The sequence below is a fragment of the Castanea sativa genome, chromosome 2 (genome assembly GCF_040712315.1).
Source record: "Castanea sativa cultivar Marrone di Chiusa Pesio chromosome 2, ASM4071231v1".
NCBI lineage: Eukaryota > Viridiplantae > Streptophyta > Magnoliopsida > Fagales > Fagaceae > Castanea > Castanea sativa.
The window spans coordinates 4,084,835-4,155,469 of record NC_134014.1 but is presented as its reverse complement, the minus strand read 5'-3'; the positions used below and the strand labels follow the sequence as shown (position 1 = coordinate 4,155,469).

The window sequence follows — 70,635 nt, the reverse complement described above, 5'->3', positions numbered from 1 at the left end:
TCTCTAAATCTCCGTTTTCACAGAGGATTGAGAGGGAGGCTTCCCGGAGGTTCACCCAGCCCACCTTTACCATCTATAATGGCCGGACTGATCCGGTGGAGCACGTGAGTCACTTCAACCAAAGGATGGCAGTGCACTCTCACAACGAGACTCTGATGTGTAAAGTTTTCCCCTCCAGCTTGGGACCTGTGGCTATGAGATGGTTTAACGGTCTCAAATCGGGGTACGTAGGCTCGTTTGGGGAACTAACTAGGGCATTTGCTTCGCGGTTCATTACTTGTAGCGAGTCCCTCGGCCATTGGATTCGTTGCTATCCATGGTCATGAAGGAAGGGGAGACACTAAAAGCATACTCCGACGGATCTTGGGAGATGTTTAATGAAATAGATGGCGACTTTGATGAGGTGGCCCTTAATACCTTTAAGGTGGGCCTCCCTACTGATCACGACCTAAGAAAGTCTTTGACGAAAAAGCCCGTTCGCAGCGTACGCCGTCTTATGGATCGTATTGATGAATATAAAAGGGTAGAGGAAGACCGGCGGCGGGGAAAGGAAAGGAGAAGGTTATCCCGCAGGAGAGAAGGGATTTCGGGTCGGACAAATATCACAACAACAAGCCGAGGAGGGATTACTTCGGACAATCCGGCTCGGCGGCACCCCGAGTGTAAATACTGTGTTCCGAGAACCAGTGCATCAGTTATTAGAAAAAGTTCGTAAAGAGCCCTTCTTCAGATGGCCCGGCAAGATGTCAGGAGACCCTGCGAGAAGAAATCAAAACCTTTTCTGTCAGTACCATCAGGATGTGGGTCACACTACTGAGAACTGTCGGACCCTATGGAATCATCTAGAGCAGCTCGTCGGTGAGGGAAAGTTAAAGCAGCACTTGTGTCAGCCTACTGGGCAAGTCAGTCAAGTTGGTTCAAACAACCAGAGGAACAGTTCATCTCGGCCAGCATTGGGAACAATCAATGTTATCTTCGCTGCACCTGGTAGGACCGGCTCAGGTCCCACTAGGGTTATGGCGGTTTCCCATCCGCAGGCCGAGGATGTGGGTAGCAGGCCGAAGAGATTAAAGAGTACTTTACCTGTCTTGGGTTTTTCCGAGGAGGATAAAGTAGGGACTATCCAGCCCCATGACGATGCTCTTGTGGTTACCCTCAGGATAGGGAATTATGATGTGAGAAGAGTGATGATAGATCAGGGCAGCGGTGCAGATATCATGTACCCTGATCTATTTAAAGGGCTGAGGTTGGAGTTGGAAGATTTAACTCCTTACGACTCCCCACTTATAAGCTTCGAAGGAAGGGCCGTTGTGCCGAAGGGACAGATCCGTTTACCTGTTCAATCCGGCACAGAAACGGTTGAGGTAGATTTCATTGTGGTTGACGCGTACTCTCCATATACAGCCATCCTCGCCAGGCCATGGCTGCACGCTTTGGGAGCTGTCTCTTCTACCTTACATGTTAAAGTAAAGTTCCCCTCGGGGGAGCATGTTGAGGAAATCCTCGGCAGCCAGGTAGTGGCTAGGCAATGCATATCGGCTGCGGTGCTTCGTCGATCGAAATTGAGTCATCAACCTTGCCCATCCGGGAGTCATAGCAATTAACGGCTCGGAGGCACCTGGAGCGATGGCAGAAGATGAGGCTGTTTGTGAGGAGTTAGAGAAGTTTGTAATAACAGATGATCCAGAGAGGTTCTTCCAAGTTGGCATACGATTGCCACACCAAGAAAAGATGGAGTTGTTGAAATTTTTGAAGGATAATTTAGATGTCTTTGCGTGGGACCCCTATGAGGCTTCAGGCGTAGATCCAAACTTTATTTGTCATCATTTAAACGTCAATCCGGCCATTGTTCCGAGGAGGCAGCCACCTCAGCGATCTTCCCGAGAACATTCTGAGGCTGTGAAGGAAGAGGTTCTTAAACTCAAAAGGGCGGGGGCTATCAAAGAAGTTTTCTACCCTGAATGGTTGGCTCATACTGTTGTTGTTAAGAAGAAGAACGGCAATTGGAGAGTATGTGTAGACTTTACTGATCTGAACAAGGCCTGTCCTAAAGATTCGTTCCCAATGCCACAGATTGATCAACTGGTAGATGCTACTGTCGGACATCCTCGGATGAGTTTTTTGGACGCCTTCCAGGGTTACCACCAAATTCCCTTGGCGTTAGAAGATCAGGAGAAGACTGCTTTCATTACTCCAACCGGGAACTATCATTATAAGGTCATGCCATTTGGGTTAAAAAATACGGGGGCTACTTACCAAAGAATGATGACCCGAATGTTTGAACACCATAGAAGTATACGTGGATGATATGGTGGTGAAGAGTAAGACGGTACCTTCGCACATGACAGATTTGGCCGACACCTTCCAGATGCTGAGGAAGTATAAGTTGCGCCTTAACGCCTCCAAGTGTTCTTTTGGCGTGGGATCTGGAAAGTTCTTAGGATATATGATCACTCATAGGGGCATAGAGGTAAACCCAGTGCAGGTTAAGGCTATTCAGAATTTGCAGCCGCCTCAGAACCCAAAAGAGATTCGAAATTGACTGGAATGATTGCTGCGTTGAATAGATTTATTTCTCGGTCGGTGACCAGGTGCCGTCCTTTCTTTCAGTTGTTGAACAAGTGGAAAGGGTTTCAATGGACCGAGGACTGCGAGTTAGCCTTCCAACAGCTTAAGCAATATCTTTCTCGGCCACCCATTTTATCTCGCCCTGAGGTGGACGAGGTTTTATTCGCTTATCTGGCCGTGGCTATTCACGCGGTGAGCCTAGTCCTTATAAGGAATGAAAATGGAGTGCAGAGACCGATCTACTACGTTAGTAAGTCCTTGAATGAGGCCGAGGTGCGCTATTTGCCCTTGGAAAAAGCGCTTCTGGTTGTAGTCCACGCCACGCGCAAACTTCCTCATTATTTCCAATCTCATACTGTGGTTGTTTTGACCTAGTTGCCTCTCAAGGCTGTGTTGCGTAGTGCTGATTATTCTGGCAGGGTGGCAAAATGGGGAACCATTTTGGGAGCCTTTGATGTTAAATACAAACCTCGCACTTCGGTAAAGGGACAGGTCCTCGCTGATTTGGTGGCAGAGTTTACTGAACCATTGTTAGAAGAAACTTCAAAAGAAGCACACATGGGTGAAAAATCAGTTGGTGTGATCACAGCCATATCGCCCTCGGCTTGGAGAGTTTATGTAGATGGGGCTGCTAATCAAAAAGGGTCTGGTGTTGGACTTGTTCTAATGTCCCCAGAAGGAATTGTCTTTGAAAAATCTCTGAGATTGGCCTTCTCGGCTACTAATAATGAGGCCGAGTATGAAGCAGTCTTGGTAGGCATGCAAATGGTACATAAGATGGGTGGCAAGGAAATCCATGTGTTCTCGGACTCTCAGTTAGTGGTCGGCCAAGTCATGGGGACCATGGAGGCTAGAGATCCCAGAATGCAGGAATATTTGGCCCAGGTCAAGCGTCGGCAGGCTGAATTCGACTCTTTTGCCTTAGCTCATGTCTCTAGGAGTGGAAATACTCATGCAGATTCTTTGGCTACGTTGGCAACATCCTCGGCTCAAGGTCTACCAAGGGTTATTCTCGTTGAGGATCTGGTAGAACCTTCTCTTGTAGCTGCTAACGCACCTCGCATCCATCTAATAAGGCCTGGTCCTAGTTGGATGGATTCGATCATATCTTTTCTTAAAAATGACATCCTTCCCGAAGACAAAGTTGAAGCAGAAAAGGTACGTCGAAAGGCGCCGCGTTTCTGGTTGTCCGAGGACCAGAAGCTATATAAACGATCCTTTTCAGGACCGTATTTGTTGTGTGTACACCCTGAATCAACAGAGTCATTACTGGAGGAATTGCATGAGGGAATTTGTGGAAGCCACACTGGGGGATGGTCCTTAGCCCATAGAGCCCTAACTCAGGGTTATTGGTGGCCCAATATGCAGAGGGAGGCTCAGGACTATGCCAGAAAATGTGATCAATGTCAGAGGTTCGCCCCTAATATCCACCAACCTGGAGGGGTTCTTAACCCTCTCTCTAGCCCTTGGCCTTTCGCACAATGGGGCCTGGACATTGTAGGGCCATTTCCAAGAGCTGTTGGCAACAAAAGATGGCTGCTCGTGGGAACAGACTATTTCACTAAATGGGTTGAAGCTGAGCCCTTAGCCAATATCCGAGATGTTGTTTCCAAGAAATTTATATGGAAAAATATTGTTACTAGATTTGGTATACCGCATACACTTATCTCAGACAATGGCGTTCAATTTGACAGCAACGCCTTTAGGCAATATTGTGGTGACATGGGTATCACAAATAGATATTCTACCCCAGCTTATCCTCGAGGGAATGGGCAGGCTGAGGCCGTTAACAAGGTCATAGTCAACGGGCTCAAGAAGAGGTTGGATGATGCGAAAGGCAGATGGGTAGAAGAGCTCCCTCATGTCCTGTGGACGTATCGGACCACTCCGCGCAGGTCCACTGGAGAAACGCCATTCTCTATGACTTATGGAGCCGAGGCGGTGATACCATTGGAATCTGGTTTTCCTACTCTAAAGACAAGTTCTTTTAGCCCAGAGAATAACAAGGAACTTCTAGAGAGAGATCTTGATTTACTTGAGGAACGGCGTGAGGCAGCTATGGTCCAAATGGCTTATTATCAGCAGAAGCTAAAACAAGGATATGATGCCCACGTGAAGCTAAGGCCACTTGCGCCTGGTGATCTTGTATTAAGGAAAGTTGTAGGCACTTCTAAAAACCCAGCTTGGGGTAAGCTAGGACCTAACTGGGAAGGCCCCTATCGCATTGTTTCAATAGCAGGCTTAGGGTCGTATAGGCTAGCTGACCTAGATGAACGAATTGTACCACATCCATGGAATGTAAATAATCTTAGAAGGTATTACTATTAATGAAAATGAGCTTTTGTCAATTAATATTTCAAAGTTATGAGTAGCTCTGATTTTTGAAGTTATCATTTTTAAGAATCAAACAGAAACTTGGTTAAGTGCAGTCCTCGGACCACAAACCTTGTGGAAATTGATGTCTTGTCATTTGTTAAACAGAACCTTAGTTATGCCGGGTCTTCGGACCTCCTACTTTGGGAAAATTAACATTTGAAGTTATCATTTTTAAGAATCAAACAGAAACTTGGTTAAGTGCAGTCCTCGGACCACAAACCTTGTGGAAATTGATGTCTTGTCATTTGTTAAACAGAACCTTAGTCATGTCGGGTCTCCGGACCTCCTACTTTGGGAAAATTAATATTTGAAGTTATAATTTTTAAGAATCAAACGGAAAATTGATTAAGTCTTATCTTCGGACCACCATTTTGATCAAGATTATCTCCTTATTATGTCTGGACGTTAATGCGTTACCGTTTATTAAACTCGGACCTTAAGTTTCATATCTTTAAGTGTTAAGCAATTTTGTGTAGGGAATGGTCCTCGGATTTTACATCCTACTAGAAACAGTGTTATGCATTATAAGGGTTTAATCGTTATATGAATTCTTCTTTTCTTTTTAATCAAGGCATTGTTTAAATATATTAACCATGTCACATTTTATTAAATCTTTAATGATGTGCATAAGATTATGTGAAAGTTATGATTGTGCAATCCTTGGAGTTAGATTTGTTTACTCTGAGAAATTTTGGTTATGTGCTAATGGCAATCTTTATAACAAATACAAAAAAAGTAAGGTAAAGTATAACAGATATAACCCAAGTGAAAAGCAAATGAAATTGTTCTTCATTAATCAGTTAAATATGCATTACATAGATAGTTCAAAAATGAAAAAAGAGAAGCCCTAAGCTAAGTCCTAAGCTAAGTCCTAAGCTTTTGGAGGAGGCTCTTGCTGAGAGGTACTAGTGCCCTCGGTCTTTCTCAACTCCAGCTCAAAGGGAGTCAAGATCTGCTTTCCCTTATCTGCTGTCTTCGTTGGAGGGACGTTGGGTTCAACTGTTTGGCTTAAATCCTTCTCTGCATCCCCTCCTCCTTCCTTCTCTTTGTTGGAACCAGAAGGTTCTGTAGGATCGAGAATTTGCTATGGGACCACTGGAGGTAGAGCAGGAAGAGTTGTCTCAGGGGTAGGAGTAGCAGCAGGAGCCTCTTCAATCTCCTGTATTTCTAGGGGAAGCCAAACGTTCTCGGACTTCCTAAAATCCTATTTTTGGGTAACTCCTGCTACTTTTAAAGCTCCCCCCCATACTTTTTGACTTTTTTCGCGGAATAAAGCCGCGCACTCCTCTGTCAGCTGCTCCTCGGTGGTTGCTACCCCTTCATCGAAACTTGCCTGCTTGGCAGCTTGAAGAGAGAGTTGGAAGGAGCTGGCTTCTTCCTTCATCAGCGCCAGTTGCTTCTTCAGATCCGAGCACTCCCTTTGAGGTTGGGAGAGCTCTTCATCTCTTTCACGAAGGAGCTTGCGCTGTCCTTCTATCTGGGTCTTCATAGTCTTCAAGTTTGACTCAACCCCATTTTTCTCTCTCCTCAGATCTGCCACCTCCGAGGTCAGCTTCTCGTTCTCAGCAAGGGTTGTACCCAAGGACTTCTCAGTCTCCATCCTAATTTCGAGCTCAGTTCTGGCTACTTTCCGAGTGTCTTCAATAAACTTTTCAGCTACAAAGACCTCCTGAATAGCCTGTAACAAAGTATGATGGGGTTAGGAATAATAAAAAATAAACTTACCTATAAATATTATTAAAAGTGGAATCTACCTAAAAAAGGAGAAAAACTTACCAGCGCTAAGTCTCTTTTCAGTGAGAGGAATAGTTGTGGCTGGCCCATCTTTTCCAAAGTCTCCATGTCCTTGGGCAGCAGAAGAGGGCGTTCCAAAACCTCGGCCAGGTGGTGGGCATGGCCTTGTTGAACCGCCCTTATACTGGACTGGCAGGAGATGGGTGCGCCGTCCAGCCTTAGATCGGGGGACCAGGTGGTCGGTGCTCGGCGCACTTCAGCCTCGTCCCTGAATTCCCCGATTTCAACCAAACGGGCTCTACCCTTGCCCTTGTCCAGCTTCTGCTGCTGGGCCGGTGGGAGTTGTTGGCGTGGTTTCTTGGGGTCCTTAGTAATCGTCCCCTCATTATCCCCCTTCCTCTTCTTCTTGGGATCCTCGGCTGGCAGTTTTGGCTCAGCTGGAGGAGGAGGAGGAGGTAAAGCTGGGGGAATTTGGGACGTCCCCGTTTTCTTTTTTTCTGCAACCTTAGCAGCCCTATTGGTGAGGAGACCCTCCATTCTTCCCATGTCTTCTTCAAATTCGTCCTCGGGAAGGGCAACTACAAACCCTGCAATTCCAGAGGCCTCGGTGGCTTCTTCCTCCTCGTCGGAAAGTACCACAAACTGGTTCCCGCGAGGTCTCTCGGTGTCTTCGAGATGGAATTGATCTATCTCGTCGTCAAGTGTGTGTGAAGAAGACACCTGCTCTTCTAGAATGACAGTCATTTGTGAATGCACAGCAAGGGGGATTGCTGCTATAGGCTGGTTGTACAAAACGGTGTTGGGAGCGTCCGGGAGGTCGCGGTCGTCCAGGAAGTGGGGCCGAGCTACGTTTATCCTCCTTCGTCTTCGGTCGCCCGCAATTATGGCGTTCTCTATCTCCTGGAAGTCCGAGGAAAGGGGATTGTACCCTAGAATGAGGTGAGCAGCCCGGAGTTGTAAGTCTTCACTAACGAAAACTTCGGAGCGAAGTACTCGGTTTAGATCGGCAATGTTACAGTGACTCAGACGAGGACGCACGTGCTGCTTATCTGCAAAAAAAGACGTCAAAACAAACAAATCTGGTCAGATTCACACAAATATTTAACAAATTTAAGTAAATACGAATACGCATGTCTGTGTGTGTTAGGAGAAGTTGTGTTGTGGGGAGATTAATCCTACGGCGTCGCACCTGGATCCCCCCACTCAACTGGGCAGTGGAGGCCGTCGTGCCAGTTCCCAGACACGATCAAGTAGTCTTCCTTCATGCCTTTGTTTGATTTGGGCAGATAGGAGATTAGCCTAACAGTGCTGGACCGAGATTTAATATAATAACCTACCTTAGAAAGTTTATGGGACTCATATAGGAACACGACATCGTGCCATGTGAGGTTTAAACCCATCTGCTCGTTTAGAGCATCTACACTACCTAGAACTCTAAAAACGTTTGGGAGGCATTGATCGGGACACAACCGGTGGTTGCGAAGGTACTCCCTCATTACGGGTTTCATTGGAAGGGTCATCCCACCCTCTATAAAGGCTATCATAGGGATGATAACCTCTTCCTCTTTCCTAGAACCGGCCACGGCTTCTGGCAGGAGCAATATTTTAGTCCTACATCGGCGGGAATACGGTACTTAGCCCTAAAGCCCTCCATCCCGGCGGCGGTATCAACTAGACACTTAAACTTGCCCATTAGAAAAGAACGAAAGGTTAAACTCTAAAGGGGAGGGTGTTTAAGAAGACAGTAGGAGCGTATCCGAGGAGAAAAGGTTAAGAATAGAGAGAGCAAGAACTTACAAAGTTGAAGGTACAGGTTTCCACGGTTTTCTGCTGGTAAAGAATGATTGTTGTTGTTGTTTTGATGGGATTGATCCCTGATGACTTAAATGAAGGCGCAGGTTTCCGAAGCGTCACGACGTGCGAAAAGGCGGCCTCGAAATTATATTTGTCCCGCCTAAAATTTCGTGGAGTAACGAGGACCGTTGGATGCCCATCTCACCGTTGAACATGGGAGACAAAGAGTAACTTACAGTAATAAATGCGCGCGTTTTTGAAAATAAAACCGCCAAGTGGCATCTTCTGGGACGCGAAACGATTTCCACACGTGCCATCACTTATAAAGTGGTAGGAGTGGATCCTCGTTAGATCAAAACCCTATTTTTCTCCTCGGATGTCGAAAATTAGAGTTTTGAGGGGCTATTGTGGGGAGTAAAAAGATCTTGAAAGGAATATGGGCCGTTAGGTCTTGCTAAGGAAGGCCGGCCTGCTCTTGAGTTTAGGGCTTGTTATTACTTCGGGTCGGCCCATACGCCGAGGACCCGAGGATCCAGCCGAGGATGTTTTTCCCCTCGGACTGGCACCAGAGAACCCGGGACTTCATGGTAAAGGTTAGGGAATGACGCGGTCAAGACCAATGGTTAAAGGGGGTGAACCCTTGAATGTCCTAGAAGCACCGATGTTGGAAAAATGTCAAAGGTAAAGGCTGCTACCTCCACATTAAAGACCCTGCACCTACCACCCTGGCCGCATTAATGGGGAAGTGACACTTGAACAGTGGAAGGGAAACTTCTAGTTACTGTTCAAAGGAACTAAGAAAAGAAATATCTAGGCTAAGGGAGGGATTGGGGCAACACGTGCATAAAGTATTAAAAAGAGGAGTATTTAAGGAAGGACCTAGAACAGAAATGGGACGGACTTTTTGTAACCTAAAAAAGAAAAAAGACAAAGAGAAAGATATAATATAAGAACAGCTCTCGGCTTACGTCCGAGGAGGCCTATTTACAATATTCCTTGTTGTTTCCAAGTACTGGCACTCTTTGGTTTGTCATTTAATTCCCACCCATTTCTAACCTAGGTTTCAAGCCCACACTCTACAAATTCGTATTGTTTAAGGCTCATTGGGCCTGAGCCCATAACTGTTTTTGGGTCCAGGTGCAATTGTGCACTTACAATATATATATATATTTTTTTTTTCGATTGGTATGATACCTTACTTTCAAGAAATCAAGTATTGGATAAATTTTTTTTTTACCTTTTTTTTCTTTTATAAATTTTATGTTATTAAGTGGATTATAAATAATTAAAATTGTAGTTAGTATTTTAAGTGTGGACTATGGAATAATTTATCTTTATCTTCTATTTTTCTTTTTCTTTTTATATGGTACTTTGCTTTCAATAAATCAAGTATGTGATGATTTTTTTTTTCACTTTTTTTTTTCTTTCGTGAATTTTATATTATTAAGTAGATAATAAATATTTAAGGTACTTATTAGTATTTAGAGTTTGGACTTTAGAGTGATTTATCTTTTATTTTTTTTATCTTTTTCTTTTTGTGTGGTACTTTACTTTCAAGAAATTAAGTGCTAGGTAAATTTTTCTTTTTTTCTTTTTTTATTCTTTTGTAAAGTTTATATTATTAAGTGGATTATAAATATTTAAGATAGTAATTAGTATGTAGAGTGTAAATTGTGGAGTGATTTATCTTTATCTTCTGTTTTTCTTTTTCTTTTTATATGGTACTTTGCTTCCAATAAATCAAGTATGTGGTGATTTTTTTTTTCACTTTTTTTTTTCTTTTGTAAATTTTATATTATTAAGTGGATAATAAATATTTGAGATAGTAATTAGTATTTAGAGTGTGGACTGTGGAGTGATTTATCTTTATCTTTTTCTTTTTTTTTTCCTTTTGGTATGGTACTTTACTTTCAAGAAATCAAGTACTGGATAAATTTTTTTTTTCACTTTTTTTTTCTTTTGTAAATTATATATTATTAAGTTGATTATAATTATTTAAGATAGTAATTAGTATTTAGAGTATGGACTATGGAGTGATTTTTCTTTTTTCCTTATTTATTGTACTTTACTCTAAAGAAATAAAGTATTGAGAATTGTTTTTTTTCTTTTGTAAATTTTATATTATTAAGTGGATTATATATATTGTATGTGCACAATTGCACCTGGACCCAAGAACAGTTATGGGCTCAGGCCCAATGAGCCTTAAACAATACGAATTTGTAGAGTGTGGGCTTGAAACCTAGGTTAGAAGTGTGTGTGGGGATTAAATGACAAACTAAAGATTGCAAATATTTGGAAACAACAAGGAATACTGTAAATAGGCCTCCTCGGACGTAAGCCGAGAGCTGTTCTTATATTATATCTTTCTCTTTGTCTTTTTTTCTTTTTAGGTTACAAAAAGTCCCCCCCCCCCTTTCTGCTCTAGGTTCCTCCTTAAACACTCCTCTTTTTAATACTTTATACACGTGTTGCCTCCACTCCTCCCTTAGCTTAGATATTTCTTTTCTTAGTGCCTTTGAACAGTAACTAGAAGTTTCCCTTCCACTGTTCAAGTGTCACTTCCCCATTAATGCGGCCAGGGTGGTAGGTGCAGGGTCTTTAATGTGGAGGTAACAGCCTTTACCTTTGACATTTTTCCAACATCGGTGCTTCTAGGACATTCAAGGGTTCACCCCCTTTAACCATTGGTCTTGACCGTGTCATTCCCTAACCTTTACCATGAAGTCCCGGGTTCTCTGGTGTCAGTCCGAGGGGAAAAACATCCTCGGCTGGATCCTCGGATCCTCGGCGTATGGGCCGACCCGAAGTACTAACAAGCCCTAAACTCAAGAGCAGGTCGGCCTTCCTTAGCAAGACCCAACGGCCCATATTCCTATCAAGATCTTTTTACTCCCCACAATAGCCCCTCAAAACTCTAATTTTCGACATCCGAGGAGAAAAATAGGGTTTTGATCTAACGAGAATCCACTCCTACCACTTTATAAGTGATGGCACGTGTGGAAATCGTTTCGCGTCCCAGAAGATGCCACTTGGCGGTTTTATTTTCAAAAACGCGCGCATTTATTACTGTAAGTTACTCTTTGTCTCCCATGTTTAACGGTGAGATGGGCATCCAACGGTCCTCGTTACTCCACGAAATTTTAGGCGGGACAAATATAATTTCGAGGCCGCCTTTTCGCACGTCGTAACGCTTCGGGAACTTGCGCCTTCATTTAAGTCATCAGGGATCAATCCCATCAAAACTACAACAATCATTCTTTACCAGCACAAAACTGTGGAAACCTGTACCTTCAACTTTGTAAGTTCTTGCTCTCTCTATTCTTAACCTTTTCTCCTCGGATACAGTCCTCGGCTGTCTTCGTAAACACCCTCCCTTTTAGAGTTTAACCTTTCGTTCTTTTCTAATGGGTAAGTTTAAGTGTCTAGTTGATACCGCCGCTGGGATGGAGGGCTTTAGGGCTAAGTACTGTATTCCCAGCGATGTAGGACTAAAATATTTCCCGGCAGAAGCCGTGGCCGGTTCTAGGAAAGAGGAAGAGGTTATCATCCCTATGATAGCCTTTATAGAGGGTGGGATGACCCTTCCAATGAAACCCGTAATGAGGGAGAACCTTCGCAACCACCGGTTGTGTCCCGATCAATGCCTCCCAAACGTTTTTAGAGTTCTAGGTAGTGTAGATGCTCTAAACGAGCAGATGGGTTTAAACCTCACATGGCACGATGTCGTGTTCCTATATGAGTCCCATAAACTTTCTAAGGTAGGTTATTATATTAAATCTCGGTCCAGCACCGTTAGGCTAATTTCCTGTCTGCCCAAATCAAACAAAGGCATGAAGGACGACTACTTGATCGTGTCTGGGAACTGGCACGACGGCCTCCACTGCCCAGTTGAGTGGGGGGATCCAGGTGCGACGCCGTAGGATTAATCTCCCCACAACACAACTTCTCCTAACACACACAGAAATGCGTATTCGTATTTACTTAAATTTGTTAAATATCTGTGTGAATCTGAACAGGTTTGTTTGTTTTGATGTCTTTTTTGCAGATAAGCAGCACGTGCGTCCTCGTCTGAGTCACTGTAACATTGCCGATCTAAACCGAGTACTTTGCTCCGAGGTGTTCGTTAGTGAAGACTTACAACTCCGGGCTGCTCACCTCATTTTAGGGTACAATCCCCTTTCCTCGGACTTCCAGGAGATAGAGAACGCCATAATTGCGGGCGACCGAAGACGAAGGAGGATAAACGTAGCTCGGCCCCACTTTCTGTACGACCGCGACCTCCCGGACGCTCCTAACACCGTTTTGTACAACCAGCCTATAGTAGCAATTCCCCTTGCTGTGCACTCACAAGCAACTGCCATTCCAGAAGAGCAGGTGTCTTCTTCGCACACTCTTGACGACGAGATAAATCAATTCCATCTCGAAGACACCGAGAGACCTCGTGGGAACCAGTTTGTGGTACTTTCCGACGAGGAGGAAGAAGCCACCGAGGCCTCTGGAATTGCAGGGTTTGTGGTTGCCCTTCCTGAGGACGAATTTGAAGAAGACATGGGAAGAATGGAGGGTCTCCTCACCAATAGGGCTGCTAAGGTTGCAGAGAAAAAGAAAACGGGGACGTCCCAAGTTCCCCCAGCTTTACCTCCTCCCCCTCCTCCAGCTGAGCCAAAAATTCCAGCCGAGGACCCAAAGAAGAAGAGAAAGGGGGATAACGAGGGGACGATTAATAAAGACCCCAAGAAACCACGACAACAACTCCCACCGGCCCAGCAGCAGAAGGTGGACAAGGGCAAGGGTAGGGCCCGCTCGGTTGAAATCGGGGAATTCAGGGACGAGGCTGAAGTGCGCCGAGCACCGACCACCTGGTCCCCCGATCTAAGACTGGACGGCGCACCCATCTCCTGCCAGTCCAGTATAAGGGCGGTTCAACAAGGCCATGCCCACCACCTGGCCGAGGTCTTGGAACGCCTTCTTCTGCTGCCCAAGGACATGGAGACCTTGGAAAAAATGGGCCAGCCACAACTATTCCTCTCCCTAAAAAGAGACTTAGCACTGGTAAGTTTTCCCCTTTCTTTTAGGAAGATTCCACTTTTAACAGTATTTGTAAGTAAGTTTTTTATTTTTTTTTTTTTTTTTTTTTTTTTTTTTTTTTTTTTTACTATTCCTAACTTCATCATACTTTGTTACAGGCTATTCAGGAGGTCTTTGTAGCTGAGAAGTTTATTGAAGACACTCGGAAAATAGCCAGAACTGAGCTCGAAATCGGGATGGAGGCGAGAAGTCCTTGGGTACAGCCCTTGCCGAGAACGAGAAGCTGACCTCGGAGGTAGCAGATCTGAGGAGAGAGAAAAATGGGGTCGAGTCAAACTTGAAGACTATGAAGACCCAGATAGAAGGACAGCGCAAGCTCCTTCGTGAAAGAGATGAAGAGCTCTCCCAAGCTCAAAGGGAGTGCTCGGATCTGAAGAAGCAATTGGCTCTGATGAAGGAAGAAGCCAGCTCTTTCCAACTCTCTCTTCAAGCTGCCAAGCAGGCAAGTTTCGATGAAGGGGTAGCAACCATCGAGGAGTAGCTGACAGAGGAGTTCGCGGCTTTATGCCGCGAATACTGTCAAAAAGTATGGGGGGAAGCTTTAAACGTAGCAGGAGTTCCCCAATCTTCGGATTTGAGGAAGTCCGAGAACGTTTGGCTTCCCCTAGAAATACAGGAGATTGAAGAGGCTCCTGCTGCTACTCCTACCCCCGAGACAACTCTTCCTGCCCTACCTCCGGTGGTCCCACAGCAAATTCCTGATCCTACAGAACCTTCTGGTTCCAACAAAGAGAAGGAAGGAGGAGGGGATGCAGAGAAGGACTTAAGCCAGACAGTTCAACCCAACGTCCCTCCAACGAAGACAGCAGATAAGGGAAAGCAAATCTTGACTCCCTTTGAGCTGGAGTTGAGAAAGACCGAGGGCACCAGTACCTCTCAGCAAGAGCCTCCTCCAAAAGCTTAGGACTTAGCTTAGGGCTTCTCTTTTTCCATTTTTGAATTATATATGTAATGCATATTTAACTGATTAATGAAGAACAATTTCATTTGCTTTTCACTTGGGTTGTATCTGTTATACTTTACTTCTTCTTTTTTATTTGTTATAAAGATTGTCATTAGCACTTAGAGTAAACAAATCTAACTCCAAGGATTGCACAATCATAACTTTCACATAATCTTATGCACATTGTTAAAGATTTAATACAAGGTGACATGGTTAATATATTTAAACAATGCCTTGATTAAAAAGAAAAGAGGACTTCATATAACGATTAAACCCTTATAATGCATAACACTGTTTCTAGTAGGATGTAAGATCCGAGGACCATTCCCTACACAAAATTGCTTAACACTTAAAGATATGAAACTTAAGGTCCGAGTTTAATAAACGGTAACGCACTAACATCCAGACATAATAAGGAGATAACCTTGATCAAAATTTTGGTCCGAAGATAAGACTTAACCAACTTTCCGTTTGATTCTTAAAAATTATAACTTCAAATGTTAATTTTCCCAAAGTAGGAGGTCCGAAGACCCGGCATAACTAAGGTTCTGTTTAACAAATGACAAGACATCAATTTCCACAAGGTTTGTGGTTCGAGGACTGCACTTAACCAAGTTTCTGTTTGATTCTTAAAAATGATAACTTCAAATGTTAATTTTCCCAAAGTAGGAGGTCCGAAGACCCGGCATAACTAAGGTTCTGTTTAACAAATGACAAGACATCAATTTCCACAAGGTTTGTGGTCCGAGGACTGCACTTAACCAAGTTTCTGTTTGATTCTTAAAAATGATAACTTCAAATGTTAATTTTCCCAAAGTAGGAGGTCCGAAGACCCGGCATAACTAAGGTTCTGTTTAACAAATGACAAGACATCAATTTTCACAAGGTTTGTGGTCCGAGGACTGCACTTAACCAAGTTTCTGTTTGATTCTTAAAAATGATAACTTCAAATGTTAATTTTTCCAAAGTAGGAGGTCCGAAGACCCGGCATAACTAAGGTTCTGTTTAACAAATGACAAGACATCAATTTCTACAAGGTTTGTGGTCCGAGGACTGCACTTAACCAAGTTTCTGTTTGATTCTTAAAAATGATAACTTCAAATGTTAATTTTCCCAAAGTAGGAGGTCCGAAGACCCGGCATAACTAAGGTTCTGTTTAACAAATGACAAGACATCAATTTCCACAAGGTTTGTGGTTCGAGGACTGCACTTAACCAAGTTTCTGTTTGATTCTTAAAAATGATAACTTCAAATGTTAATTTTCCCAAAGTAGGAGGTCCGAAGACCCGGCATAACTAAGGTTCTGTTTAACAAATGACAAGACATCAATTTCCACAAGGTTTGTGGTCCGAGGACTGCACTTAACCAAGTTTCTGTTTGATTCTTAAAAATGATAACTTCAAATGTTAATTTTCCCAAAGTAGGAGGTCCGAAGACCCGGCATAACTAAGGTTCTCGTTTAACAAATGACAAGACATCAATTTCCACAAGGTTTGTGGTCCGAGGACCGTACTTAACCAAGTTTCGTTTGATTCTTAAAAATGATAACTTCAAATGTTAATTTTCCCAAAGTAGGAGGTCCGAAGACCCGCATAACTAAGGTTCTGTTTAACAAATGACAAGACATCAATTTCCACAAGGTTTGTGGTCCGAGGACCGCACTTAACCAAGTTTTCGTTTGATTCTTAAAAATGATAACTTCAAAAATCAGAGCTACTCATAACTTTGAAATATTAATTGACAAAAGCTCATTTTCATTAATAGTAATACCTTCTAAGATTATTTACATTCCATGGATGTGGTACAATTCGTTCATCTAGGTCAGCTAGCCTATACGACCCTAAGCCTGCTATTGAAACAATGCGATAGGGGCCTTCCCAGTTAGGTCCTAGCTTACCCCAAGCTGGGTTTTTAGAAGTGCCTACAACTTTCCTTAATACAAGATCACCAGGCGCAAGTGGCCTTAGCTTCACGTGGGCATCATATCCTTGTTTTAGCTTCTGCTGATAATAAGCCATTTGGACCATAGCTGCCTCACGCCGTTCCTCAAGTAAATCAAGATCTCTCTCTAGAAGTTCCTTGTTATTCTCTGGCCTAAAAGAACTTGTCTTTAGAGTAGGAAAACCAGATTCCAATGGTATCACCGCCTCGGCTCCATAAGTCATAGAGAATGGCGTTTCTCCAGTGGACCTGCGCGGAGTGGTCCGATACGTCCACAGGACATGAGGGAGCTCTTCTACCCATCTGCCTTTCGCATCATCCAACCTCTTCTTGAGCCCGTTGACTATGACCTTGTTAACGGCCTCGGCCTGCCCACTCCCTCGAGGATAAGCTGGGGTAGAATATCTATTTGTGATACCCATGTCACCACAATATTGCCTAAAGGCGTTGCTGTCAAATTGAACGCCATTGTCCGAGATAAGTGTATGCGGTATACCAAATCTAGTAACAATATTTTTCCATATAAATTTCTTGGAATCAACATCTCGGATATTGGCTAAGGGCTCAGCTTCAACCCATTTAGTGAAATAGTCTGTTCCCACGAGCAGCCATCTTTTGTTGCCAGCAGCTCTCGGAAATGGCCCTACAATGTCCAAGCCCCATTGTGCGAAAGGCCAAGGGCTAGAGAGAGGGTTAAGAACCCCTCCAGGTTGGTGGATATTAGGGGTGAACCTCTGACATTGATCACATTTTCTGGCATAGTCCTGAGCCTCCCTCTGCATATTGGGCCACCAATAACCCTGAGTTAGGGCTCTATGGGCTAAGGACCATCCCCCAGTGTGGCTTCCACAAATTCCCTCATGCAATTCCTCCAGTAATGATTCTGTTGATTCAGGGTGTACACACAACAAATACGGTCCTGAAAAGGATCGTTTGTATAGCTTCTGGTCTTCGGACAACCAGAAACGCGGCGCCTTTCGACGTACCTTTTCTGCTTCAACTTTATCTTCGGGAAGGATGTCATTTTTAAGAAAAGATATGATCGAATCCATCCAACTAGGACCAGGCCTTATTAGATGGATGCGAGGTGCGTTAGCAGCTACAAGAGAAGGTTCTACCAGATCCTCAACGAGAATAACCCTTGGTAGACCTTGAGCCGAGGATGTTGCCAACGTAGCCAAAGAATCGGCATGAGTGTTTCCACTCCTAGAGACATGAGCTAAGGCAAAGGAGTCGAATTCAGCCTGCTGACGCTTGACCTGGGCCAAATATTCCTGCATTCTGGGATCTCTAGCCTCCATGGTCCCCATGACTTGGCCGACCACTAACTGAGAGTCCGAGAACACATGGATTTCCTTGCCACCCATCTTATGTACCATTTGCATGCCTACCAAGACTGCTTCATACTCGGCCTCATTATTAGTAGCCGAGAAGGCCAATCTCAAAGATTTTTCAAAGACAATTCCTTCAGGGGACATTAGAACAAGTCCAACACCAGACCCTTTTTGATTAGCAGCCCCATCTACATAAACTCTCCAAGCCGAGGGCGATATGGCTGTGATCACACCAACTGATTTTTCACCCATGTGTGCTTCTTTTGAAGTTTCTTCTAACAATGGTTCAGTAAACTCTGCCACCAAATCAGCGAGGACCTGTCCCTTTACCGAAGTGCGAGGTTTGTATTTAACATCAAAGGCTCCCAAAATGGTTCCCCATTTTGCTACCCTGCCAGAATAATCAGCACTACGCAACACAGCCTTGAGAGGCAACTAGGTCAAAACAACCACAGTATGAGATTGGAAATAATGAGGAAGTTTGCGCGTGGCGTGGACTACAGCCAGAAGCGCTTTTTCCAAGGGCAAATAGCGCACCTCGGCCTCATTCAAGGACTTACTAACGTAGTAGATCGGTCTCTGCACTCCATTTTCATTCCTTATAAGGACTAGGCTCACCGCGTGAATAGCCACGGCCAGATAAGCGAATAAAACCTCGTCCACCTCAGGGCGAGATAAAATGGGTGGCCGAGAAAGATATTGCTTAAGCTGTTGGAAGGCTAACTCGCAGTCCTCGGTCCATTGAAACCCTTTCCACTTGTTCAACAACTGAAAGAAAGGACGGCACCGGTCAGCTGACCGAGAAATAAATCTATTCAACGCAGCAATCATTCCGGTTAATTTCTGAATCTCCTTTGGGTTCTGAGGCGGCTGCAAATTCTGAATAGCCTTAACCTGCACTGGGTTTACCTCTATGCCCCTATGAGTGATCATATATCCTAAGAACTTTCCAGATCCCACGCCAAAAGAACACTTGGAGGCGTTAAGGCGCAACTTATACTTCCTCAGCATCTGGAAGGTGTCGGCCAAATCTGTCATGTGCGAAGGTACCGTCTTACTCTTCACCACCATATCATCCACGTATACTTCTATGGTTTTCCCCGATTCTTTGTTCAAACATTCGGGTCATCATTCTTTGGTAAGTAGCCCCAGCATTTTTTAACCCAAATGGCATGACCTTATAATGATAATTCCCGGTTGGAGTAATGAAAGCAGTCTTCTCCTGATCTTCTAACGCCAAGGGAATTTGGTGGTAACCCTGGAAGGTGTCCAAGAAACTCATCCGAGGATGTCCGACAGTAGCATCTACCAGTTGATCAATCCGTGGCATTGGGAACGAATCTTTAGGACAGGCCTTATTCAAATCAGTAAAGTGCACACATACTCTCCACTTGCCATTCTTCTTTTTAACAACAACAGTATGAGCCAACCATTCAGGGTAGAAAACTTCTTTGATAGCCCCCGCCCTTTTGAGTTTAAGAACCTCTTCCTTCACAACCTCAGAATGTTCTCGGGAAGACCGCCGAGGTGGCTGCCTCCTCGGAACAATGGCAGGATTGACGTTTAAACGATGACAAATAAAGTTCGGATCTACGCCTGGAGCCTCATAGGGGTCCCACGCAAAGACATCTAAATTATCCTTCAGAAACTTCAACAACTCCATCTTCTCTTGGTGTGGTAAACGTATGCCAACTTGGAAGAACCTCTCTGGATCATCTGCTATTACAAACTTCTCTAACTCCTCACAAACAGCCTCGTCTCCTGTCATCGTTCCAGGTGCCTCCGGAGCTGTTAATTGCTATGACTCCTGGACGGGCAAGGTTGATGACTCAATTTCTGACTGACGAAGCACCGCAGCCGATATGCATTGCCTAGCCACTACCTGGCTGCCGAGGATTTCCTCAAGATGATCCCCCGAGGGGAATTTCACCTTAACATGTAAGGTGGAGGAGACAGCTCCCAAAGCGTGCAGCCATGGCCTGGCGAGGATGGCCGTATATGGAGAGTACGCGTCAACCACAATGAAATCTACCTCAACCGTTTCTGTGCCGGATTGAACGGGTAAACGGATCTGTCCCTTCGGCACAACGGCTCGCCCTTCAAAGCTTATAAGAGGTGAGTCATAAGGAGTTAAATCTTCCAACTCCAACCTTAGCCCCTTAAATAGATCAGGGTACATGATATCTGCCCCGCTGCCCTGATCTATCATCACCCTCCTCACATCATAATTCCCTATCCTAAGGGTAACCACAAGAGCATCGTCATGGGGCTGGATAGTCCCTACTTTATCCTCCTCGGAGAAACCCAAGACAGGTAAAGTGCTCTTTAATCTCTTCGGCCTGCTACCCACATCCTCGGCCTGCGGATGGGAAACCGCCATAACCCTAGTGGGACCTGAGCCGGTCCTACCAGGTGCAGCGAAGATAACATTAATTGTTCCCAATGCTGGCCGAGATGAACTGTTCCTCTGGTTGTTTGAACCAACTTGAATGACCTGCCCAGTGGGCTGACACAAGTGCTGCTTTAACTTTCCCTCACCGACGAGCTGTTCTAGATGGTTCCACAGGGTCCGACAGTTCTTGGTAGTGTGGCCCACATCCTGATGGTACTGACAGAAAAGGTTTTGATTTCTTTTCGCAGGATCCCCTGCCATCTTGCCGGGCCATCTGAAGAAGGGCTCTTTACGAACTTTTTCTAATAACTGATGCACTGGTTCTCGGAACACAGTATTTACAGCCTGAGGTGTTGCCGAGCCAGATTGTCCGAAGTAATCCCTCCTCGGCTTGTTGTTGTGATACCTGTCCGACCTGAAATCCCTTCTCTCCTGCGGGATAACCTTCTCCTTTCCTTTCCCCTGCTGCTGGTCTTCCTCTACCCTTTTATATTCATCAATACGATCCATAAGACGGCGTACGCTGCGGACGGGCTTTTTCGTCAAAGACTTTCTTAGGTCGTGATCAGTAGGGAGGCCCACCTTAAAGGTATTAAGCGCCACCTCATCAAAGTCGCCGTCTATTTCATTAAACATCTCCCAGTATCTGTCGGAGTATGCTTTCAGTGTCTCCCCTTCCTTCATGACCATGGATAGCAACGAGTCCAATGGCCGAGGGACTCTGCTACACGTAATGAACCGCGAAGCAAATGCCCTAGTTAGCTCCCCAAATGACCCTACAGATCCCGATTTGAGACCGTTAAACCATCTCATAGCCACAGGTCCCAAGCTGGAGGGGAAGACTTTACACATCAAAGTCTCATTGTGAGAGTGCACTGCCATCCTTTGGTTGAAGTGACTCACGTGCTCCACCGGATCAGTCCGGCCATTATAGATGGTAAAGGTGGGCTGGGTGAACCTCCTGGGAAGCCTCCCCCTCTCAATCCTCCGTGAAAACGGAGATTTAGAGAGTTGGTGCAACGCCCTACTCATGGTATCGTTGCCTAAGCCCCTAGATCGAAGCTTCTTACGTCTGCGAGTTGGCTGGTCGTCCTCCTCACCGGAGGATGTTGCGCTAGTGGGGGAACATGACCTTGAACTGTAGCCAACTCCCCTATCCTTCTCTGAGGAAGAACTAGACGAGGACGGGGAAACCTTACGTTTAGCACGGCGTAACTTCCTCTTCAAACGATTGATTTCCTTCTGCATGGATTTAGAACCCTCATCGTGGGTAGTGCTACCCCCTCAATGAGTATGGCTAGCCCCTGGGTATTCTGTATGGACGCTTCCCTCACGATCCCTACGTTGTTCAAGACGTTCGAAATGATCTTCCGGTTGTGATCCTTGTGACTCTGCATGGTGAGAGCCTAAGCCTGCCATAATATCCCTACCCCTTCTAGACTAGATTCCCACAGACGGCGCCAATTGTATGTGCACAATTGCACCTGGACCCAAGAACACTTATGGGCTCAGGCCCAATGAGCCTTAAACAATACGAATTTGTAGAGTGTGGGCTTGAAACCTAGGTTAGAAGTGTGTGTGAGGATTAAATGACAAACTAAAGATTGCAAATATTTGGAAACAACAAGGAATACTGTAAATAGGCCTCCTCGGACGTAAGCCGAGAGCTGTTCTTATATTATATCTTTCTCTTTGTCTTTTTTTCTTTTTAGGTTACAAAAAGTCCCCCCCCTTTCTGCTCTAGGTTCCTCCTTAAATACTCCTCTTTTTAATACTTTATACACGTGTTGCCTCCACTCCTCCCTTAGCTTAGATATTTCTTTTCTTAGTGCCTTTGAACAGTAACTAGAAGTTTCCCTTCCACTGTTCAAGTGTCACTTCCCCATTAATGCGGCCAGGGTGGTAGGTGCAGGGTCTTTAATGTGGAGGTAACAGCCTTTACCTTTGACATTTTTCCAACATCGGTGCTTCTAGGACATTCAAGGGTTCACCCCCTTTAACCATTGGTCTTGACCGTGTCATTCCCTAACCTTTACCATGAAGTCCCGGGTTCTCTGGTGTCAGTCCGAGGGGAAAAACATCCTCGGCTGGATCCTCGGATCCTCGGCGTATGGGCCGACCCGAAGTACTAACAAGCCCTAAACTCAAGAGCAGGTCGGCCTTCCTTAGCAAGACCCAACGGCCCATATTCCTATCAAGATCTTTTTACTCCCCACATATATATATATATATATATATATATATATATATATATATATATATATATATATATATTAAAGATAGTTATTAGTATTTAGAATATGGATTGTGGAATGATTTATCTTTATCTTTTCTCTTTTCCTTTTCTTTTTTTTTTTGGTACTTTACTTTCAAGAAATTTTGTATAGGATAAATTGTTTTTTTTTTTTTTTACTTTTTGTTTCTTTTGTCAATTTTATATTATTAAGTGAATTATAAATATTTAAGATAGTTTTTAATATTTAGAATGTATACTATGGAGTGATTTATCTTTATCTTTTTCTTTATCTTTTTATATGGTACTTTACTTTCAATAAATCAAGTACTAGGTAAAAAAAAAAATTTCTTTTGTAATTTTTATATTATTAAGTGGATAACAAAAATTTAAGATAGTTACTAGTATTTAGTGTTTGGACTGTAGAGTGATTTACATTTAATCTTTTTATCTTTTTCTTTTTGTATGGTATTTTACATTCAAGAAATAAAGTACTAGGTAATTTTTTTTTTTTTTTTTTTGCTTTTGTATATTTTATATTATGAAGTGAATTATAAATATTTAAGATAGTAATTCGTATTTAGAGTGTAGACTGTAGAGTGATTTATCTTTTATTTTTCTTTTATTATGGTACTTTACTTTCAAGAAATCAAGTACTAGCTAAAGTTTTTTTTCACTTTTTATTTTCTTTTGTAAATTTTATATTATTAAGTGGATTATAAATATTTAAGATAGTAGTTAGTATTTAGAGTGTAGACTATGGAGTGATTTATCTTTACCTTATCTTTTTTTTTTCTTTTTCTTTTTATATGGTACTTTACTTTCAATAAACCGAGTACTAGGTAAATTTTTATTTTCACTTTTTTTTTTGTAAATTTTATATTATTAAGTGGATTATAAATGTTTAAGATAGTTATTAGTCTTTAGAGTTTGGATTGTAGAGTGATTTATCTTTTATTTTTTTATCTTTTTCTTTTTGTATTATACTTTACTTTCAAGAAATCAAGTACTAGGTAAATTTTTTTTTTTTGCTTTTATAAATTTTGTATTATTAAGTGGATTATAAATATTTAAGATAGTAATAAGCATTTAGAGTGTGGACTATGGAGTGATTTATCTTTTTTTCTTCTTCTTTTGGTTTGGTACTTTACTTTTAAGAAATGTAGTACTGGATAAATTTTTTTCACTTTTTTTTTTCTTTTGTAAATTTTATATTATTATGTGGATTATAAATATTTAAGATTGTAGTTTGTATTTAGAGTGTGAACTAAGGAGTGATTTATCTTTATCTTTTCTTTTTCCTTTTCTTTTTCTTTTTATATGGTACTTTATTTTCAATATATCAAGTACTAGGTAAATTTTTTTTTCACTTTTTTCTTTTCTTTTGTAAATTTTGTATTATTAAGTGGATAATAAATATTTATGATAATTAATAGTATTTAGAGTTTGGACTGTAGAGTGATTTATCTTTTATTTTTTATTTTTATCTTTTATCTTTTTGTATGGTACTTTACTTTCAAGAAATCAAGTACTAGGTAATTTTTTTTTGTGTTTTTTTCCTTCTTTTGTAAATTTTATATTATTAAGTAGATTATAAATATTTAAGATAGTAATTAGTATTTAGAGTGTATATTGTGGAGTGATTTATTTTTATCTTTTTTTTTCTATTGGTATGGTATTTTACTTTCAAGAAATCAAGTACTGGATAAATTTTTTTTTCACTTTTTTTTTTCTTTTGTAAATTTTATATTATTAAGTTGATTATAAATATTTAAGATAGTAACTAGTATTTAGAGTATGGATTATGTAGTGATTTTTGTTTTTTCTTTATTTATGATACTTTACTATAAAGAAATAAAGTATTGGAAATTTTTTTTCTTTTGTAAATTTTCTATTATTAAGTGAATTATATATATTTAAGATAGTCATTAGTATTTAGAATGTGGACTGTGGAATGATTTATCTTTATCTTTTTCTCTTTTCTTTTTCTTTTTGTTTGGTACTTTACTTTCAAGAAATCAAGTACTGGATAATTTTTTTTCTTTTACTTTTTTTTCCACTTTTTTTTCTTTTGTAAATTGTATATTATTAAGTGAATTATAAATATTTAAGATAATAATTATTATTTTAAGTGTGGACGGTGTAGTGATTGATTTTTTTTTCTTTTTGTATGGTAGTTTACTTTTAAGAAATCAAGTACTAGATAATCTTTTTTTTTACTTTTTTTTTTCTTTTGTAAATTTTATATTATTAAGTGGATTATAATATTTAAGATATTAGTTAATATTTAGAGTGTGGACTATGGAGTGATTTATCCTTATCTTTTCGTTATCTTTTTATTTTTCTTTTTGTTTGGTACTTTACTTTCAATAAATCAAGTACTTGGTGATTTTATTTTTTTTACTTTTTTTGTTGTAAATTTTATATTATTAAGTGGATAACAAAAATTTAATATAGTTATTAGTATTTAGAGTTTGGACTGTAGAGTAATTTACATTTTATATTTTCATCTTTTTTTTGTATGATACTTTACTTTCAAGAAATCAAGTACTAGGTAAATTTTTTTTTTTTTACTTTTGTTAATTTTATATTATGAAGTAGATTGTACATATTTAAGATAGTAATTAGTATTTAGATTGTGGACTGTATAGTGATTTATCTTTATCTTTTTTTTTCTTTTGCTATGATACTTTACTGTCATGAAATCAAGTACTGGATAAATTTTGTTTTTCCCTTTTTTTTTTCTTTTTTAAATTTTATATTATTAAGTGGATTATAAATATTTAAGATAGTAATTAGTATTTAAAGTGTGGACTATGGAGTAATTTATCTTTCTTTTCTTTTTCTTTTTCTTTTTATATGATACTTTACTTTCAATAAATCAAGTACTAAGTAAATTTTTTTACTTTTTTCTTCTTTTGTAAATTTTATATTATTAAGTGGATAATAAATTAAGAAAGTTATTAGTATTTAGAATTTTGACGGTGGGGTGATTTATCTTTATATTTTTTTGTTCTGTATTTTTTTTTTTTTTTCCGATACTTTACTTTTATGAAATCAAGCACTAGATAATTTTTTCTTTTTTTTTTCTTTTGTAAATTTAACTTATTAAGTGGATTATAAATATTTAAGATAGTAATGGGTATTTAGAGTGTGGGCTGTGGTGTGATTTATCATTTTTTTTCTTTTTTGTATGATACTTTACTTTCAAGAAATCAAGTACTAGATAAATTTTTTTTTCACTTTTTTTTATGAATTTTATATTATTAAGTGGATTATAAATATTTAAGATAGTAGTTAGTATTTAGAGTGTGGACTGTGGAGTGATTTATCTTTTTCTTTTTCTTTTTCTTTTTATAGGGTACTTTATTTTCAATAAATCAAGTACTTGGTAATTTTTTTTTTTACAATTTTTTTTTTGTAAATTTTATATTATTAATTGGATAATAAATATTTAAGATAGTTATTAGTATTTAGCGTTTGAACTGTTGAGTGATTTATCTTTTATCTTTTTATCTTTATCTTTTTGTATGGTACTTTACTCTCAAGAAATCAAGTACTAGGTAATTTTTATTTTTTTTTGCTTTTGTAAATTTTATATTATTGAGTGAATTATAAATATTTAAGATAGTAATTAGTATTTAAAGTGTGGATTGTGGAGTGATTTATCTTTATCTTTATTTTTTTTTTCTTTTGGTATGGTACTTTATTTTCAAGAAATCAAGTACTGGATAATTTTTTTTTTCACATTTTTTTTTGTAAATTTTATATTATTAAGTGGATTATAAATATTAAAGATAGTAATTAGGAATTTCCCTCAGACATGTCCTACAGTCACTTACTAAAGCATCTAAGCCATTTTGATTACAATCTTCCTTTTGCATCAAGTCCACAATAAGCTTTGCATCAAGCTCGATAATCACAGCAGGAAGTTTAAGGGAAATACAAAGCCTGATACCATCTCTAAGTGCCCAAAGCTCCGCTGCAACGTTGGTTATGTGCCCAATAGCCCTCGCAAAACCTCTAATCCACTCCCCTTTGTCATTTCGGATAAGTCCTCCACTACCAACACGTCCGGGATTTCCAAGCGATGAACCGTCTAAATTAAGCTTGCACCAATTCAGAGGAGGTTTGAGCCATGTAACTCTAATGATCCGACGATTGGCAGGTGGCTTGCCATTAATTCCGATGTAAGCAAATTCATTTGCTTTAGCTAAGACTTCATGCTTAAGATCCCTCGGACTTTGATCATTTCGAAACAAGAAACCATTCCAATGGGTCCATAAGGTCCATATTTCGAATGCAAAACAAGTACCCCAAGTTACATCCGATGAAGCCATCGTTTTTGCACTCCCACAATTCAGCCGAAACCAATCAAGGAGCTACAAACCGAAGAAGGAAACAGTAGGGAGAGGCAGAGAAAGGGCAGTCCAAAGGTTCCAGGCAACTTGACAATCTCTTAGAACATGTAGAATAGTTTCAATACCTAAGTTGCAAAGCCTGCACACCATTGGAAAATCCATTCCCCGGGCAGCAAACAAGGAGCTAACAGGGATGCTTTTATGATAGCATTGCCATAGAAAGCATTTGATTTTGTGAATGGAAAGCACCTTCCAAATCCACTCACCATCAAAACTTTCATTACAAAAATCATCTGCCTCCAATCTAGCCAACCTATACGCATCCTTCATTTCAAAACTTCCACTTGGAGAAGAGGACCACGTAATGCGGTCAGGTTTATGGGCAAAGAAGGAGAAAGGGGTGGCTTTCATCTCCAACAACAACCTATCAAGAAACACAAAGGAGCAAGCCTGCCAATTCCAACTCGAGAAGTTTACCACGTCCTTCAACATCATACCCTCCTCCCCTATTAAGAGGTCCTATAATCAAGCTTCGAAGAGGTCCCCTATTCAACCACTTATCAAACCAGAGAGATAGCTGGCTATTCTTGCCAACAATCCATTTTGTACCTTTCTGGAAAACTGACTCACCTTTGCAGATGACAGCCCAGGTGGAAGAACAAGATCTTCTCCTACTTCTCAGATCATAAACTCTCCTTGGACATCGATACTTTTGAGTAAGGACTTTGGCCCATAAGGAGGAAGATTTAGTTTGGAGGTGCCAATTTAACTTGGCAAGGCTTGCAATATGTTTTTCCCTTGCTGCTTGAAGACCCAACCCCCCCTCCTTCTTTGGCTTAGTAATCTTCTTCCAACTAACCAAATGAATTTTTTTCTTGCTTTTCGATGAACCCCACAGAAAGTTGAGGCTCGATCTGTCAATGCTATTTAAAATTTTGACTGGAAGGGCTACACATTGTATAGCATAATTCAGAATGGTGGTGGTCACCGCTTGAGTGAGAATAAGTCTTCCAGCAAATGACAGTAAATTAGATTTCCACCCTGCTAATCTACTCTATACCCTCTCAATGACATAGCCAAAGTCTTAGGCTCTTGCTGAGTGATTAATCGGAATTCCCAAGTATTTTCCAAGAGAGGGAGTTGAGTGAAAACCCAAAATATCACACATCTCAGCCCTGGCAGCAGCTGATACGTTAGGGGAGAAGTAAACCCGAGACTTTTCCTGACTAACCTTCTGACCGGAGATACTACAAAAAGAATCAAGCACCTCCCTGACAGCCACACAATTTTTCCGATCTGCTTTTGCAAATAGAACAAGGTCATCCGCGAGGAACATATGGGAAAAGGCCGGCCCACCACGAGAAGCCTTAATAGGGTCCCAGCAATTTGAATTGCATTTCTCTGAAATAAAGGCTCCCAAGACTTCCATACACAAGATGAAGAGATACGGGGAGAGGGGGTCACCTTGCCTTATTCCTCTAGAAGGAAGGAAAGGATCTAAGGTGCCCCCATTAAAGAGAATGGCGATAGAAGAGGAGGATACACAACTCATAATCAACTTAATCAAGTGACTCAGGAATCGAAAGAGAGAGAGGGTATCCCTGATAAAACTCCACTCAAGCCGATCATAAACTTTCTCCAAATCTATCTTAATAGCCATACACCCACTCATTCCCTTTTTCTTAAACATAGAATGGATAATCTCCAGCACTATTATGGCATTATCAGTACCTTTCCGACCCAGGACAAAAGCAGTTTGATATGGAGATACTAGACCAGGCAGAATGGGTTTTAGTCTACCAACAACGATCTTTGAAGCTACCTTATACACCGTATTACATAGGCTGATCGGCTGATAATGATTTAAGGTCTCAGGATTTTGACATTTAAGAACCAAGGTGATGATGGTGTGGTTAAGGTACTCCGGAATCCTACCTGAAGAAAAAATGCCCTTAACTTCTTCTCTTACGAAATCGCCCATCCGGGCCTGAGGCTTTAAAAGCCTTAAGAGACCGGAGGCTCATTTTAATATCCTCATCAAAGACCGGGCGGCTCAAAATTTCTATCTCCTCCTCATTTAAATAACTTTGCCAACATGGAGGATTCCAATAAGAGAGAATGGAACAGGTATGGCTGGAAGAAAAAAGCTTGGCATTCCCATTCCTAATGAACTCAGCAATTTCTCTCTCTCTCTCTGAATACAATTACCAACCTGGTCCCTTAGACAGGTAATGCGATTACTCCTACGACAAACCAGGGTCGATGTATGATAAAAGCCATTGTTTCTATCCCCTTCTACCAGCCAGGTAATTCGAGATTTCATAGCCCAAAACTCTTCTTCAATTTTTGAAATGTCATGGAAATCTGATCTAAGCTGCCTCTCTAAATCCACCAGAAAGCTGTTAGGGCGGGTGGAAAGGGCTACTTGAATACCTCGAAGCCTTGCAAGTAGCCTCTTCTTCCTATGAAAGAGATTCCCAAATATATTTTTATTCCAGATTTTAGCCTTATCTGCAAAAGTGGCAACTGCATTAGATAAACCATTCTGGCCGGACCAAGCTTCTCTGATAATACTCGGAAAGGTTAGGTGGGATAGCCACATCGGTTGGAATCTAAATGGCCGAGGAAGCTTAACATCATAATTCTTGTCCAAATAGAGCAAAACAGGGCAGTGATCAGAATGAGCCATTTCAAGGTGTTTGACCAATGTATTGAGAAAGAGGAGATTCCATTCTGCATTAATAAATACCCGGTCAATCCTCTCTTGGATAAGATGATTTAAGGGGCGATGGTTGGACCAGGTGAACTAAGCTCCCAAATAACCAATATCGATCATCCCTCAGGTATCTAAGCACTCCTAGAAAAGAAGGGACCTATTTATGTTAACTGACCGACCCCCAAATTTTTCCTCACCCACAAGGACCTCATTGAAGTCCCCTGCAATCACCTAGGGCAAGGAGTGTAACCCAGACACTACAAACAGATTTTTCCAGAGGAGGCGTTTTTTAGCAAACCTAGGGCTGGCATAGACAGCCAAAAGTAACCAAGGGGAATTGGAGCAAGTTGGGGTAACCACTACATGAATTTCCTGCTCTGTTGAGGCAAGCTCAGCAACTTCCACCCGAGAGGAGTCTCGGAGTAACCATAACCCACCAGTCAAGCCAATAATGTTGGCAAAAATTGCTTCATCAAAAGGGAGCTTACTAACAATTCTTTTAGCCCTTTCACCACAATGCTTGGGTATATTGGACTGGTCAAGATAATAGAACATATCTAATTAACTGTATAAGAACATTAGATCCAAGCTTGTCCTTATAACTAACACAACGTTATACCCTAGAACATAGGTTACGCAAGTTAAAGGTCAGTTTGGATACCACTTATTGTTGAAAACTGAAAATATTGTTGCAAAATAATTTTTAAATGTGTGAATAGTGTCATGAGACCCAATTTTAAAGTTGTTTTGTTGAAAAAAGTACTTATGGGTCTGTGAACCGTGCACGAGACTTAATAAATAAAAAAACGTGTGAGCTGAGAAACGCGCAAAACGCACTTTCCAAATTCACACTAAAAGTTAAAGTGTTAAACAAGTGTGATTATAATAATAATTATTATTAATAATCACAATATTTGCATTACAAATACACATGGACCTAGAAGACTTATTAAAACCTTTTCTTAAAAAAAAAGAAAAAAAAAAAAAGAAGACTTATTAAAACATAAATTTCAAAGCTTCACCAAAAGAAACCCACTGATTAGTTGGTGGGCAGAGGTTGTGTCCAGTGAAAATTTTCACTGGACATGGCAGGATTTGGACACGTGTCCAAGAGTTGACACGTGTCCTCAATCCAATGTATCCAGTGAAAGAGTGGACACATATCCCCAATTTAATGCGTCCAGTGAAAACTTTCACTGGACACAAGCCACACCCTCAGTTGGTTATTATTATCTGTCAACGATGGGACATGGGATTCTTGGTTATTTCTTTTAATTTGTTTCTACACATCCACCCTTTAAAAAGTACAGTTTAGTAAGACGTCGTAGTCTGCTTCAGTTAACTTGTCTTCGTCAAAGAGTTTCCTCGTTTAGCTTCTGCTTAAAGTAACAGAAAACAGAATTAAAAAATGCCACATAAAATAAGTAGTAAAAAACACTTTTCTTCTACTTCTTTCATTGCATTTTGCTTGCACTATCTCTCTCTCTTTTCTGCTGCTACAACAACAACAGCAGCAACAATGGCATCCTCACATCTTTGCCTCCTTCTCCCATTGCTTCTTTGCTCCATTCTCTTGATGACTCACCCGGTCAACTGTGCAGGTAAGCACTTCTTTCATTTTTTTTTTTTTTTGGTTCTTATTAAATTTCCTTATCTGGGTCTCATTCTACTATGCATTTTATTATGTAAAAGTCACATTTTGATGCTTTTGAGTATAACACTATGTGCCCCTCAAGTTGAAATCTGCTAGGATCTTTTAATGGGCTTTTTTTTTATATGTTATATTGAGAACCCAGTTCAGAAGAGATCTGATTTGAGTGTTTGATCTGGTTTTAGCTTCTCATCTTGTATTATTATTCTGTGTTTTGCAAATGGGTGTTTTGTAAAGTGTGTGCCTTTGCTTGATGTTTTTGTGAAGGATTTGACTTACATGCTTGATCAAATCTGTGCAAAATTTTTGCAGTATTTGAACATGCTTAATACAGATATATGCTTACTTGTGCTAAAGCCTAAAGATCTTTGGAGATTTGGTTTCTGTGTTGTTTCAGTTATGTTAGAGATGCATTTATTTATAGTTTTGTTCTAGTTTAAAACCGAGGGCAAAAGCACACTGGGATTGTCTCAGGATAATTTTGTTACCATTACTTGATTATATCCACAAAATACTTGGTATTATTTTGTGTTGTTTGCACATTTCTTTCCTATTTCCTTTTTTCCCTCTTAGGCTGCACTTTGCAGAGTTCAAATATAGCTAGTGGTGTGTGCTTATATATATAGACACACACTATAGAAACTTGGAATTGGATCCTAAAAATCTTAAAACTGGAATTCAAGTCTAATTTCTAATAAAGGTATAAGTAGAGAACATAAGTGACAATGGGGCCTGTTTGAGGCCAATGAATCTTTTCTGTGATCTAGTTACACCATGTCCCTTTTCAGTATTGTGAGATATTGCTTCATTAAAAACAATTAAAAAAAAACTATTGTGGGATATTGAGATCAAAATTTTCCTATTCATGATATAATCATTGCTTGTGATGGCAATCATTTGGCCCCACCATCAAATTTATGCTTGTTATAGCACAAATATTCTTTGTTATTAAGTGAAATCAAACACATTACTCTCAGATGTGACAATAATGGTTGTAAATTGTTAATTAATTCAATTTTGCTCAAGCCATTAGTTAAAAAGTATAGCTGCTGGAGGGTAGGCCAGGGATTGCTATGATTTTCTACTAGCACCCTTCTATTAATATCCTCATAAAAAGGTGAAAAAATGGGGCAGCATTTCTGAGTTTATCTATCCTGTATTAGAATCTATTATTGCTTTTTTGCCTAAAAAGGATCTTAAATTTATTAAAACTTTTTCCCCCCAAAATAAATAAATTTATTAGAATGTAAAACCTAGAAGTAGTAAGAAAGGGCTTATCAATTAAGGAGGAAATAGAGAATATGACTTCAAATAGAATAAAATGGAGAAAAAGAATACATGTGGCCAACCCTAAGTAATTTGTTGAGGATCCTTAGCTGACCCCAAAAAATTTGGGATTAAGGCTTCTTGTTGTATTAGATGTAAAACATGCTTGGTTCCTAGTTCTGTGTAAAATTTTGGCTCGTCAAGTTTACAGGGGGAGATGCATCCTAGATTGAAATTGTTGCAATTTTCAATCTTTGCAAGGTAAAACCGTTTGATTATCTTTGCAGGTTGAGTTGGTGGGGCATATAAATTCATATTTTAAGTACTCTATTTTAATATAATGGTGCTTCCTTGTTCACTGAAACAAGTTTGCGGGCTAGTTTAATCTAAAACTGCTTCTTTAAAGGACAAAATGGAACAGATCGGCAGAACTTGGCTCACCTGACCCAGGAATATAATTGGTTTAGGTGCAAATAGGCCCTGTTGGAGACCTGAAACACTAACCAAACTTAATTTAGTTAAATTGTTGCTTGATTGAGTAGTGAGGATTCCTATCCTTGGAAGTATAGATTTATATGAAAAGAAATTATTTGAGTTTGATTGATTTTTAGCTGAGCTTACTTAAACTTGTTAGTTTTATTGCTAGTTTGCTCAAGACACAATGATGATTGTTGTGGTATTGCTTCTCTGTAGGTATATAAGCCATCCATTGTGCCATGATGTTAGGATTCATGACTCTAGTTTGCTCAAGATGTAACTTAATTTTTCCCCCCCTTTTCCATGTTTTTCTATCAGATATACATTACAAATGGAATGATAAATGTGGGAAATATTCATGACTTAGCACAGGATTTGAAGGCATTTCTTTCCCTAACATTCGTATTTCAAAATATTAAGCTGTCAAACATGAGAGTTTAGTTTATGAAGGAAGAAATTTTAGAAATATTTTCCATGTCTCATACTATCACTGTCATACATACTCTTGCATTTGCATCTGCATTTCAACCCTTTCTTGATATCATTAATATGAATTATAAATGAGGTACTCTAGGAACAAATGAGATTACATTTTGTTGGCAGAAACAATCCAATCCATTTAGGGCTTCTAAGTTTCACTTGCTTTATTGTTATGCAATAACAATTATAATTGATTCCTCAATGAAACATTTATGGAAAATGAAGTAAATCTAGAAGAGTTAATGTTAAGAACATAACAGCAATCAGCGTAAAAATTTCAGTGCCCTAATTGCTTTTCATGGAATCGTTAACTTCAATATCCTTGCAATGTAGGCATACTGGGAGTAGATATAATGATGGAAAATATATAACAGAACTTTTGTGTGACTGATCTATTCCATGTAGAATCATGACTTTGAATCTCTGTGTGTGTGTGAGTGCTGAACTTCCTATTCTGCCATGTTCCTGCAGATGAGAATGATAATCTTCTTCAAGGCATCAACAGTTATCGTGTAAACTTGAACTTGACCGCTCTAAAAAAGAATGATAATGCAGAGTGCCTTGCCAGTGAATTAGCTGACCAGTTCAAGGATCAACCCTGTACAAACACCACAGGCTCCAATACAGTACCTGGCACTGAACCTCAATTCTCCGACTTCCCAAACCTTTTAACCAAATGCCATTTGAATGTCACTGTCACAAGGGATGGGGACATAATGCCTGCTTGTGTTCCCAATTTGGATCCTAGTCTTGTCCTCTCCAACTACACTAAGTCTCAGTACTCAAATTCTCTCAATGACACCACGTATACAGGAGCTGGCGTTGGTTCTAAAAATAACTGGATTGTTGTTATTCTTACCACAGACACATCCGCAGGAAACTTTGCACCCTCTTCCTCCTCTTCCTCCAATGCTGCCAGTTTGGTTTCTAGGATTGGTTTTATCTACCATTTGCTGTTTTTGCTGATGGGTTATGTATTCCTGTTGTAAAAGAGGATGGTCATACCGTGCTGTAGTAATGGAGGTTTACTAGTTGAATTTCCATGTTAGGATACAGGAGTTTTTCCACTTCTCCAACAGAGAAAAATAAAAACACATTTACGGTATACAGCTGCTTTCTTGGAGTAAATATGAGTCCATCCTGCATGCCTTGATCTGCCCTTGCTGGTAGAATGTTGGACAGGCCTATGTGAGGGCAACAAATTATGTAGAAGTATTTTTCTTGTTATCATTATTGTTGTTATTGTCGTTGAAATTTGAACTTCTGAGATTTGTGAGATGAAAATTGGATAAACAAGAATCTGGAACTGTTCTATTCATTGCATTTTCAACAGATTGCATGTTTTGCTTAGGTTCAAGAGATGTATTTCCTATACTTGTACAATAAGTCTAGGAAAAATAAATTCACAACTAGTGACGTAGCTTGTTGTGATAGGTGCATAATAAAAATGGTATCAGTAGCAGGTATATGTGAAATTGATATTGCTCCAATCATATTTTGTGACCTTAACAAAATGTGAAAAGCCTTGTGGAAAAATTTGTCCGTGGACACATCACACATTCCAAATTAGCTGCATTGTGGGACTAAGATCATCGTACTCCCAATTTTTGTTCTCTCCCACTTTATTTTTAATCCTTACCCCAGATTGAAACTGTAAATTGTTCAATACTTATCTCCATTTCACTAAAGATTGGTTTAAAATGGAGGTGTGTAAACGAAGTGGACAAATAAGACTGATAACAGCAAATATGCATAGAAGTGGAACCTAAAGCCCTGTATTTGTTTGACTAACCAATCTATTATTGTGAATTATTGTCTTGTTCATCTCACCTTTAGATTAGTCTCTGATGCTACACTATCCTGTGACAAACATGTGATTTTTAACACAGAAAGCACCCTTTTACATGAGTTCACTTCTCTACCAACAGGCAACAGCCTTTTTTCCGACTCTCTTTCCCTCTCCGGTGCTAGTATCAAAAAATCAAAATCAATGGTTCACCGGTCACGTCAAAAACATATGCTTCTTAATACAGAAAAGCACAACTTGCTGACACATCAATTGCTTGTTTCATGAAAAAATTTCATCCACTTGCTGACACATCAAGTCATTGCTCACAAATTACATGGGTCTATCAATCAACATTTTAATTACATTTATATTTTGGTAGATAAAGAACTTAAAATTAAATTTTGTCTAAATTTGCATTTTGTAATATTTGACAACCCACCACCTGTAGCGGTTTTCTTGCTGACTTTTGACGAAACCGAACTATTTTGTATAATCCATTGATTTGTTGTTAACTTTTAATATAACTCCTCTTATTACTATAAAAATAAAAAAAAACTAATCATCATGAAAGGTATGATAGATCTCAAAATTAAAATTATTTTGTGAGATAAATAGATTGATAAATTGATAAAGCCATATAAGGCCCTGATTGGCTGGTAAGCTTAAGACTAGGAATCTTAACACACACACACACACAAAAACATGCGAGGTGGTAACTGGGTGGGTGTGGTTGGTCGCAGATTGAGAAAACAAACCTCATATTTTTCAGTACATTCAACTTCTTCAACATCTACTGAGTATCCCAACATCCTCGGACCCAACCTCCCTGATGTTTGGACTCCAACTAACCAATCCCACCGTCCTCAATCCTCTGCAATTTTCTGTTAAGTTAAAAAACAGACCCTTTTGATTTGCATTACTTTCAATCATTTTTCACACACCATATTCTATGTTGTCATGCATGATTCATGATTGAGTAACCATACACTGACATGTTTTGATAATGTCATGCAAAGCAGCTAATGGGAATAGTGCAAGAATTATTGATGGGAAACCAATTGCAAAAGACATCAAGTTCAGAATAGCTGGTGAGGTACAAAGAATGAAAGCTGCCATTGGAAAATCTCCTGGGCTGGCTGTGGTTTTGGTGGGTCAAAGGAGGGACTCAAAGACTTACATCAATATCAAGTTAAAAGCTTGTGATGAAGTTGGAATTGCAACTATGGTTGAGGAACTGCCTGAAAGTTGTACAGAAAGTGAACTTCTTGATGTTGTTTCAAGGTTTAATGAGGACCCATCTGTACATGGTATTCTTGTGCAACTTCCTTTGCCACAAGTAATTTCTACTCTACTCCTTCAGACTTTACTAGTTTTTTATTTTCTACAAGAAAGCTTGTATCTTGGAACTTTGGTTTTCGTGAAATGCAATGGGTGGCTTCGGAATCTATGACATTACCTTATCTATGGTAGATAAATAGGTGCCTAGGACCTGCATTTTAAGGATTTTAATATTTTTTCTTATCAAATCTATATTTCAAATTATAGTTCTTGCTATCAATTGTGGTGGTGACTGTTGAGAAATTCTGTGGATATGCCTTCTAGATTCCATATGTTTAGTTATATTTGTATATTTCTTCGTTCCCATGGATCTATTTTGTTGCACCTAATAAAGAATTAATGTCTCAAAAAGCTTTTAACTATAGGAAATTGTGAATCTAATCACTTAATCATTATTCTAATACTCTCCATAGGATTTGAACTCAAGACTGCCTAATCTAATACCATGATAAATTACCAATTTTCCCAAAAGTTTAACTTTGTAGGAAAACTGAATTTAATTACTTAACCAGTATTGTAACAGCACTTATTGGGCAATGGTTCCTTATGAAGCTCTCTGATATGCACGTATTTGGCACAATTTGGTTTGGTTAAGGAATTTTCACATTGGTTGCATATCCTAATTGAAATTCCTGACACAGCATCTGGATGAGGAAAAAATTATGACTGTTGTGAATCCAGAAAAAGATGTGGATGGCTTCCATCCCCTCAATATGGGGAATCTTGCCCTAAGAGGAAGGCAGCCCTTTTTCATCCCTTGTGCGCCTAAAGGCTGCATTGAGTTGTTGCTTAGGTTTGGCGTGGAAATTTCTGGAAAAAGGTCGGTGGTAATCGGGAGAAGCAAGATTGTTGGGTTGCCTACTGCTTTGCTCTTACAGGTAAAAATATGCTTTTCTACTGTAGTGTTTGATAGTCATTGGTGTAATGTATTGTTGGTGGACAGAGGCACCATGCAACAGTCAGCACTGTCCATTCATTCACCAAAAACCCGGAACAGATAACTTCTCAGGCTGACATTGTAGTCTCAGATGTTGGGATCCCAAACCTAGTCCGAGGCAATTGGCTAAAGCCGGGATCAGTTGTAATTGATATGGGGACAAATCTAGTTAAGGTAAGTAGTCAAATTCTTACATTTCCCTTTGTTTTGAAATCTTGAAAGTCTATCAGTTTCAATGTCAAATATTTGCAATAAATGAAGAATGAACTAATACTGATTTGGCCGGATGAAAAACTTATTTTCACTTTGACAAGGTTCCCCCCCCCCCCCCTTTCTTTTTAGATAAGTGAAAAATGACACGGATTATATCATTTGCTAATATGAAGTATTAATCAATGTTATTAAAGGTTATGGAAGAAAAAGAAAGTGAGACAGAGGGAAGTAGGAAAAAGATGGTAAAGTTTAATTTGAATAGTAGATTTTTGCACTTATTTGAGAGTGCGTAGATGAGATTTTGCACTCCCCCCCAATTTTCTTCAGCCAACACACACACACACACACAGGACTTATCTATCACCAGCATGGAGCACTTGGACCATCTCAGAAATATTCAGATGTAACAAATGATTGACAAATCTCAATGTATATTTTTCTATTCATGGAACATAGGACTACTACTTGTATGATTTTGTTTACTTTTTTAGAAAGTGAAGCTCTTTCCTAAGTATCTTTAGCTGCATATTTTGATTTGCAAAGGAGCCATGGCATTATACTCAACACCGGAATTTAACCTGTCCTATAATAGAATTATATATCTTCAGGTATAACAATTATAGTATATACTTGCTAGAAAACAAATAAACATATTTTCTAACTACATCAATATTGATTCTCTTTTTTGGGACTATGGCTTGGTAGTCTCTTGTATAAGTACCTTTAACTGCATCTTTCTGGCTGTGTACTCAACTCAGGCACCTACCTGACCTCATATTATGTCTATGTGACCTAACAGAAAATGAATGAAGTAGAGCCTATCAACTATGCTGGATCATTTATTTAGATGTCATTCAGCCCAATCCTCATTAGAATAGCAATGCATATTAATGCTCTCTTATTCAGGCTCATGGTTGGCTGAATGCATTGATTGATTGGTCACTTACTATAGCTAAGAGAGGATGACTGAATTGAACTTGAAAACAATGCTGAAACTTGCTAAGAGCACTTAAATAGTTGCCACTATATTCTACTAGGATATGACATTTTGTAGCACCTGCAGAGTAAAAGACCTACCTGAGTGCTTGCAGCATTAGATTCTCAACCTTGTCTTACAAGATCCTTCTTATCTTGTCCAGAGACCTTAAGTTTTTACTTGAATCAGTTCTGCAATAGCCAGAAAGGTGGATAGAGTCGAGTAAATCTATGCTTTATAAAAGAGAGAGGTGAAGGGCATTCACATGTTTTTATGAGAGTAATTCAGACAGTGAAAAGTAGACAAACTTTTTCTTTGCTTCTTGTACTTTTATAAGTTAACACAAATGAGAGACATAAGCCTTAGAGAAGGAAATAACTTGCCTTATGACTGGTACTTGTGGTTCCATTCACTGCTTCACTAGTTCCACTTCAGTATGCCATTTCTCATGTTGCTACTTATTTGACATTGATTAATCATCTGCAGCTATGATAATTTTCAGGACACAAGTAGCCGTCATGGATTTCGTGTCACAGGAGATGTTTGCTATGAAGAGGCAATGAAGGTGGTATCAGCCATTACCCCTGTGCCAGGAGGGGTAGGACCTGTTACAATCTCTATGCTCCTCTCTAACACACTTGATTCTGCTAAACGTGCATTTCGATTCACTTGAACCTCAAGCTGAAGTCTGTTGTTTCTTAAACTAAGTTTTGAATTCTCCTTTTACTCAATGCACAGTAATTCACAATCTAAGAAAATATAAGTGTCATTTGATTGATTCTTAGCTCTCAGTGAGGAATGTTCAGTACCCTTTTAGAATATGTGTGTTAGATATTTAACTTTTCTGCAAGAATAAATTTGTATGTGATATCAACATTAAATTAGTGATATTCTTATCGAGATTTAAAATTGAAACTTTTCTTATAACATTTCCTTTTAACATTATGTGTGTGAAATAACATAGTTCAGCTTTTGCCAATATTTCCTTATTTATTTATAAAAGCTGAACTATGTGTGTGAAATAAATAGAGTTAAATACAGCCTAAGGATAAGGAGAGCTGCCGCCAGGTTGAAGAAAAATTAGAGTGGAGAGTGCTAACTGCTAATGTTATATAAAATAAATAAATAAATAAATAAAAGTGGAGAGTGCTAAAGAAGGAGATTTCCTTCAGCAAATATTTGAAGTTTTTTCTAGTAAAGAATTTTTTTTGGGTACCACAATCAGGGAGAGTTCTTGCATTCAAAGTGAGTGAAGATTTTTCTCCAAAAAAAAAAAAAAAGTGAGTAAAGATTTTTGGGTGAATCATAGAAAAAAATATTATTTTATTTAGTGTAGATCTCAAATTAGAGCATAAAACTTGAGAAGAAATATTATAATTAATTTAATAATAGTGAAATTATTTGAAATTTGTTCCACAAGTTCATATAATTTTTGTTATAATATTTTTTGGACCCAACCCAACACTTAAAACAAATTGAGCTGAAGTTAGAGTTCCAAGTTTTTCTTAATACTAGTATCATTATTACTATTATTAATTGAAAATATTGGGTTTAAGTATGAAATATAAAATTAATTGAAGTTCATTTTAGTTTAGTCTTTTTAAGAATTTGTCTATGAAAACAATTTTGCACGTGCATAACCAACATTGTCGTGCACGCACGTGTGATAAATATTTTGTTAAGGTGCCCACTCGTATTGTCTTGCATTGCAAGAAAATGTAGAGTCCTCCTCGTATAGCTTATACAGACGCACTCTTATAATGTTGGACTCAACATTCTCTTCTCTCTGGATTATTAAATACTTTCGGAGCAGTCAGTAGTTTCAAACCATCAATCTCTTTTCATCGTCGTTTAATTTCATCTGGGCAGTTCCTTAATTTGTCTGTCTCTGTCTGTGTGTCTCAGTAACACAGTGTTGGGTGCAAAAAGCACATGGTCCAGCCAACAAAGTAAAAGCCCACATATGGGTTTGTATTTTTTATTCCGTGACTAGCAGGGTAGTAGTGTAGTCTTCAAACTCAAGTAAATTAGGATTCATGTGCTACTAGGAGTGTTAGTCGGTTGGGTAATGTATAAAGACAATATATATTAAGTTTTTTGGAGGTGCCATACAGTGAAAAAAGAAAAAGAAACAAGGAGTCGCATATTGAAGAATAGAGAAAAAGGATTGCCACCTTTGAAAGATAATTAGTGTGCGATAGAGTAAAGAAAAACAAGAGTTCAAAGAGAAAGGGTTTTCATGTAAATACTTGTGTTCTTGATTGTAATTTTGGATTGTTAATGTTAACGTGTGTATAGTATTATGGGCTTGGCCCAATTAGATTACTTACTTGTATAGCATACATTGTACTACACTCTTACTTATACAGCACTCATATGTCTCCTACATAAAGGACTCATGTATATTGTTTAAGTGAGAAATACAATACTATTGAATTCAGTATTTCTAACATGGTATCAGAGCTACTGCTCTGACCTTTTTTTTTTTTTTTTTAGCAGTCTTATCTTTTATTGGTGTTACTCCATTCTCAATATCGCTTCCGCCGTCACAACAACTGCTGCAGCCTTTCGCCGTTGAACCTTTGACATCTTCTAGACATCATCCTTGGGTTCCGGACCTGTAGCAGTCATCGTTGAGGAGTTTTACACTGCAAAGACCACTGCCTCTTTTTGCACCACCATGACACCTGCTCCGATCCGTTTTCTGAAGGTACCACTGAGATCGTCTTGCACCGATCTACAACTTGGTGGAAGCCGTGAAGCCATCAGAGCCCGCACGCCCCGCTCGAAGATCCTACGTTGCATCCCACGCGCCTCACACGCCGTCTTCAGTTCTAACTGACGTCATCTCGTGGCGTCATCAGTGCCATGTTAGCCCTAGCTTACGTCAGCATCCAGGCACCTGCTGACGTTAGCGACACGTCATCTTGCTGATGTCATCATCTCAAACCGTTGACCGTTGACTTTTTTAGAGTTGACTTTTTGCAGTCCAGGTTCTCCTTACTCAGTTTTTCGCGTAGATTTCATTTTTGCAGTCTATTTTTGCATATTATGTCTCTATATGGATAAAAATGATGTTTTTCTTCCTCACCCCATCAATACTGTATTGGAGGGGACTAGGAATTACTTATCTTGGTCTCAAGCTATGCGCAGTTTTATTAAGGGTCGCATGCTCTGGCATTATTATATTGGTGCAATCAATATTTCTGTGAAGGGGGCAAGTGAAGAAGATACTTCCTTCCTCAGTCGCATGATTGAATGGGATAGTCACAATCACATGATCCTCACATGGATTCGAAACACTTTCATTCCCTCCATCTCCAATCTACTGGGAAGCTTTGATGATGCGAAATCAGCATGGGATATGTTGGCCAAAAGATACTTTACTACTCACGGATCCATGAAATATCAGTTAGTGGTTGAATTGCATCAACTCAGGCAAGAACTGGGGCAGTCCATCAATGACTACTATAATCAGCTTCGCTTCATTTGGGACCAAATTGACCTTTCTAATCCAACTTGGGCATGCTCAAAAGATGCTCAACAATATGCTGCTATTAGAGATGAATTTTGTCTCTATGAGTTCTTGATGTCACTCCACAAGGACTATGAGCCTATTCGAGGTCAGCTTCTTAATCGTAGTCCTCCTCCCTCTCTTGATATTGCTGTGAACGAGTTAGTAAGAGAAGAAGCTCGTCTTGCAAGTCTTCAAGCCCAGGATAAGTTTAATGTTCCGGCCCTTACTCCTTCTGCTCCACCCATAGAGCAACCTCAGCACTCAGGTAATCCCTCTGGCTCCAGCAATTGTCGCAAACAGACTAACAAAAAGTTCTGCAACTATTGCAAGCGTCCTGGCCACACTATTGAGAATTGTTACCGTCGCAACAAATCTACTGCTACAGTTGCTAATACTGAGTCTACTCCGCCAATGCCTCCCATTTTAGCTGAGTCCCAGTCTTCTAGGTCCACTATCAACCTCTCACCCACTGAACTACAGGAGATCATAGCTCAGGCTGTTCGTATGGCTGATAATGCATCTCTTTCCACTGCTCTCTCAGTTTTACCCTGTAAGTCTCAAACTTGGCTTTTTGATTCTGTCTGTTGCAATCACATGACACCTCACTCATCTTTATTCTCCAAACTTGGCCCTGCACCACATCTCCTAAATATTCACATAGCTGATGGTTCCACCATGCATGAGAATAGTCTAGGTTTTGTTTCAACCTCCAACCTCTCTGTTCCTGGGGTTTTCCATGTCCCTGACCTATCCTATAATTTGTGTTCTGTAGGATAATTAGCTGAACTAGGTTATCACCTTATTTTTTACTATTCTAGGTGTATTGTGTAGGATCCGAGGACGGGACAAGAGCTTAGGACCGGCCTTAGAGTTGGGCGTATGTTTCCCTTGGACAATCTTCATCTTCCACCTGTTGCTCCAGTGTCTGTTGCTACTGTTGCCGCTGCGGTGTCTTCCTTACCCTCTCTCTCACTTTGGCACTCTTATCTTGGTCATGCACCCTCTTCTCGGGTACAACAGTTAGCTTTTAAGAGTCTGTTAGGTTCTGTGTCCAAAGACAATTTTAATTGTACTTCATGCCAGTTAGGAAAATAGCTAGCTTTACTTTTTAATAATAGTGATTCTATTTTTAATAGTACTTTTGAGTTAATTCATTCTGATGTTTGGGGACCTTCTCCTGTTGCTAGTATTGGTGGATCTCAATATTTTGTTGTTTTTATCAATGATTATTCTCGTTATAGTTGGATCTTTTCTATGAAATCTCGTTCTGAAATTTTGCTAATATACAGTAAATTTGCAAAAATGGTTGAAAGCCAATTCTCCAAACGAATCAAACTTTTTCGTTCTGATAATGCTCTTGAATATACTCAATATGCTTTTCAAGGTCCGTTACACTCCTATGGCACTGTACATCATCTAACCTGTCCAGGTACCTCTCAGTAAAATGGTTGAGCTGAACGAAAACTTCGTCATATTCTTGACACTATTCGTACTCTTCTTCTTTCTACCAAAGTTCCTCCCCCATTTTGGGGTGAAGCTGCTCTTCATGCTGTTCACACTATTAACCGCATTCCAAGCACTGTCATCCATAATCAAACTCCATATGAGAGCCTCTTTGGGTCACCCCCTGACTATCATCACCTACGCTCTTTTGGATCTGCTTGTTTCGTTCTTCTTTAGCCTCATAAGCACAACAAACTTGAGCTTCGATCTAAACTTTGCTATTTCCTTGGTTATGGCGAAACACAAAAGGGGTATTGATGTTATGATCCTGTCTCTCATCGTCTTCGTGTTTCTCGTAATGTTGTCTTCTGGGAACACCGCTCGTTTGTTGAACTCTCTCATTTTCGTTCTTCCCTAACTACCTCATCTATACTGAAAGTCTTTCCAAAGGAGTCTTATGTTCCTTCTTCAAATCCTCTTGATCCTCCTTTGGACTTCTCTATTCAACCTCCAGATCTTTTTTATGCTTATTCTGGACAGGTCGAAGATGAACAGGTTGATGACGAGCTACCCCAACTTAAGCCTGGGTCCCCCTACTCCTGCTCCGCCTGAAGATCCTCTACAAGACCTTCCACCTCCACAAGACATTCCACCTCGTCACTCAACTTGGGTAAGATCCATTCCTACACATTTACTTGATTATCGTTGTTACACTGCCCTTGCTACACTCCACGAGCCTCAAACCTATCGTGAGGCCTCCACCGACCCTTTATGGTAGATTGAAATGAAAGAGGAACTTGATGCATTAATCAAAAACCATACTTGGGACCTGATTACTCTCCTTCCTAAACAGTCTGTGGTTGGTTGTAAGTGGATCTACAAGATTAAGACTCGCTCTGATGGGTCCATTGAGCGCTATAAGGCTCATCTTGTTGCAAAAGGTTTTACACAGGAGTATGAGATTGATTATGAAGAGGCCTTTGCTCCAGTTGCTCGTATCTCATCTGTTCGTGCCCTCCTAGTAGTTGCTACTGCTAGAAAATGGAATCTTTTTCAGATGGATGTTAAAAATGCATTCCTTAATGGGGATTTGAGTGAAGAAGTTTACATGTAACCTTCTCCAGATCTCTCTATTGAATCCAACAAGGTTTGTCGCCTTCGACATGCATTGTATGGTTTTAAACAAGCTCTACAAGCTTGGTTTGCAAAATTTAGCCCTACCATCTTTCGCTTGGGTTATACTGCTAGTCCTTATAATGCTACCTTATTTCTTCGTTGCACTGATAAATGCACCATTTTACTTCTCCCCTATGTAGATGATATGATCATAACTGGTGATGACCTTAGTGACATACAAGAACTCAAGGATTTTCTCAGCCAGCAGTTTGAGATGAAAGATCTTGGACACCTTAGCTATTTCTTGGGTCTTGAAATCACTCATTCCTCAGATGGTATTTATATTACTCAAGCCAAGTATGCCTCTGACCTTTTGTCTCGTGCTGGACTCACTGACAGCAAAATTGTTGACACCCCAGTTGAGCTTAATGCGCATCTGACTCCGTCAAGAGGAAAACCATTGTCTAATCATTCTCTTTACAGACAATTGGTTGGCAGCCTAATCTATCTCACAGTTACTCGTCCAGACATTTCCTATGTTGTTCATCAGGTCAGCCAATATTTGTCTGCTCCACGGTCGACTCACTATGCTGCTGTTCAGCGCATTCTTCGATACTTGAAGGGCACTCTCTTCCATGGCCTTTTCTACTCAGCTCAGTCTCCTCTTGTACTCCGTGCATTCTCTGATGCTGATTGGGCAGGAGATCCCACTGATCGTAGGTCCACCATTGGTTATTGTTTTCTCCTTGGCTCTTCCTTGATTTCCTGGCGAAGTAAAAAAAAAAACCTTTGTGGCCCGTTCCAGTACTGAGGCAGAATATCGTGCTCTTGCTGATACCACATGTGAGTTCCTTTGGCTATGATGGCTTCTCAAGGACTTAGGTGTGTCTACGTCCTCTGCTACTTCTCTTTATTGTGATAATTAGAGTGCCATTCACATTGCTCACAATGATGTCTTCCATGAACAGACTAAACATATCGAGATTGATTGTCATTTTATCCATTATCATCTTGTTCATGGTACTCTCAAGCTCTTCTTCATCTCCTCCAAAGATCAACTTGCAGACATCTTCACCAAGTCCCATCCTAAGGGACGTATTCGTGATTTAGTTGACAACCTCAAGCTGGTCTCACATCCACCTTGAGGTTAAGGGGGGTTGTTAATGTGTGTATAGTATTGTGAGCTTGGCTCAACTAGATTACTTACTTGTATAGCACACATTGTACTACACTTTTACTTGTACTGCACTCATATGCCTCCTATATAAAGGCACTTATGTATATTGTTTAAGTGAGAAATACAATACTATTGAATTCAGTATTTCTAACAGTTAATATTTGTGATAATATTATTTAGTACCCAACACACAGTAAACATGTTGGACCACAACCTTTTCAGGGAAGACAGGGACGGCAACAACCCTAATCTTGTACGTGAATCTCAGCACCTTCGATATGCTGATGTTGATGTTGTTGATCAAATCATTCACCTTCATAAACAACAGAGACAATGTATGTTTCTTAATTTGTCTCACTTTTTGTTCTACATTTTTTTTTTTTGGGAGAAAAAAAATATGTAGTTTTAACTGTTGCATGCTGCATGCACATGCTAGAGAAGTGTTTTTGAGTTTTGTACTTTTTGTGGTCAGGTCAATATGAGCTTGATAATCTGCGCCAAGAGTTCAATAAGATTAACAGGGAAATTGCCCGCCTTAAAATAGTAAGCTCAGATTTTCTGAGTTTTATTTTTTGGATTCGTTTTTGTAGTTCTATTTATACTTTCAAGCTTTTTCTTTTGTTGTTAATGGCTGTCTAGGACTGTTATTTTTCAATTTGAATAGAATTTTTGTTATATAGCTGATTGAAAATTTATACCAACTCTAATTAGTCTTGTTGAAATTAAGGTGAGAAAAGTAAATTGTCACGGTAAGAGCGGAAACAATGAGAGAGAAGAAGGACACGAAAGTTATGCATTCGGCCTATGTCCATGGTGTAAATCTTAGTGGCTACATTGTTATTATATGATGTAGTTTATATAGACCCTAAAAATCTAGGGTTAGCCCTAGATAGGCTTTACGTTAAATTAGACCACTTGGGCCAGTACACAATAACCATAATAATATTATCTCAGCAAACTAGTCTATTGAAAATCTATATGACTATAACTGATTTCAAAATTTTAGAACTAAGGCTTGATTGTTATTGTAGCTAATTGAAAATTTATGCCCTTTCAAAGACCCTAGTTAGTACTTTTTATCCTACTTTGTGTTTGTTATGTTTCTACATATATATATGTCCATAACCAATTCCCATTAAATTTTTATTTGAAGAGGAAGATCAGGGAGTTAATGGACTTTGTTGAAAGGGCCTCTTAAATTCTTATTTATGCGTTTTTTATAAGAATTGCCGGAAAAATTATTTCTAGTTTTCTGTTGTGAAACTGAGTATCTTATCTAATTCAAAAGGCAGGAGAAGATGCAACTGAAACAATAAAGAACACGAATGAGAACAAGAAATTGACAGCAAAGAAAGAAGCTCAATTTCAGGAAATTAAAGATGAATTGTACAGAAAATTGGGGACAGTCGGAAACCTTGTCCATGCCTCGGTTCCCGTCTCCAATGATGAGGTATATGACTAGTTACAGCTTGCTTCTTTACCATACAAATAATACATATATTATTTTTCTTAGGATTTTGTTCATGTTGCAGGAAAATAATGCTGTAATTCGGTGTTGGGGGGAGAAGCGAATGGAACCAAATCTAAGGAACCATGTTGAGCTTATGGAGTTGACTGGAATTGCAGATACTCGAAAAGGTACATGATATGAACTTGGAAGTCTCTGACTCTTTTTTTCTTCTTTTTTTTAGAAGCTTATTATTGTTGAATTATGATTCATCTTGATCCCTTTATAAGTGGTTCTACAATATAGATACTTTACCAAGTTCAGTGATGCATTTTATGGGTATTATATGCTTCATTTAATATCTATTGATTCACATGCACTTTGTGTAGGTGGTAATGTAGCTGGAGGCAGAGGTTACTTCTTGAAAGGAATGGGAGTACTTCTAAATCAGGCTTTAATAAACTTTGGTTTGTCATTGCTAAGAAGAAGAGGCTATACATTAATGCAGACTCCTTCCTTAATGAGAAAAGATGTTATGAATAAGTGCGCTCAACTATCTCAATTTGATGAAGAGCTTTACAGGGTACCAATTGCAATATCCTGTAGATCATTAATTCATATTCTCAGGGACTGTTGAGGCTAATGTTATTTTGATTAAGAAATACATATGCTCTATGTTAACAAAGGCCCCTAATACTACTGAAACCTGGTGAGGCTGTGGTTAAGCTGTGGTTGAACCCACCTGATCAGGGAGAACTTATGATCCCCCTACCCCGTCTGGGCTTCGCAATCATTGGTTCCTCAGCAGGAAGGTACTGCTATGGTTACACCCAGACAGGGTCTTCCAAATACTGGTGGCCCCTAACCCTTTTTAATTTAGGGAAAAAAAAGGGCCCTAGTATATTTCATGCTCAAGGTATGTTGAATGTTGAAGTATAATTCAAAAATTGGTTTAACAAATTGATTAACTGCAACTTGCCTAAGCGCCCTACTGCATGGATCGGTAGTGCTTTGGCATATAAACATAAAATGTTCAATTACTCCTATAATTCTACCAACCTGACCTGGATGACGCAAACTGCTACTCGTATTGGTTCATATGTTGTCTAAGTAAATCATACCTCTTCAAGACATTACTTCTGTTAAAGCCCATTATATCAATTTTCCATGTTTTCCACCATTCTTCCTAAATATTTTGTTTCCTTATGAGCCATTATGCAATCTCATCCTCTCCCCCCCCCCCCTCCCCGCCTTTTTTTTTTTTTTTTCCTGTGATCTGGTCCAATTTGATTGGTTGATTGGGACAAATTAATTTTTCACAGGTCACTGGCGAAGGAGATGAAAAGTATCTGATTGGGACATCTGAGCAACCATTGTGTTCTTATCACCAAGGTGAATGGATCAATCCCAAGCAATTACCCTTAAGGTGAGAAGAATGTATCATTCATTTTTTCTAAAGAAGAATGTATCATTGCAGTCATGTTTCGTCCAATATTTTAGTTATTGCTACTTCTTGATACACAATGTGGTTTCACAGATATGCAGGATATTCATCTTGCTTCCGGAAAGAAGCTGGTTCACATGGTAAGGATACTCTAGGAATTTTCCGAGTTCATCAATTTGAGAAGGTGGAGCAGTTTTGCATTACAAGCCCAAATGGTAATGAGTCTTGGGAAATGCATGAGGAAATGATCACAAATTCTGAGGATTTCTACCAGGAGGTATATCAAAAACTTGCAAAAAAGTGCATTTATCTTGTTTGCTTGCTTTTTATAGTTACTGCAATATAGCTCAACTCCTCAGTGTAACTGACATGAATTGCTCTTTTGGAAACATAATCACAACCATGGTTCCTCTAATTCAAAAAGTGTTTGTGCCTCATCAATTGTTGCAATTGTCAGCTAGAATATTACAGTTGTGAAAAATAGCATTCTCTTAATCTGTCATTGTTCGTTTATTCTTCTATTGAATAAAGCAACATTCCTTTCCAGAAAAAAGAAAGAAAAATAATTTACCTACTCTTTGTTTGCAGCTAAAGATCCCCTATCAAACTGTTGCAGTGGTTTCTGGTGCATTAAATAATGCAGCTGCAAAGAAGTATGATTTAGAAGGGTGGTTTCCTGCATCCAAAAGATATAGAGAACTTGTGTCCTGTTCGAACTGCACTGACTACCAGTCCAGGAGACTAAAAATTCGATATGGGTTGAACAAGGTAGGTCCTGATTAGTGATTACTGACACTGCATTTTATTCTCATTAAATATAAATTTTAGATCAGCTTTCTGCTTGTTTATATTAATACCAACTTGTGCTTTGAATGAATGTTCTACTGTTGTATAGTATTTTTTAGCTTATTGTGTCAATCAAATTTTGGTCACAGAATGATGAACAGGCAAAGCAATATGTTCACATGTTGAACTCTACCCTCGTAGCAACTGCGAGGACCATTTGTTGCATCCTTGAAAATTACCAGAAGAAAAATGGCGTTGAGATCCCAGAAGCGTTACTACCCTATATGGATGGTGTCACTTTCCTTCCTTTCTGAGAGTAGCACTACCCCTGCGGCTTGAGGGAGGATGCTATAGCCTCGTAACGCATATATAACAATGATGTAGGACAAACCATGGGGTTTAAGTTGTTTATGAATTTTGAATTTTTTTTTTGTAATTTTTGTTATTTCAGCTTTTAGGGTTTTGTTTCCTTGATTTCAGGTGTTTTTAAGGCCTTCATAGTCAAATTAGAGTCTGTAGGATATCAATTAAGATTCGTTTAGGAATATTTTGACTTGCAAAGTTAGTTTTCCTACAAGAGGTTTATTACAAATTTAACAATTTATATTCAATAAATTTGAGGCTTTATTATTTATGGTAGATTCCAATGTTCTCCTTGTGAATTCAAGGAACCCCTCACGAACTTTAGGATTTCGTTAAGCTAGAGCAAGATCTAGCCTTACTCACGTTTCTGTTCTGCTCTCAATTGGTATAAGAGCTTTTCAGTATCTTGATATCTAGCCTATTGTGTTCCTGTTCAGCATCAAACAACCAAGCCTTAGTCCCAAGTTTTTTGAGATTAGTTAGGATTGACCACATCTTAGCCTAGTAATTTTTATTTGTGGAAAATAACTTAAAAGCTAAAACTGTTTTGATTTGTTAGTTTGGGTATGCAAATAAGAGTCAAGCAAGCCTAAGCTGTCTTTGTGTACGTGCGCAGCCTCCCTGTGAAATGTGTCTGTGTAATGTGTATGTAAAGAAAGTGTGTATCCAAGAGTAGCTATCTTAATGAGGTTATTATGTGAAATACTTGAATCATGCTTGTGCATTTGTATAACAGTATATTATAATCAAAGTGAATGCTTTATTTTGTAAATTGTACAAAAATTGAATCATTAACTTATTTTTCTTTCTAAGCAATCGAAACAACATCCTACATGCGTTGTTAAGAAAAGCTTTCCACCTTAAACTAGAAACTGAAACACAGCAAGAATATTGGTAAGTATTGGTTATGATTCCACATTATGTAAACCGTGCTAATATTCTCCCATCAAAACCCCGAGCTTTTGAGAATTTTGTGTTTCCTTCTGAACAATCAATATAAAATGCAAAAGTTAATCATCCTGATATATCTATTCCTCTCATCCCAACCATAAGCACACATTTGCAAAAGCAGTTTTAACTCCCAAGAAAATGCCAAAAATAAAAAATAAAAAACCTTACATCAAGTTGAGAAATATCCCCACATAATCATAATCATATGTGCTAGCTAAGGAAATTGCATGAATATTTTATTTCAATTAAGATAGACATCAAATGTGATGATATTTATTGAATGACTACTAGAAGAGAAAAAGAAAATTTCCTTGTTCTACAAATTTGAATTCTCCTTTTGAGATACACAACCTGGTCTACACAAATGTTTATTGGATGCTGCTGCATAATTCCTCCTCCAAGGTGGACAAATTCTATGGAGCCTCTTCATTAATGAGGTTTCCACGCGTATAGCTCTCACTCTCATCACTAATTCAAGTGCCTTTTAGTTTGGGGCGGGTAACAAACAGAAACTTTCTCAGTGCAAGCATTAGGACCCATGTCGTCTTTGTAATCTTCTCCTTTATCATCAAATGCAATGCTGAGCTTAGCACAGTCTTCAGTATTTGGGCCTGTAATCCTTTGAAGAAACCCAGTAGGCCCTCTCTTTTCCAAATGGCGTAGACTGCACCTGAAACTGTCTTCTGGGCTTTTTGTTCGGCTTCTTGGTTCCCATCTTCATCTGACTCTGCAGCCTGAATCATGACTTTACACCTGTGGACAATGAACTAAAATCTTTTAATGAAGTTGTGAAGAGGCCTATGAATAAGGGCAATGCATATTTTTTCAGATATCTGCATGTTTTGATGGAAAACTTGCAGAAAAGATGAGTTTGTGAATTAAACCAGGTAATGCACAAGGAGGAATGATTGAATTGACCACACACCTGATAGCTGGGTAAGTCAAGCAGGTAGCAACACACTTCGAAACTGCACCCAACACAAAAGCATTATAAGCAGAAAGAGCTTTCGGGGATGACTCTGTAGCTGCTTTTTTGCTCAGCTTCCCCTTCAATAGCCTCTCTTTTAGCTGATCGAAAACGGTGTACTGTACAAAACATGTTCTAGTTTTAGCTTTATTTGTCTTCACAATTTTTTTTTTCAATTTTAACAAGTAGCTGAATTTTTCTTTTCTTGCAGCTTGAATCTACTGTTTTAAGCAATCACACAGAAAGGGAAAGTGAAAATTCCATGTTGTAAAAAGACCATAAATAGGAGTCACCATCTTCAATTGAACATATGGCTATGGCTACAATGAGGTGTCATTGTCCACTCCAAATTTTCAGGAAAAAAAAAAAAATAATAATAATAAAATTCATATTTGTCTAAACATAACCTCAAGAAGCTGAAATGGAACTAGTGAAATCAAACCTACTTTCTACCCAAAAAAAAAACGGAAATCAAACCTACTCTATATGTGAGACAAACATACAACCTGTGTACTGAACTGCAAACTTGTGTACCTGGATAGATGGGTTTGCTGTCAAAAGAAGAGATATGCCTAGACCATCAAATGCCTCATTCCAAGTACCTTCTGAAAAGCTCTTCCAAAGTCCTTTTGATTTCCCAAACTCACTTGTCTGCATCCTTGAGGATGCTGCATCCAAGGGCTGGAAGGTGAAATCAGAGATTAGAACATCTAAACATTGAGGATTGAAACTACAAAGTGGTCTACTTTGTCATTAACAGAATTTTCTTTTTCTTAAATGTGATGCCCCAATTTGATTGATTGTGTGATGTGTGTGGGTGTATAATGAGTCTCACATCAAGTATTTACTGGGTAGATTGGGCTTTATTAACAACTATAAGGAGCCTCAATTGTGACTAGTTTTTCTGAGGTATATCGCAAATGTGGCTAACGCTTTTCCTTAGGTCGTTACATATGGTATCAGAGCCAGCCTGATAACCCCATGTGGGCTCAGAGACACTACCCCACAAAATGGGCCCTAACAAAGACGTTAGGAATTTAAGTGGGGGAGATTGTAATGCCCCAATTTGATTGATTGTGTGATATGTGTGGGTGTGTAATGAGTCCCACATCGGGTATTTACTGGGTTGAACTGGACTTTATTAACAACTGCAAAGAGCCTCAATTGTGACTAGTCCTTTTGAGGTATAGCGCAAATGTGGCTAGCGCTTTCCCTTGGGTCATTACATTAAATTTGGTTAAGTGATCACAAATTAGACTATTTTCTTATTAACAGCAAATGAGAGTGGTCATTGTAATTTGGTTAAGTGATCACAAATTAGACTATTTTCTTAAATTGAATATGTAAAATCACCTTTAGGATTTCAGGGTATGGCATACTTTCAAATTCTTACAATCAATATTGTCATAACTCTTTCTTATAGTGACTTTTTCTGCAAGTCCTTTTCTTGATACTCCCCTAGACAGTACATTCAACCACTGAATATTAAAGAAAATTAAAATAAAAAAATAAAAAAAAATTTAATAGTGTTTAAATGGCACCACATGAATAGAGCCCCAACATTTGTTTTAATAACTAAAAAACATTCATTAGAAGAAAAGCGCAAAGGTGTGTAACCCTAGAACATAGGATGCATACAAAAGGAGAAGCCCAAAACAAGAACTAAACAAATATTAACAGAAGCTCAAAGAATCCACAAACTCTAGGAAATCCATGGTAGAGAAAGTGTGAGAAGTAGAAGTCCAGATTTATAGAGTCCTTCAAAATAAAAACTTCAACTTTAGTGTGTGTAACTCTTTCCCCTCAAAGCAACAGACATTTCTTTGTTTTCACTAGCAACCCATTAAGCACGAAAGAACAGGTTTCAAAATCTAGCTATTGTCTCTCTTGCCAAAGCGACCTTTCCAACAATACAACAAATCCAACATAGAAGAAGCATTACCAAATAAACACCAAATAGACAGAAAACCAATGCCTGTAACTCCCAAGACACTGCACAGCAACGAAGGAAAAGGTGAGCCACACTCTATCTATGGCTCTTACACATAAAATACCAATCCATAATAATCACAATTCACTTCCTTAGCAATTTCTTATCCAACATCACACACCACGAGAAAAATGCCACACTAAGCAGTATGCGAACTTTCCAACTCCTCTACCATGGGAAATAATTCCCTCTTCTCAACAATATGTAACAATAGCTCTTCACTTGAAAGTGCGGGGATGTCAAAGGGATCCATTCCATTTGATCCACCTCCCCACAATTAATCTCCGTGGCATATATGTCATGCAATAGAATAGAGCTCCAACATGCACATCATCATTTATCTACAAAAAAATTGTTCCCTTAACAAGAAAAACTTTTCAATGTATAACTCACCTGTGTGACTATGACTGTACAAGCCCCGGCAGCAGCAGCAACAATCAAGTTTGCTTTTGTTCCTATGGTTTTGTTTCCACTTTTCTCCAAGTACAGCCTTTTGAAGAAGCTGTATCCATAGAAGTAGACAAACTGTGAAATAAAGGACTGAAGGTTCTTTGTCCCAAGGCCCTGGTACAATGAGAGCACCTGATGGGTAGAAATTGCTTCCCATAAAACATCAGAAATATTCCTGCACAAGCCAGAGCAATTAAAATTTGCATCACATAAGGCAGTATCTTTTATTTTTCAGTCATAACTGATTAGCCATAGAACAAGGGTCACTGATTACACTGTTGAAAAAATCAAATTGAGAAGGCTGTAATTCATATATGAAGCATTGCATGAATAATTCATTGTAAAAACACCTACGCAGAGTCAGCTATCCTTCTTTTCTATTGATTAAAAACTGAAGCTACTTTAGATGACGAGTGCAATCAATTCTAGCAATGCAATTGTCCATGATTGAAATCGAATATGTTTACCCCAATATAAAATTGTGGGAGATAATCAGCCCTAAAAAAAAGGACTGAAAAGGATAATATCAAATATTACCAAATAATCATGTAAAAGAACTCAATCTAAGCATCATATATTTCATTCTAAGAGAGGGTTTGGATCCAGCATTTTTTTTTTCCCACGTTTTGCTTTTGCGTTTTGCTTCTTTTTTTTCTTTTTTTTTTTCTTCGTTTCTACTGCGGGGGGACAAACGTGCAGTGCTCACTGTGCATGTACTGTGCGCACACTGTGCACGTACTGTGCATGCACTGTTCACGTACTTTTTTAGCAATTTTTTATTAAAAATGGGTCCCGTAGCACTATTCACATATTTAAAAATTATTTTGCTATAGTGTTTTCAGTTTTCAGTTTTCAGCAATAAGTTCTATCCAAACGGACCCTAAATATATTTAAATTAGCTTTTGCTAAGCAAAGAAGGAGATGACTGGATTGGGATTATAGTCGTTAGTCCCAGCCAGTGGCAGAGCATGGATTTAGGTCGAGGGGGTAAGATTAAAAGTAAAAAGCTAATCTAAAAAAATTAATTAATATTAATAACAAAATAAATAAGCAACTATATGCTAATGTAATTGTCATATAGAATCTAACATAAAATGTAAACTCTAATTTGGCTTTTCCCACCTGCCCCTGGTCCCAACCCTCTGCAAAAGGAGTACTTTAACCTAGCTTAGGGACTGATAAACAAACACCCTACTCACTAATCGTTTCATACACTAACAACCCTTTCGTTTACTGGATACAATAAGGTTCTATTAAATTGTTAAGAGAGGAAATTACTGGATTACGGAAATCTTCCAATAATCAATCTAATTTGAAATTGATGAAAGATTCCAAATTTAATTTTCTCCTATCTACTGCAACTTAATACAGAAGTATGCAATGCCGTGGACTTCTTCAACCCACCAAACCCCTCCCACCCTCTCTCCTTAACCCTTCCATAAATATATACCTAATTAATTAAAGAGAGATTATAATAACAGTTCTGACGATAAGAAACAAACGAAATCCTCAGTCCTTCTCATTAAAATGTATCAATAGCCCTGAAGTTACAACATACTATTCTCTAAACCCAAGATAATCCCACTCCAAAATCTACAACAACTTTGATAGTAGGAAGCATATTGATCAAAGTAACACTAAATTAATTTTACTAGACCCTTCAAAGTATCATCAATCCAAATTAGATTAGTACTTTTCAATTCCTCAACAATAACTCATGGTGATCACTGCAGTGCAATAACATCTATGCTCTCCCAATTCGAATCTTATCTAGATTCAGTCAACATAATCAACATGTCCTATAAATGTTTTAACCATAATCTTACACATCATATTTTATGAATACAAAGTTTTTAACTTTTAAACCCCTCTGAGAAATTAGCAATCAAACCCAGCTTGCAATATCCCATCTTACGAATATAAGCAGATATTAATGAACAAAGTTCTAAATCCAACCAATTAATTAAAAAAAATCTAAACTTTGACAAGTTATATACTATAAAAATAGACAAAGATAGATATGTGGGGCCGAGAGGTTAACAAGGAGAATGCTGATGTTGAGTTTAACCTGTACTTTTGATGATGTTGAGTTCGAACTTCAGCTTGATATTTTGACTTACAGGTATCAAGAGGGTACAAGATGGTGGTGCTAACAAGAGCTCCAATGGCTCCTGAAGTGGCTTCTGACAAAGATTCCAGGTCAATCCCCATTTTTAAAGGCTTTATTCAAAGAGAAGCGAACTGGGTGTCAGAGATATGAAAAAGGAAAAGGCTAGAAGATTGAGGATGCTGCTGAAGCATCCTTGGATTTTGGAACTGGTTAATTCGGAATGGTTGTTAAGACTTGAGAAGAAGAACAGTTATAATAGTATAATTAGAGAGAGAGAGTCCAGAGAGAAGGTAGTGAAGAAAGTTTGATGCGGTGGCATGCGAAACAGGTTTGTTTCACTTTCACACAGTTGGGTGTGTTATTAGGATTCGGAAACTTTAACGTATGGGCCTCCTCTAGGTGGCTCCCTCACCTCGCTTACTTGTTGACATTGTCTGCATTGGGTAATTTTTGAGTAAGTTTAGCGGCACGAACTTTTTCACAATATTTACCACGAACTTACTGTATGTTTTTATTATAAGTTTGTTACGCGGGCAACTCGTGAATAGTAAAAATAAAATGATAAATTTATGTGGATTTATAATTTCATTACTCACTTATGAGTAATTATGTAACAAAATTATGATAAAATTATACAAAAAATTTATAATACTAAATTTACTTGTACTATTTTTGAATTACGCTCTACATTCTTCTTCTTTGTTATCATTTTTGTTATTATTTTTTAATTATTACACTCTTCACCTTTAAGATATATAAAAAAAATGATACTCCACTCCAAATTTGAATAGAAAAAAGAATTTTTTTTTAATTTTACTTTTGAAAAAAATACATAACACTTTCCCCTTATGCTTATATGAATAATAGAATATTCTATATTTTTATAATATTTTATTTAACAAAGTTTAACAATGATTAATAAAAACATAACTCATAAATTTATAATTAAAATGAAAATTTATGAAAAATCTCTCCTCAGCCGGTTGAAAAAAGAAAAAAATAAGTAAAAATCATTTTGAATATTTCAAAAATACACTTTAATTAAAAATTCAAAACAATGAATTTTAATTTTAAAAGGGAGAATAATTTTGAAGACCTATTCTTAAGCAAAAGGCACAATATTTTTATTAACAATTTAACAAAGTTTGGTCGAACTGATGTTAATGAGATAATTTATTTTTTTAATTCAAGTTTTTGGTGGAATTTCATTTCCTCAAATCTAAAAGGAAGAAAGTGTAATTACCATTTTTTTTTTCATTCTATTACAATATCAATTTTTTAATATGAATTTTAATAATTATGATGATTATTAATAAGCATTTAATATAATTGTGTTTGTATGTGAAACTATATATTCAAACATCAAACATTTATTATGATTGTATTTGTATAAATAATTATATATTGTATTTTTTTTAAAGGATGTCCCAATATTCTAATGGAGGGTCTTAATATAAAATAGAATTTAAATTAATAAAAAATATATATTATAATAATGATGTGTAAAATTATGAGGTTTCAAAAACTTATATAAAAAGTATATATTCTTCTTATCTCTCATTCTATCTTTCTGTAAGGACACAAAATCTGGCGACCCAAATCCACTTAGAATAGTGAAATTGATGTTATCTGACTAGGCTCAAACCAATAAGTATTTGTAAAGAGAGTGGGATGAAACAAGTTGGGTTTCGCTTAGGGATATAGATAAAAAAGGAATAAGCGAAAGTCAAAGACTATGTATATTAATAGTTCTTCACAAGCTTGCTCGAGGACAATTCTCTTGTGTAAACATATACACTATTCTCTCTCTTTTCTTTTTGTTACTGTTCTAGCTCTAATATTTTTCCCTTGATTTTTCCAAATCCTTTTTTTGTAGAAGTTATTTTACTTTATATACTCTTAAGCTCCTTGCATCCTAATCCTCCACCTGCAATCTTCTAAACTCTCATTAGGACACCTGTCTCATTAGACTTCTAATGAAGATGGTAGAAGGAACTGCTTAACTGTGAATCTGTCGTTCAGGTCACTTTCTCATCAATACAATTGATAAAGCTGTTGTCAGTCATTTAATGTGGAGGAGGTAAGTGAAACTTTACAAGAGGACTTTTCAAAAGTATCTTGTTTCTCCCCTGAAACGCCCCTCTCACCTCTTATACCTCCAGAAGACGTTCTGTCTCTTCCCATCCTCTCCTCAGGCAACCTCATTCCTCGGATTATAAATGCTTCTATATGAGGAACAATTGAAGGTTACAGTTGTGCTATCCTTCCTTGGTCCTCGAGCACCCACACTTTCCTTTGCAAAGTGTTGATCGGCCTCTTTGCCCACATTCACCACTTACATATTGGTCGAATCTACCCACATGACATAGCCCAAATGCTTGAAGATAGCATCATTTTTTCCCTTTTTAAAAATAAAATAAACGATTTTTCTCTGTAGTTATAGAGGCAAATTATATTTTTGTTTTCTCTCTTTTAATTTTCTATTGTAAATATGGTTCTTACATTTTATAAAGTTTTGGATCATTGTGGTTTTGAAGACTTCATTGGGTCTATAGTAATTTTTTTGTTCATCTTGATAGACAATATGGTAGTTTTATACTGGGAATGAAAATTTGAAGTGATTCTATTTGAAGATGCACAATATTAAATGAATTTTAGTGTAAAAATATTGTCACTACTCATAACTTTGATAAAAGATAAGAAGTTATTTTTTATATGTATAAGTAAATGTATGGTATTAAACTAGACAACTTTTGTATATTCATTAATTTTTTTTAAAAATCAATTCTTAAAATTAAGCAAATATTTATATATGTGTGTGTGCCCACACGCGCACGCTCATGGTGTACATTTAGGTCTTGACTACTATTTTTATATGATAACTTGGCCCCTTTCAAGCAAAATTTCTTGGCTACCTTCCTGATGGGAATAAGACTTTGATCTAGGGGTCCTCGATTTTAACAATGTGAGCATCAAGCTCTTTGAAAGGGTTTGCAACCAAGAGAGAGAAGAAACACAATTTAGGAAGAAACAATAAAATTGAAACAAAGAGAATAGATTAGGGGGGAAAAGAAAAGAACATGTTTCCCAAGTTATAGTGTGATGCATATTTGGACAAACACTATGAGTCTATAACAAAAATCCATTATAGGTAATGGTTTGTTGAATCTTCATATTTCGGGTCCATTTAGGATATGCTAATTTTGCTGAAAGTATTGTAAATAGAGGTAAAAATTAGCTGAAATAGTACAGTGGAACTTATGTATTATCAAAAAGTGTAACAAGATCCATAAATAGTACAAAAAATAAGTTGAATAATCAAATAAGTTAGCAAAAATAATTTTTGCCGAACATACACTTCAAGAAAAAAAAAATGAAGTCATGTATAACAAACAAACAAAAACACTTCATTGTAGTGATTCTGAAAACACAGCATCATCATTTGAAAAAATATGTAAAAGAAACAAAAACTATAGTCTATAGGAAAGAAACACAAACATCATCATCATCATATTTATTTATTTTATAATTAGCTAAATTACTTTTTAACCCCATACTTCAAAAACTTTTAAACTAAGACCCAACACTTTTCAAAATGATTTCAATTCAACCCTTCAGTAACGGTCCCTAAAACCATTGATAAAACAAAAAATTCATTGAAAACGGCGTCGTTTACTATCACAGAACAAACAAACATCACTTTTTTTCTATTTATTTATTTTTTGAAATCACATCTCTCTCTCTCTCTTTCCCTCCTTCAAAGTCTCTCTCTCTCTAAAACTCTCTTTCTCTCTCTAACATTTTCACAGAGAGAACCAAATGAACTTCACTGAACCCTAGCTTTCTCTCTCTCTCTCTCTCTTCGATCAACAACAGCGAGAAGTTCACGCAGTCTCAGCGATCCTCGACGAACCGAAAGCGGTTTTGCCAAAGATGCAGGGCATTTTGGGATCGGTTCGCCAGTCCTTGGTGTTCAGAACCACGGGCGGCGGCGGTGACGAAGGAGGAGTAGGAGGAAGCTTCGGCGGTTTCGTGGAGAAGATCGGCTCCAGCATTCGCAAATCTCGAATCGGACTGTTCTCCCAATCGCCGGTTCGCGCACTCCCTCCTCCGGTTCCGAAATCCGATGACGCTCCGCCGATCCGGTGGCGCCGAGGCGAGTTGATTGGTTGCGGTGCTTTCGGTCGCGTCTATATGGGGATGAACCTCGACTCCGGCGAGCTACTCGCCGTCAAACAGGTATATATACTTGTGTATGAGTGTGTTTGTTATTGAATTGAGAGGTTTATGGAAATGAAGTTTAAATTTTTGAGTTTCTAAACTGTAATTACAGGTTTCGATTACGACGAATAGTGCTTCAAAGGAGAAAACACAAGTAAGGATCTCTTAGTTATATCCATAGATTTAATTGCTAAGCTGGTTTTATCTTACAAAATTGTAGTTTTGTGAATAAAGTTGCAAAATTGGCTATAAAAGTAATACTTATTTGTGCTTTGCAATTCACTGATTTGTAAAAATCTTATATAAATAGGCTCACATTAGGGAATTGGAGGAGGAAGTAAAGTTGCTGAAGAATCTTTCACATCCAAATATTGTTGTGAGTATGGTGTTGTGAATTTTTTTTTATTATTTTTAGATGGAAGTGATGATGGGGTTCTTTTGTTTGTGTTCTTATTGTTTTTTGGGTTTTATTTTGTTGTTCCTTATTAGAGATATTTGGGAACTGCAAGAGAGCATGACTCATTGAATATTCTGTTGGAATTTGTTCCGGGTGGATCTATATCATCACTCTTAGGGAAATTCGGATCTTTCCCCGAGTCTGTAAGTGATTCTTACTTTGTAATATTCGAGGTTTCTGGTATTTAATTTGCTTATGTTGTTAGGAAATCGTTTGCTACACAGGTTATAAGAATGTATACAAAACAACTGTTATTGGGTCTTGAATACCTTCACAAGAACGGAATTATGCATAGGGACATCAAGGTATCTCCCGCTTATACTGATTTGCAGCCTCTCTTTCTCTCTCTGACATATGATAAATTCATAATGGCCATTTATAGGGTGCAAACATTCTTGTTGATAATAAGGGATGCATTAAACTTGCGGACTTTGGTGCGTCCAAGCAAGTTGTTGAGTTGGTATGCCATTGTATCCACCCTCCCAAATTAATCATTAACTTTTTTGACTGATTACTTCTATGTATATTACTGAAGATGTTGTATTACTATACAGGCTACTATAAATGGTGCCAAGTCGATGAAGGGTACTCCATATTGGATGGCTCCCGAAGTTATTCTTCAAACTGGGCATAGCTTGTAAGATCAAATATACAACTACTCAAATATGAAAGCATTTATCTGTATTTTGTCATACAACATATAGATTGACAATGTTTTTCTTACAACCAGTGCACTTACTTTAAAGGAAAAATAAGAAAACTTTTTGACAGCTGGAAATAGAAAAATAAGGTTTTTCTATAGGGACCTGATAGCTGTAACAAAGCATGCACATTTCATTCATGACCACCATGATATGTTTAATATTTAAGTGGCATTGAAAGTTTAGGACATTTTTGAAACTGCCTTGTTTTGTTTGATTTATTTTTTTTGTTCTTTTTTTTTTTTAGAAGTGTTTTGAGATTAAAGTTCATGTAGTATTAAATGTGAATGCTAGGATCTAAGAAGTATGATAAAATATTCTGACGACCTTGTTTTGTAGTCTAAATATTATTTTGGACAAAGTATCAGTGTTCAAATGCAGTGTGTTGCCATTCTTTTGTAAAATGAGGAAAAAAGATATTATATGGCTGCCTACTAATCAACTCTCTTAGACCCCACCCCATCCAAACTCTGTAGAAGAGGGGGGAGTCTTTTGCACTGGGTATGAGCTTTTATCATGTTGAAGTGGGAGCCTTATACAATGGGTGCGAGTATGGCCTTTTATGGCTGTACTTCTTAATTCTGATATATGGACTTCACTACTTACGAAATGTGCTTTTTTAGCTCTGCTGATATATGGAGTGTCGGGTGTACTGTAATTGAGATGGCTACAGGAAAGCCTCCGTGGAGCCAACAATATCAGGAGGTACACTTGACACTACTTACTATACTTAATACTTCATTTTTGTGTGTATTTGGCTGTAATATTCTGAAGTCATGTGTTCTCCAAGAATTTTGAAACTAAGAATCAATGTTTCTCTCAGGTTGCTGCTCTTTTCCATATTGGAACAACTAAATCTCATCCACCCATCCCTGAGCATCTCTCTGCTGAGGCGAAGGATTTTCTTTTAAAATGTTTACAGAAGTACAGTCATTGTTTCTGCTTTTCTAGCACCATTATATGTTTCAAGCGCCCCCCCCCCCCCCCCCCCCCCGGCAAAAAAAAAAGCTCTTTTCTTTTTCTCTTTTTGAAAAAGGCAACATAATATGAATGTAGTTTTGATTTATAGGTTCTTTACGAGTTATGGTAACTTTTCTTCTTTGTAACTCTTACACATCACATTCTGGTGGCAGGGAACCTGACTTAAGGCATGTTGCATCAGACTTGCTTCAGGTAATTCTATAGAAATGTTCCATATGAATAGTTAACATATTAAGCAGAATTCACTCAAGCATCATGGATAAATACATGCCTAAATAAATAAGTGTGCACGTTTGAACTTTTGTGGGTTTTGCCTTTGTGTTTGATTATTATTGTTGTTAATATATTTACATGCACACAGACAAACAACCATTTACTTATAAAACCATTTTTGCTTATCTGCAGCATCCATTTGTCACTGGAGATTATTGGGAATCTCATCCACTGAGCACTTCAGTTATGGTCAGTATAATTGCAGTAAGATATATTTATTAGAATTTGTATTCTTTTAATTAACTTATCCCATACTTCAATTCTTTTTACTTCAGGAATCTGTAAGCAATATTGTAACACCTGGGATGAATCTTAAGAACTCGTAAGTGTGTTAATTTGATGGTTGTGGAACATTGGATGAATTTCGATTATTGGTTGTTACAAATGTTGACTATGGAAACTTTACTTCTGGTTTTAGCTTGAACCATGTGATCAGAAGGTCAACCTGCACAGGCTTAAAGGATGTCTGTGAAATGGATAGCCTGAGGATCTCAACTGTATATCCCCAAAATTCCTTAAACTTAAATGTGAGATCTTGGGGATTGAGCAATCCTGACGATGACATGTGTCAGATAGATGATAAAGATGACCTGATGGTTGGTGCATCAGTAAAGCTCAAATCCATCATAGTGTCTGATGATTTAAATAAGGTAAAGAAGTGTTATCTTGTCCTTTGTGTAGTTTAGATGGTTATAATTAGCTTCAATAACAATGGGCAGACCTCTTTCGTTTGAACTAGAGTTTTAATCCTATGTGTGAGCCTACTGATGACTGGCCCTGCAAGTTTGATGGAAGTCTAGAGTCGGAGAGAAGTGGAATAGACTTGTCTACCAGTCAAACAATCCAGAATGCTGCTGGCAGCCCTGGAGTACCAGGTAAGGGGGAGAATGACTTCACATTTCCGTGTGGGCCAACAGGAGCTGAGGATGATGATGAAGTTACAGAATCAAAAATCAGAGCCTTCCTGGATGAAAAGGTATTTTGTTTTCAGAGCTCTTTCTTTTGTGAATGACTGAGACATCATTATTTTATTCTCTTATATTTCATGAGTGTGATATTTTTATTTTAGAAATATGACACAAACTTGTTTTTATGAAACTACATTAGGCTTTAGAATTGAAGAAGCTGCAGACACCTCTATATAAGTTCTACAGCACAATGAATGCAGCTGGTCTGCCTGGTGCAGTTCAAATGGCACAAAGTGAGAATGCTTTGAATATCTTGAATTTACCTCCTAAAAGCAGGTCCCCCAATCGGACACCTACCAGAAGACTCTCAGTAGTTCATTCTACCCATAATGCAAGACCTGGGAATCATGCCAAAAATCAATCAAATGCTAGTGGTTTACACGATCGAGCTCTACAGGAAATTCAGCCACCTCAGCAGAGTGAATGGAAAGAGCTTCTTCTTGATGCTCAGCAGGAGTCATTCAATCCAAGGTTCTGTATCTTCTTTTACCTTATGTTTCCTTACAGAATTGTGTTATCCCATCTTGTGACTGGGGATTGGAAATGTTTTACTTGCAGTGATAGCTTCTCTGAGAGACAAAGGAAATGGAAAGAAGAGCTTGATGAAGAGCTTAAGAGGAACCGAGGCAAGTTTACTTTTTCTGCATATGATTTGAATCTAAACTGCAGTCTATTTTATGTTTCTGTTGGACCCACTGATCTTGAGGATCACTCTTGTGGTCAACTTTCAGATTAACCACACTGGATTCTAGGTACTGATGTGTACAAATTTCATTAAGTTTATGTCTATGGAGATAGTGTCTAAAAGTTGGTCAGGCCCTATTTAAATTATGAGAGAAAACTCCGTTTACCCAATGATACTTTTGAGCTTAAATGGTTTTGAGATTTGTTGTCCTATGTGATTTGCACAATTTGAATTGAAACTGTTGTTGTCCTTGTATTGATGTTTCAAAAGTGCACTTGGGGCTTTTTTTTCCAATTGATGGTCCTCACTCCTTAGGAGTTAGGGCCACCATCCAGAAAATTTGGGATTCTTGTGAGTGGAAAGGGGAGGGTGTTGCATTGAGCAAACTCATCTTTATAGATCTGATTTCCTATTCCTATTTATCTCCAAGTGGTTCAAACCAATATCATTCTGTTCTTCTAGACTAGGCAATGGGGTATGAAACACTAAAAGTCTGTTGACACTTGGCTCAGGTGAGACCTTCATGTGGAAAGTTAGTGTTAATGTGTTTGTGAGCTTGATGTGCATTGCAGCTCAAGCTTTTAGAACTGATGGTTTTTACCATGAAAGCCACATAAAAGTTAGGGGTTTTGGTTCATAAACTGGGCCGGTCCGCTTTTGTCTGACACATGATACAATCAATAGGACATTCAAGATAGAAGGTACTCCATTAGAAAGACAAAATTATAAACATGAATTAAAGGTATCTTGAATATAGTTTGGGAATAATAACTTGTAAGCAAAAGAGACTGAAATTCTATGTAGAGGTTTCTTACACCAAATAAAAGCCCTGATACTTGTGGTTTTCACTGGGGGCATGATTTTATCTTGATTAAACTTTGATAAAATTGCAAGATTTTGAGCATTGTGTTTTCTTGAACCATGACAATGGGACGTGCATATTGCAGAGATGATGCGCCAGGCAGGTGCAGGAGGGAAGACAACATCTCCAAACAATTGCATTCTTACTCGCCAAAGAGAACGGCTCCGTTTTGCATTCTCAGGCAAATGATACATATACCTCACCTGTATTTATGCCAGTGTTCAATGGAAAAATTTATGGATATCCATTGGGAGTGGTCATGTATGTAATATGAATATTGGTGCAATGGTGTCTAATAATGCATAGTAGTCACATTGCCAAATCTGCAAGAATAGCCGGCGCTGCAAGCTTCCAGTGCTGTGTCTATCATTCAGCAGAAAATGTCAAATAGACAGGATATTTATACCCCTTTTTTTTATTTTAATTTTTAATTTTACCCCTCTTTTCTTTAAGTTAATGTATGTTGTTGCGGGATATGAAACACAGTAAATTTGAGTTTTTACTTTGTATTCATAATATGTATTTTTTTTACTACTATTATGAGGAAACAGAGGCAATATTTCAGTTTCTACATTACGTTTTAGGAAAGTGATCATGTTTATCACTCTCCTGTAATTGTCATGCTTGCAATGCAACGTAGTTTGTGATGACAATGACATAAAATTCCTCCTAAATGATGTTCTCTCTCTTATATTTTTCAATAATTTTATTTTGTTTTACTTGTTTAATCTTAGATTTTGTGTGTTTGTGTTGAGGTTGAGAGCACAGAGCAGGAAAGCTGCTTCCAATAAGTAGGCTGGTTCTGCACATCCTATGCAAATCTATGATGCGAATGCTTTTATTAATTGAACTTCCTGAGCATCTCAACAATCATATACAAAGTTCAAAAGCATGGGTATATTTATTTTTATTTTTATTATTTCATTCTTTTAAGATAGAATTCAATTTAGTCAGATGGAGTCAAGAACTGTATTTTGTTGCGGAGCCAACAACTATGTCTAGTGAATTTTATGTAAGAGTGATGCTAGGGTATTAAATTTATTACATGAACCTTAGCAATTATTATGTCAACTTTTAATTTTTAAATAAAAAACCAGAAAAGAAATTAAGAAATTTATTTATAATGTTATTGATGTGTTATCAAACACATAAGTTAACATTTTAGTCTTCAGCCCAAAAAAAAAAAAGTTAACATTTTAGTCTGTATACATTTTATACTAAAATTTGTAGAACCATTCATACATATACATACATATATATATAATTTTCCAGAGCTTCCTTCGGTAAGTTATGTTGCAAAGGGAAACTCGTTAGATCTATAAAATTTCAGTGAAAGATCATTTTATGCATTCTCAACGAACAATCTTGGCCATTTTCAGCTACCATTCTCCCCAAATCTAAGGTCCACATTTTACTCATACTTGCCTGCTTCACATCAAAACCCAACTTTTAGAAGGTACTTCTCTCCCTCTCTCACATATAAAATGATAAGTTTTACCTCTATTATTGGTTTGAAAAAAAATTCCTTCAACCCACTATGTAGCGGTTAAAAAGACAATCTACGTCTACTTAGTTAGATGACATTTTTAATGAATTATGTAATTTGTTTAAATAATACATGTAAATAGTCTTATAATCAGTACATAGTGAGTTAGAAGAGATTTCTCCAAACTGATTTGAGGAAAATCTTGTCCTATATAAAAAGGAACACTTCTCAACTCAAGTTTCTTTTTATAGTCTATTATGAAAAAACACAAATTCTAGACAAGTTAATTGCTTCAGTGTCTTTCACCAAATGAGCACCTCAAAGTTGGGAACTTCAAACTTTTTAGATATCTTTTTTTTTTGGTGTATATTTTGAAAATCTTATTATTGAATTTCATGTTCTTTATATATAACATGCATATCAAATTTCATACAAATAAGATGTTATTTATTATTCGATTAATAAACTAATTTTTTTATACATAATTTTAGATCACAAAAACTTGAAATTTTAACATTTGTTTAATGACACAGTAATTGATCTTTAATTTTTTTGCAATTTTACTAGCATGAAAGATATAATAAAAACATGTAATTCAGCCATTAGATTTTCAACATTCACATTTTATACAAAGATATTTGAGGAGTTCCAAGAAATTCTCCAAACTTTGTTATAATAAATTGTAATAACAGCCAGAAGAGTTCAGCCAACCAAGACCTACCCCAATTGATTCGGGTCAGCACATGGCATGAGTGCTCTTTCCAACTAATCTGGAAAACTAGTTGGATAAAATCATAAGATTTGAAATCTGCCAAACAAAACCAGTTCCCCATCTCATAAAAGTAGACTAATATTAAGAGCAACTTATTAAACAAAATGTGTTGGAGTAATGCTGTCATAGCAACAAGCACAGCAAACAATATCCACCTTTCAAAGTTTGGAACTTCAGAAGATGGACCTCCGAAGGTTAAATTCAAATACTGCAAGAAAATTAAACAACTTTTGGACAAATTTCAGAACCAACAGAATAAAGTTTTTATCTAAAATGCAACAACTTTTAATCAGTATTGCCTTCTCTTCCACTGGTCTTACTACTCTAAGCACAAACTTCTCTGTTGAGACTGACCGAGTGAGTTGAAGTATCTATTTGGGAGCCCCTCACAGCTGAACCACTCTGATAAGCAGCCCTCCCTGACCCTCCATATGCAAAGCCTTGATACCGTGTACCCTGATAGCCACCCCTGGTGCCTCGTGACTGACCAGTCCAGTCCCTTGAATACCTGCCTCCAGCAGCTTGGCTTAGTGGCAGAGCTCTACCTCCACCACCATATCTTGTATGCCTGGTGCCACCACCTTGCCTTCCCAGAGTGAAAGACAAGTTGTCTTGCCAGCTACTTCCAGCAGAAGCTGTTCCAGCAGCATAATCCAAACACACACCACCTAGCTTTGCTTCTATTGCTCTCTCATTTCTTTCTGCAAGGACTGAGAGTCTCTGTTAGCTGGAATGCCAGAGCCTGCAACCTACTGTACTCAACATCAGTGGCGACTCCAGAAATTTTGTCCAGGGTGTTCTTATTCTATTTTGAAAAATTTTTGGGTCATTTTGGTTTATTTCGGGTGTTTCGGGACATTTCGGTAAATATAGGCCGAAATTCAAAATTTGGCAAACATGAGGTTTGTACTTAAAAAAAAAAAAAAAATCTTAAAACCAAAACAAATTTGCATTCTGTACATCGAAAAATCTCAAAAGAAAAAAAAAATTAAAAAAAAAGAAAAGAAATTAATGAACAAAGGCACCGGTACAATAAACTATAAGTTCATTTGAAATATTAATAAAATTATTAATTATTGTTGTTTAGTTGTTTCATAAATTTGTTTGTCTTTTATAAACTATAATTTGTTGTATTATTGTTTCATTAATTATTAAATTATTAATTGTTATTTAACCTAACATAATTTAATTTTTTTGTCTTTTATAATATATTAGTTAATTAAATTATTAATTATTGGTATTTAGTTGCTTCATTCATTTTTTTTATTAACTATTAGGAGTCTAGCACACACCTCACTGTGCGTTAGCACACACCCCTGCCTCTGCATGTCTTTTAGTTCAAAATTTATTTGGCATAAAAATTTTGAGCGTGTTCCTGATATTACTTGAAAGTGTTCCTATTTTTTTTTTTAAAGGTAAACAAATAAAAAAAAATTAAATTATTATATATATAAAAAAAAAAAAAAATCAAGCCAGGGTGTTCCTAGGAACACCCTGGCTTTCGAGTGGCGTCGCCACTGCTCAACATCATGGAAAACGATGCACTGAGTTGGCTGGTCCCAAACTGCATGGAGCTCCTCATTGATCATCATCTTGCTGACAATACTGCGAGTCTGGGCATCTGAGAGGTCAAACAGTTTGGAGAGCTGGTCCAAGCTCAGGGAATTGTAGGCGAGTAAGTAAAAAGGTAGGTCCTTAAAGCCTCTTCCTTGATCTTAGCCTTGAGCATCTCAAGGACATTCTCTCGATTCCTGAGGAGATTCCAAGCATCAAGGGACCTAATAACATCATATGCCTTCTCAAAATCTCCCTTGCTAAGGGCCCTGGTGGCAGCCATTATTGGTCTCTGACAGTTTCTGGGGGACCTGTAAATGTTTGCCTCTCACTCACCTCGAGCAACCGCCGGAAAGTCTTACTTATGGCCTTGCGTTTTGCATCATGTACGTTAGCTAGCATGTTGGGCACTTCCAAGAGCATAGCACATATCAGATGGACAGCCTCCAGGAGCTCAAGATTTATGTGCATATGGTATGGCATTTGACGTCTCCTTTCAATTCTTTCCTGTTTTTTAGGGGGAAAAATCACAGCAGTGAGTCCTTGGACATAACATGTATACATGTGCACACTTACATAACCTAGAAGATGTACAGAAATTAATCCAAATATTGTTATCGAATCCATACCAAACAGGCAGTTGAATTGTTAAACTGGTGAATTGTACAAAAATCCAAGTCAGAATAAAGAGAATACCAGATTTGTAAGGAAACCGATCACATCAAACAGTTTTTTAGTAAAATACCAAACCATATGGTTTTATTCGAACTGTCTCATTTTAAATGTAAGTTATTTTGATAAAATCAACATATTTTCCTTCAATTTTACACTTCTATTTATGGGCTTTTTTTAAGTCTTTTGTTCTTAAACTTGAAGTACTCAAAAGTCAATTCGAGTATCATATTTTTAATTTTTTTTATATATAAAAAAAACCCTTAAATTTTATATTTGAAGAATTTTTTTAAACAATGATATTCTATCAATTTTAATGTTTGGTATACTTGCATATTTATACTAAATTGAATAGCATCTCATTTTTTATATTTTGTTTTTGTTTTTGATGCATTCTTTAACTTATTTACATAGAATTAAAACATATTTATTAATCACATGATAGAAGCAATGTTCCAACAATTGAATTGGTGAACCATCATACCACTCCATTAACGGATTCAATGCTCTATTCTGTTCTCATAACTATTTATCCAACAACAATATTTACAAGAAAAGATGCACACTTTCTAATTCCGGATGGACTAACAACGAACCAAATAAGTCTCATACAACACACTCTACACAACCTACAG

At 38.1% G+C, this 70,635-nt stretch overlaps 5 protein-coding genes and 1 pseudogene across 7 annotated transcripts; 4 read left to right on the top strand and 2 right to left on the bottom strand.

Moving 5' to 3' along the window:
- The first annotated feature begins 30,895 nt into the window (after window positions 1-30,895).
- LOC142623623 (putative GPI-anchored protein At5g19250) lies at window positions 30,896-34,672 on the top strand. Its single transcript, XM_075797064.1, has 2 exons — window positions 30,896-31,081; window positions 33,826-34,672. The coding sequence occupies exons 1-2, from the start codon at window positions 31,000-31,002 to the stop codon at window positions 34,341-34,343; spliced, it is 600 nt and encodes a 199-aa protein (XP_075653179.1). The 5' UTR covers window positions 30,896-30,999; the 3' UTR covers window positions 34,344-34,672.
- Window positions 34,673-35,810: 1,138 nt separating this feature from the next.
- LOC142625935 (bifunctional protein FolD 1, mitochondrial-like) lies at window positions 35,811-39,534 on the top strand. Of its 2 annotated transcripts, none has more exons than XM_075799693.1 (5): window positions 35,811-36,026; window positions 36,163-36,479; window positions 37,123-37,359; window positions 37,425-37,592; window positions 39,110-39,534. In XM_075799693.1, exons 1-5 carry the CDS (start codon window positions 35,846-35,848, stop codon window positions 39,278-39,280), a joined length of 1,074 nt encoding a protein of 357 aa, XP_075655808.1. In that variant the 5' UTR covers window positions 35,811-35,845; the 3' UTR covers window positions 39,281-39,534. The 2 variants fall into 2 exon arrangements, with proteins under 2 accessions (XP_075655808.1, XP_075655809.1); XM_075799694.1 differs by having other exon boundaries at window positions 39,094-39,224.
- A 6,525-nt stretch (window positions 39,535-46,059) lies between these two features.
- On the top strand, window positions 46,060-49,913 carry LOC142623500 (serine--tRNA ligase-like). The gene is made up of 9 exons (XM_075796936.1): window positions 46,060-46,195; window positions 46,333-46,403; window positions 47,149-47,310; window positions 47,393-47,498; window positions 47,697-47,890; window positions 48,630-48,733; window positions 48,845-49,028; window positions 49,340-49,519; window positions 49,687-49,913. Exons 1-9 carry the CDS (start codon window positions 46,060-46,062, stop codon window positions 49,849-49,851), a joined length of 1,302 nt encoding a protein of 433 aa, XP_075653051.1. The 3' UTR covers window positions 49,852-49,913.
- Window positions 49,914-51,062: 1,149 nt separating this feature from the next.
- On the bottom strand, window positions 51,063-56,719 carry LOC142623143 (peroxisomal adenine nucleotide carrier 1-like). The gene is made up of 5 exons (XM_075796547.1): window positions 56,327-56,719; window positions 54,202-54,433; window positions 52,353-52,499; window positions 51,777-51,937; window positions 51,063-51,604 (listed from the first exon to the last, which is right to left on the bottom strand). Exons 1-5 carry the CDS (start codon window positions 56,467-56,469, stop codon window positions 51,325-51,327), a joined length of 963 nt encoding a protein of 320 aa, XP_075652662.1. The 5' UTR covers window positions 56,470-56,719; the 3' UTR covers window positions 51,063-51,324.
- A 3,418-nt stretch (window positions 56,720-60,137) lies between these two features.
- On the top strand, window positions 60,138-66,138 carry LOC142623491 (mitogen-activated protein kinase kinase kinase NPK1). Of its 2 annotated transcripts, none has more exons than XM_075796920.1 (17): window positions 60,138-60,607; window positions 60,702-60,743; window positions 60,900-60,965; window positions 61,079-61,189; window positions 61,271-61,351; window positions 61,429-61,506; window positions 61,601-61,683; window positions 62,371-62,452; window positions 62,571-62,671; window positions 62,881-62,920; window positions 63,134-63,190; window positions 63,277-63,323; window positions 63,420-63,651; window positions 63,786-63,977; window positions 64,109-64,440; window positions 64,528-64,595; window positions 65,602-66,138. In XM_075796920.1, the coding sequence occupies exons 1-17, from the start codon at window positions 60,302-60,304 to the stop codon at window positions 65,703-65,705; spliced, it is 2,022 nt and encodes a 673-aa protein (XP_075653035.1). In that variant the 5' UTR covers window positions 60,138-60,301; the 3' UTR covers window positions 65,706-66,138. The 2 variants fall into 2 exon arrangements, with proteins under 2 accessions (XP_075653035.1, XP_075653034.1); XM_075796919.1 differs by having other exon boundaries at window positions 63,741-63,977; window positions 65,602-66,132.
- Window positions 66,139-67,990: 1,852 nt separating this feature from the next.
- LOC142623216 (eukaryotic translation initiation factor 3 subunit C-like) overlaps window positions 67,991-70,635 on the bottom strand; it is a 4,813-nt pseudogene continuing 2,168 nt past the window's right edge.

Coding starts and splice junctions, on each gene's coding strand:
- LOC142623143 (XM_075796547.1), bottom strand. CDS start 56,469: ATGGGGATTGACCTGGAATCTTTGTCAGAAGCCACTTCAGGAGCCATT. Junction 54,434..56,326: donor CAACATCATCAAAAGTACAG/GTTAAACTCAAC, acceptor TGGCTTGTGCAG/GAATATTTCTGATGTTTTAT. Junction 52,500..54,201: donor GTACAGTCATAGTCACACAG/GTGAGTTATACA, acceptor TTCACCTTCCAG/CCCTTGGATGCAGCATCCTC.
- LOC142623623 (XM_075797064.1), top strand. CDS start 31,000: ATGGCATCCTCACATCTTTGCCTCCTTCTCCCATTGCTTCTTTGCTCC. Junction 31,082..33,825: donor TCACCCGGTCAACTGTGCAG/GTAAGCACTTCT, acceptor ATGTTCCTGCAG/ATGAGAATGATAATCTTCTT.
- LOC142625935 (XM_075799693.1), top strand. CDS start 35,846: ATGCGAGGTGGTAACTGGGTGGGTGTGGTTGGTCGCAGATTGAGAAAA. Junction 36,480..37,122: donor TGCAACTTCCTTTGCCACAA/GTAATTTCTACT, acceptor TTCCTGACACAG/CATCTGGATGAGGAAAAAAT. Junction 37,593..39,109: donor TGGGGACAAATCTAGTTAAG/GTAAGTAGTCAA, acceptor GATAATTTTCAG/GACACAAGTAGCCGTCATGG.
- LOC142623491 (XM_075796919.1), top strand. CDS start 60,302: ATGCAGGGCATTTTGGGATCGGTTCGCCAGTCCTTGGTGTTCAGAACC. Junction 61,684..62,370: donor CTTCAAACTGGGCATAGCTT/GTAAGATCAAAT, acceptor GTGCTTTTTTAG/CTCTGCTGATATATGGAGTG. Junction 62,921..63,133: donor TTGCATCAGACTTGCTTCAG/GTAATTCTATAG, acceptor GCTTATCTGCAG/CATCCATTTGTCACTGGAGA.
- LOC142623500 (XM_075796936.1), top strand. CDS start 46,060: ATGTTGGACCACAACCTTTTCAGGGAAGACAGGGACGGCAACAACCCT. Junction 47,311..47,392: donor TTCCCGTCTCCAATGATGAG/GTATATGACTAG, acceptor TTCATGTTGCAG/GAAAATAATGCTGTAATTCG. Junction 49,029..49,339: donor CTGAGGATTTCTACCAGGAG/GTATATCAAAAA, acceptor CTTTGTTTGCAG/CTAAAGATCCCCTATCAAAC.